Here is a 71,128-nt window from a genome sequence, read left to right on the forward strand (position 1 = left end):
AAATAGTATTTTTGAGAAATGCCAGTGCCACAACTTAACAGTATCACGACACTGTATTTACGCCAAGTGTTACTACAATCAGTATTAAACTATCTTGACACTATCTTTACCAAATGTTACTATGATCAGTATTAAACTAATTCTAACTAGGACCAACCAGGTCTAACAGACATATATTTACTCTTTTGGAAGCATTTCTGTTGAAGCTTTTGGTCTTTCACTCTATCTATGATTTTCTTTTGTTGCTCAGTAGTTGTACAAGCAAATTTGCAGGTGCACATCTGCAATTGGAGCATGGTTGTTTGCTTCTTTCTTTCTAGATTCAAATTATGGGGGATTGATTACAGCCATAATTACCAACTAAACATAGAGTCCACTGGTAGCAGTAGATTATCCAGTTTATTATTTAGCTGTTCCACTTCTGGTTATAGTTTATGTATAACAGCTTATATATGCACTGTTGTGGCCAGTAATTGCTGTGATTTCTGTTCTGGCCAGTAATAGCTTGATGGAAAACATGTTAAGCACGTCCTCAGAAAGCAAAAGGAAAATTATGCAACAAATACAGTAACCAGAAAACAACACCTGCGTTAACATGTACATGGTGTGAAGAACTGAAGACTGAAACAAAAGATACCCCCACATGCAATGCATGTTGATTTCACATGGATAAAGTACGGTAATATCCAATTGTTGAGTTTATAGATTCACAGGCTGAGAATAAGCTCAATGATTTTAATAAAAATGAACTTGAGCCTAAACATAAATTAAAAGCAGATGAATATGCATTCAATGTTATCTTACAATCATTCATTTAGAAGTTGCATAACAACGGCTTCATGGCAACTACTACATGAAAGAATATGTTTCAAAACCAATAAGGATGTGGACCAATTGATAAGGACTAATTTTAGTACAAACCAAAATCATCCATTACATATATATGAAACAAAGCACAGAAAAAAAATTACCGTTACAGCACGGCTCCTGGATTTAGGCAATTGTTCAAGAAATTCTTGAAAATCAGTAAGCCTCACTCTTCCCTTGATCTCAACAGAGCGGCGCCACTCATTTGTTGATGGCTTTTCACCACTGGAAAATAGAAACATTAATAGTAGTTAGGATATAATAACAGAATGCTAAAATGTGTGTTAGGACAAGCATTTCTCTAAAATGGAATACACCATACAGGTTACACAAAAAAAAGGGGCATTTACCTGTGTATAAATCGCAATGTTCTTTTGTTTGGTTGAAAATATGAAAGTTATCAGAGATATTGTTTTCAATAGTTAATTGCATGCATTAACTAGAAGCGACATAGGTGAAACAAACCTTTTGAAGATAGCAATAACATTTATAAGCGAAGATAAAGTTAACTGGATTGTTCCCTCCCATAAAGTGTCATTCGTCAATGTGGCATCAGAAATTGCCTTTAACTGCACAGTAGATCCAGAAATTGAGGCACTGCCAGTACCTAGTTTTTCAACATCCATCATTTCAAGGGAAGATTTGATCAACAAGCAGCCCTTAGGTTGTTTAGATGAACTCAAGTCTTGAATTGATCCATTTTCGGTTGACTTTATACTGGCCTGACAATTATCTTCTGGTGATGGTGCCTCATATGTGAATTCAAACTCTGATGGATCAGCATTATCCTCCCCTATATGATTTTTCTCTGGCTTTGACGTAAGGTAAGCTTTGTTGTCAGTAATACTAGGATCATCTTGTGCAGTTTCAGTGGAGTGGCATTCCAAAGGTATGTCAGAATCAGTGGCCTCCACGAATTCATCCCATGACATAATTTCTTGAAGATTTTCTGTATCCTTCAAGTCATGCGCCACTCTTTCCTCGATAAGATCAGTGTTCTCATTTGCTAGGCCTTCTAAATTACTCAAGTGATTACTGTTGCCAATACCAGCAGATTCATCTTGCACGGTGCTATCTGATTCAATGTCGCCCCTGTATACACTTACTCTATCATCAGATCTGGTTCGACCTTCAATAGATTTTGATGGAACATGAGAAACCAAATTGCTTCCGAGATCAGTCCCAACTGAAATACTATCAGTCTCTTCCACTTCAACATGAAATTCACCTTTATGTGTTTTCCTGACCAATCTAACATTCACTTCTCTATTAGGAAGAACAACCATCTTTGCAAGCTCTTCAGCTTTAGCCAGCCGCCAAGCTGAAAGCTCCTCTGAAGCGAGTTCGTCTGTAGTCATTGAACATAGACATTTGGGTGTGATCTCTCCGGATAAGACCTGTTCTCTCAGCACAGGATTACTTTTATCTTTTAAGTTAAACAAGAGCGATCTACCTTTCTCCTTATATTTCTTATTGACTCCTCCAAACAATTTGAACAGCTCCTCTTCAATTCCAAGTGCTAAAGATTGCCCCTTTTGAATTATATCCTTCTTTTTCCCTGTTGTCCCATCTGAAGTCTTTGTTCTTTTAAACTCAGGCTCATTCAAAGATACAGAAGCCCCAACATCAACGTCAGAAGTTGTGGATCTCTTTGAATTAAGCTGTGAAATGGATTCAGAAGCTCCAACAGCAATGCCAGGAGCACTAGAAGGCCCATGGCCTTGCAAAAGTTCATCTTCCAAACGGACATGTATTGATTGTTCCTGTGCATCTTTACTCACTTTTATGCTCATGTTTGATCCCAAAATTCTACAGCTTAAGATGTCCTCTTCTTTGCTTCTGCTACCAATAGATTTGGGGTCTGTACGAGTATCAGCTTCACCTTCAGCGTGACATATGTCTGTACTTGGCCTTTGCAGTGTACCATCTGCATGTTTGTTCTCACTGGAAGATCCAACAGGTGAAACCTTGGAAGCAGATTGCTGCACGCTATGGTGATCAGAATCCACACACAAGGCAGCAGCTAGAGTCTCCCTGAACTTTGATCTCACGGTCTCAGACAAATCCGGGTATGCCTTCAGTAGAGGTTCCTTCTTCACAGAACACTTGCTAGTGGCCTGCGATTGCACAGGCTTCAGCACCTGAACCTTCGGCTGTAAAGTCGTCTTCTTTCCCACATTAGGTGGTGGTGGCTGTGGTGAAAGAATTCCGGGCAGAGCCTGCTGGACACTCAGCACCTGCTGCGGCGGCCTCAAGGACACCCTACTCACAGCCACAGGCCTCGCCCCAGGACGGTGCAGCGCGTTAAGACTGGACGCACCAACCTGCGCGCCCATGGGCACGATCAGGTAAGAGCTGGTTGGCGCCTTCGCGCCCCAGCTGCCAGGGCCAAACACATCGTGGCTCGCGGGGTGCGGGGAATGGAGGGCCGCCGGGGGCAACGATCGCGACGCGGCCCCGCTGCCCGGCGCCGGCGGCGCCCGCGCCCGTGCCTGCTTCGAGAGCTCCATCGCGCCGCAGCAACGCCTTCTCCCCGGAAAAAAACGCGCGCGCGCGCTAACACTATACCAATCCGCGTTTACGGCGAGAGATTGTTTCGTTAGGCAGGGTTTCAATCAGAATCTCGCGCGAACAATTCAGTGCGCGGAAGATGGGGGGGCCCCGCAACCGAAGCGAAATGCGGGTTCCGGCGGCGGGGGCGGGGGTCGCGGGGCTCACCTCGAGGCGATCGCGGAGTGGCGAGGGGCCGGGGCCGCCGCGACGGCGGCGGAGGGGGAGGTAGGGTTTGGGGGGACTAGGGGTTTCGACTGGCTCCTTCCCCCCGCTTCTGTCGGGCGCGGAAGCGGGCGAGGAGGAGGAAACGGCGGCGAGGAGCGCGACGCCGGCACGCGGCACGCGTGAGTGCGGGACGGACGACGAGGCCGAGTGAGTACGAGGCCGAGTGAGTGCGGTTGGGCCTCGAGGGCTACAAATTCGACGGGGCCGTGCGTGATTCCCCATCATCTTGGCCCATAATGTACCTTTTTTTTCATTTTTATATTTAAAAAAACAAAATTTCAAAAATATATGCTAAATAGGGAAATTTTCAAAAATGGGTGTCTGTCGCCCATCCAGATGGCGACAGGACCTAAATGTAAAAAAGAATTTACATTTAGGTCCTGGCGCCTAGGGCGCATTAAACAGTGAACTTGTAAAATCGATATAAAATCGTATAAAAATCAGAAAAATACAAACTCAACTGTTCTAGATTCTATGAAATAATATCTACAACTTTTGTTACATAAAGTTTTTCATTTGATCAATGTATCTAAATCAAGAAAAATAGTTCTTATACCTAAAAAAATCTAAAATAATTCATTTGGTGTAGTTGTGCTTATCTAAAATTTACCAAACTTTTTTTATAGCTCTTAAGAAATAAAATAATAGTACTGTAAAAGTTATGGCTTCTAATACTCAGTATAGTAGCATGGATAAATAACCCACTTAAACTAGATATATTGCAAGATCTAATTTAAAAACTTATTATAGAAATGTTTTCTGGGCCTATCAATTTTGTACAAACCTATGCTCACCATATGCAACACTCAGGCCAAAGATGACATGCATCCAAAGGATGGATCTTGAGATTTAAATAAAAGTGCATTAAACTGGTATTTAAAATAGAGAAATATAAATTGATCAAATGAAAAAAATTATGTAACAAAATTTGTAGATCTTATTTCATAGAATCCAGAACAGTTGAGTTTGTATGTTTTTGATTTTTCTATAATTTTATATCAATTTTACAAGTTCACTGTTTAATGTGCCCTAGGCGCCAGGACCTAAATGTAATTTTTTTTATATTTAGGTCCTGTCGCCAACTGGATGGGCGACATGTACCTTGTCGCCCATTAGGGGGCGACAGGCACCCATTTTTGAAAATTTCCCTATTCGGCATATATTTTTGAAATTTTGTTTATTTAAATATAAAAATGAAAAAAGTGCTAATGTTGGGTATGTAATGTTGGGTATCTAAACGTGCTGGTTTGGGCCTGGAGTTCTCAATCAAGAAGATAGGAGGTTTTCCTAAAAAAAGAAAGATAGGAGGTGTGGGCCTGTTTGCGCTGTGTATTGTACTACTCTTTAAACCAGGCCGCGCCGACTCGGTCTCTAAACTCACAAATCGATCGTTCAGATCTTCAAACTTTTCTATATGTGTCATCTCGGTCCATAAACTTATTCCACTGTGTCATCCCGGTCCCTAAACTAGAAAATCAAACATTTACATCCTCAAATTTGTTCAATCATGTCATTTCGGTTCCTAAACTTGATTTTGAGTCTCATATGGATCAAAACAAAGCGATCTAAAATCTATATATCAAAAAGTAATTCATAACTTTTTCATATGAATTTAAATGAAGATAAACTTTATATCAAAATGGTAGCCCTCGATGTAATCTACAATTTTGTAGTTGAAATATTTTTGAATTAAGATTGTTTAGGGTCTTAAAATATTATTGTAAGTTTACATATTTTGAAATTTAAAAGTTAAAATTAAATTTTAGGATCCTAAACAATTTTAATTCAAAACTTTTTTAACTGCAAAGTTGTAGATCGTGTCGAGAGATACAATTTTGATATAAAGTTTGTCTTCATTTGAGTTCATATAAAAAAATTATAAATTATTTTTTGATATAGAGATTTTAGATCGTCCGGTTTGGACTTAGATGAGACTCAAAACTAAATTTAGCGACTGGGATGACACGACTGGACAAGTTTGAGGATCTAAACAAATGGTTTATAAGTTTAGGGACCGGGATGACACAGACAAACAAGTTTGAGGACCAAAACGATCGATTTACGAGTTTAAGGACCGGGATGACACAGTCGAACAAGTTTAGGGACCAGTGACGCACTTTACTCTAATTTTTTTAACTACACCATGTAGAGACATAGTTAGGGTGTGCTGGGAGTACTCCACTCCACCACTTGTTGTCTATTCTGTTTGGGTATTCTGTGGCTCCACTCCACCTCCTCAAGTTGGGCCTGCTGCGTCTAGCTTAGCACAGCTCCTTCCACTCCGCCAGCCAAGCAGATCATCTCGGCCCATTGAAACTCCTCTTACTTACATGTGGATCTCGCTTGTAATTTATCTTCTACCTCCCTCTTCACCTTCCTGTTCTTCCTCCTTCCCGTTGTGTGTGCCTCGAGGGCCCAAGCTCGGCGCCAGCGTTGCCACGAAGTGAGGTGGGGCACGCGGCGCCGGCAGAGGAGGGAGGCAAGGCTTGACTGACGATGAGGGCCCCAGCGGGCGGTGGCTAGAGGGGCGCCTAGGATGGCGCGACATAGAGCTCTAGCTCGATCCACGGTTGAACCCTGCGGCGGAGGGGGGGAGGGCCCCTAGGCGGCGCTCGCATCGGGTGAGCGGCAGAGGCATCAAGGCCATGGTCCATGAGCAGCGGGATCTCGACGGGGGCCCCGGCGGCTAGGAGCGGCAGGGGCAGAGGCGGCGACGAGCTAAGGTGGCAGCCGGCGGCGAGCCCTAGCGGCAGGCGGCGACGAGCCCCGGCGGCAGCGTCGGGAGCACCTGCATAGCGGCGAGCTCCAGCGGCGTGCAACAGAGACATGGAGGGCAGCATATTGACTTTGTTTATTTTTGTGTGAAAGGGTATGAGAAAGGTGTGTAACCAGTGGCAGGTGAGTAATTACCACCAACTCCATCAGCTCCACTATTTGGTGGAGCACCTATTGATGAGCTTTCAGAAAAATCTGGAGTAGGGCTAAGTTTTGTTGGAGCGAAGTGGAGCTGGATGAGGTGTTTAGGTATTTTTTTCATGGAGTGGAGTTAAATTTGGTGGAACAGAGTGCTTTTAAACACCCCTTCAGAGATGATAGAGGAGCACCAGAGCTTGAGCTTGGACTCCTTTAATTCTTCAGCACGCTAGTTTTCCCGTTACGAAAGTCATGTACTCCTACTTCCTTGTTCCGTGGCGTTTTCCAGCGCTCTCCCTCGCTCCGTGTTCCGTGCCGTGCCCCCGGAAGGCAAACGCCCGCCGTCGGTCGCCACCGTTGCACCGCCGCGCGCGGCCTCGCTGGTTCAACGAGCCGGTGGTCAACCTTGCCCAGGCGGCGGCGGCGGCGGCCGGCGCCACTGTCCAGCTGTCCCGCGGGTCGTCCGCTCAGCTAGCCGCGAACCAACACCGCTGAACGCGGCGGGGGGCAGCGCGTGGCCACGTCGGCCACATGTGCGGCGCGGGCTCGGCGCACGTTGGCACGAGGGGCGCAGCGCAGGGCCGCCGCGCGGGAGGCCGTGGCCACAGGGGAACTTGGGGAGGGGGGGTTGGTTTGGTGCGGTTGGTTGGCTGATGGCCGTCTGCTTCCACGCATCTCTCTCGAGTCTCGATCGGCTCTTGTAGCCGTGCTACCCACGCTGGTCATCGCGGGGTGCGATAACGTGCCACCTGGATCTTGTTTTTGTTGTTGTTGGAGAATAACGCAACTCGTGCTCCAATTGTCACGTGACCGGATCGGATTCCTCCCTCTCCCTGTACTGCCCCTGATCTGGGGCTCGGCATGCGCGTACGGCTGGCTGCTTGTGGCGCGGGCGCCGCCACGCAACGGAGAGAGGAGGGAGATGGAGCAGCCAGCACCAGCCAGCACCCCCGGCGGCTTTCGCTTTCGCCCCGGCTGCCACTGTCCGGTGGATCCTATCCGATCCCCGGCTTAGCAGCTGCCAACCGGCACCTCGCAACCGCTCGCGCGCGGGAATGGCAAAGCGTGCACCGGGATCGCCCGCCCGAGCACGACGCGCTCCGACTCCGACCGAGCAGGCCCGTCGCGGTCGCCTCGAAGATGTTCCTTCCTTCCCATGGCCCGCTGGCCGCCGCTCGCGTCCACGCATCACCCGTTCGCGGGAAGACGACGAGCGAGCCGCGAGCCGGCACGGACTTAACAAAGGGGTTGGGCTGTGCTGATGGCGCCGCCGCCGCGGCTTTTAATTGGGCGGCCCTGCCCTCTTCTGGGGCGCCGCGCCGGTACCCGTGCTTGTCAGGGTATAGTGGCCCGTCGATGGCGCGGATCCGCAAGTGTCCACGTGGAATTGCATGCTCTCCTCAAGGCTGTAGCTGAGGTATCGGCGTCTTCGATCGATCACACTGTCAGGTTGATTGCTGCTGCAGCGAATCGACTGAAGCTGGAATTCCGAAGTGTCACCGCTCGGTGCAGAACTGGGCGTTCCTGCTAATCTCTGCTCCTGTGTGCTTTGTGCAAGAAGTAAAAACTTTGACCAATAATTAGGATACTAAATAAAGACAGTTTACAAAACTAACTTTACAAGTCCTGAGCTATTTCGCGAGACGAATCTAATGAGACTTTTGATCGCATGATTAGAGATTGGTTACTGCAGCATTACTGTAAACAATCATCGATTAATTACCGTAATTAGATTCGTCGTGAAAAATTACACTCATTCGTAAAAATATTTTACAAATAAACTTCGCTTACTACTTCATGCACATAAGATTCTTTTTATAATATGAGTAGCGTGGATAAACCAAACTCGGTCGTCGTCGATCGCCTCAGCATCCCGTGCAGGACAGAAAATAACTCCACAATATTCACTCACTGATTCGTAACTTTCGATTCAGCTGGGCCTGCGTTACTGAGTCGCTGATTATTAGGTATTAGTAGTACCGTTTCTAGAAACCTACGTTACTGATATTCATGGACCAAAGGGTAAATTCCTTCTATAGTCCTAGACATAATAACACTTCCTTCTATTGCCTTTAAAAGTTCAATCTTTTTTATTTGGCCCTATTTCAAACTTTTATCACTTCTTTGGCTCTACCGTCAACTATGTCAATTAACTCGCATAAATAGTAACATGTGGTTTTTCACCCCTCTTTTCTTAACTAAAACAACCTCCAAATCACCTCTAAAATTCATAAAACTTATTGTAGTGATACCACTAATGGAGACGAATCCATTTTGCCAAAAAAAATCATGTTTATCATTTACGATCTAAAACTTAAATTCACCAAATGAGGCTACTTATTAAGACTCTAATTTTTATAGCTTAAAACAAATATTCACAAATTGTGAGAAAATACCTAATATTTCTAAGATTAGATGTATTAGTTTATAAAATTATTTTGCATCATATGTTGCTTAGAGGATTTTGAAGTTCTATTAAAACTTATTTTTAAATGAAAGTTTAAATTTGGTTTTGTTAAATAAATTCAAATTATCCAAGTAACATATAGTACAAAGTAATTTATAAAATTAATACGTCTTATTTTAGAAATATTAGTTTTTTTAGTAAATTTAATAGTTCCCTGCCATAAAAAATCATATATTCTTAAAAAGTAGGCTAATTTAGTGAACTTTAGTTTTAAAATTGTAAAGGACAAATATAGTTTTTTTTGCAAATTGGATTGATCTCCATTAGTTGTATCACTATAAAACATTTTATGAATTTTGGAGGTAATTTGGTGGTTGTTGTAGTCAAGAAAAAAGAGGTGAAAAACCACAAGTTACTGTTTACACGAGTTAGTTGATGGTAGGGCAAAAAAGGAAAAAGTCTACAAAACCCTCACATCTATCGACAGTAGATTACTTAACCCCTCAATCTGTAACATTCCACACCCCAACCTTTACAAAACCGGACAGATAACCCCACAAGCGGTTTTGGATGTTGGTTTTGTCTTTTATTTATTTATTTTGGACGAATCATCAAAAACTCATAGTAAATTATAGAAAAATTATAAAATAGAAATTCTATTTTTTGTGGACTCCACATGAGCACATCTACACAGTGAAAATATAATATGATATATTGTAGTACAAATTTTTTGCTGTAAATTTTGATCTATTCTTTTCTATAATTAATTTGAATAATTCATAACTATAGTTTCTATGGTCCAATTGTGGTGAAATTTTTACGGTGGCCTAACTATTATATGATTAAACGGTAGTAAAAACTTCATAGTTATTTGGTCATATATAACTTAATTATAGATTTAACAAGCATAAACCCTAAATATATCTATAACTATGTAATACATGATCTAATGAGTATGAATTTTTTTAATACATTTCAAGCATACAATAATTAGGTCACCATAGAAGTTTCACCACAATAGAAGTATAGAAACTGTAGTTATGAATTATTTCAATTAATTATAGAAAAGAATAGATAAAAATTTACAGCAAAAAATTATACTAAAATATACCATATTATATATTCACTGTGTAGTTCTGCTCATGTGGAGTCCAATAAAATTGGATTTTATATTTTAGGATTTTTCTATGATTTACTATGATTTTTTTATAATTCATTCAAAATAAATAAAAAAAGAAAAATACAAACCACCATCCAAAACCTCTTGATGGGGTTATTTGTCCGATTTTGAAAAAGTTGGGATGTGAAATATCCGATTTTATAGGTTGGGGGTTACGTAGTCGATTGCCGATAGATGGGGGGTTATGTAGACTTTTTTTCGAAAAAAATGGATAGAAAGTTAAATATTAGACCAAATAAGAAAGATACAACTTTTGAGAGCGACATAAGAAAGTAGAATTATTTGTAGGGCCATAGAGGGAATTTACCCTACCTTCAAACCTTTTGACAAAGAAAGCTGAGAATTTGGAGTGCCTTTCAGTTCCAGCTCAAGCCTTCCTACCTGGAAACCTCCGCGCACGTGTGAAGACCTGCTACTTGATTTGCAAGCCACAGCTGCAGAAACTCACGAGTCACGATCCGCCTTTCAGTGAACTTTTTCCAGTTTATGACCTTGTAAAACTATTGGAACATTCTGAAAACGTTCCTTCTTTTCTCAGTTCAGAAAACGCTGGAGAATCTTTCGAAAAAGAAAACGCTGGAGAAGAAACGTTTTCAGAGCTCTGCTGCCTGGGAACCTACCTCGCCGCGGAGGGACGAGTGCGTGCCTGGATCGGGACAGAGATGTCCACCTGAACCGCTTCAATTCCCCCCATCCAGATCGCCGCCCGACAGCTTCCCCGCGGGCGAGGTGTGGCCATTTTACCGGCACGGCGGCGGAGCACCGGGCCGGACAGCGACGGTCGCGGCTTGAAGTCCTGCCTTTTAGCCTCCATGGCAGGCGCCTCTCCAAGCTTCATGGACGCGCAAGGACGAGGACGGTGTTTTGGTCAGTTCGCTTGGATGCAAAGGAACTCGAAGCTCACGTCTTGGAGGTCGTACGATTTGACGGGTGGCCGTGAGGACACGAAGGAAAAAAGTGTGTTTATAATCTCCTTTTTTATAAAAAATTCTTTTTATTTAAAAAAAATAAAACGAAGAATCAGAATTTTTTTCTTTGTATTTCACACATGCCGTGAGCTCATGCCATAGCTCACCGCTCCATGTGAACGGCCCCTTTTGGTATATTTTAATGAACAGTATTAAATTATTATTTCGCAACATTATTTTTTTTCCCCTGGCGCAGATCTGCTCAGCTCAGCAGCAGGAAGCATCGCATGCATGGCCTGGCCTGGCCGGCCACTACGCCCCGTGCCACGCACTCATCGAACCCGTCCGTTTTCTCTTCGTCGGCCGGGCGGCGGGCGGCGAGCGGGGGCAGAAGCGTCATTCGCCGCCGGCCCCCCGGACGCCAGGTTTTAAAAAGTCGCGGTGGCCAGCGCCCGGTGCCAGCGGAGAAAGGGTGGTCGACCCCCACCACCACCACCACGCGCCCGCCCGCGCCACCGAAGCCGCCAAAGCCCACCACCCCCGCCGCATCCGCCAGACTGCCAGAAGCCTCTCCGCCCATCGCTCGCCCGTACCGGCGCCAATGGCCGCGTGGTGAGGCGCAGCGAAGCGAGCGGAGTCAGCCGGGCGCGAGCGAGCGGCCACCTTCCCCACTCGGCCCCCGCCGCCGCCGCCCCGCGGAAGGTTCGTTGCCCTTGCGTTGCGCCGACTCTCTTCCTCCCTCCCCGCCGGGTCCGGCCGCATTTCTCGTGTCGTGTTTGTTGCGGGGCGAGTGGATTCCTGGTCGGATTGCCGGGGCGCGGGCGCGCGTGGCGGTTCCGCCGGATAAGCTGCGGCTATTTCTGGGCGCTTCGATGTTCGGGCCGCCCGTGACAGCTGGGGGAATCGCGGGAATTCAGGATCCTCGCCCCGGTTGGATCTCGGAGTTCAGGAGACCTCGCGCCCCTGTTTTCTCCTCGTTTTCGAACGCGCTTCTTTTGCTCGCCTTGCTCTCTCTATCTCGGTCTCTATCTTCTCTATCTCGCCCTTGTAGTACTGGTGAGTTTTTTTTTACCCTTTCGTCTCCGCTTGACCGTCAATTTCTTCGCGCGAGTTCCGGGCGTTTGTTGTTGTTGTTGCTGCTGCTACTACTGCGCAGCAAATCTTGCTTTTTTGGATCGCTTAAACTGGGTAAACGAGGTGTTTTTTTGTTTGATTTGATTATTTTGTGGTTTGTTTTGATGCTAATTCTGTTATCGTGCTGATTCAGGTTGAGGTCCCGTGTTCAGGCAGGCGCCGCTCGATTTGATTTGGTGGGGAAGTTTCTAGGTCAATCTTCCCTATGGCCGCCTCCATCGCGGCCTCGGCCTTCTTCCCGGGGTCGCCGGCACCGGCGCCAGCCGTGCCCAAGAACGGCCTCGGGGAGCGCCCGGAAAGCCTGGACGTCCGCGGAGTCGCCGCGAAGCCAGGATCCTCGTCGAATGCCTTGAGGGCAGGCAAGACGCGCGCCCACGCAGCCGTCCCCAAGGTGAACGGAGGGGGCAAGTCGGCGGTGGCAGATGGGGAGCACGAGACCGTGCCCTCCTCGGTGCCGAGGACGTTCTATAACCAGCTCCCCGACTGGAGTATGCTCCTCGCGGCCATCACGACCATCTTCTTGGCCGCAGAGAAGCAGTGGCCGCTGCTCGACTGGAAGCCCAAACGGCCTGACATGCTTTCCGATACGTTTGGCTTTGGCCGGATCATACATGACGGGTTCATGTTCAGGCAGAACTTCTCCATTAGGTCCTATGAAATTGGGGCGGATAGGACAGCATCTATAGAGACGCTGATGAACCATCTGCAGGTGACAATTTGCTGATTTTCAGGCGTGAAATTGTTATGAATGGTGTCGGACAATGAAACAGTTTGGATTTGATGTAGGAAACTGCTCTTAATCATGTGAAGACCGCTGGACTGCTAGGTGATGGATTCGGCTCCACACCAGAGATGAGTAAAAGAAACTTGTTCTGGGTGGTTAGCCAAATGCAGGCCATCGTCGAGCGTTATCCTTGCTGGTATGGTTTGCAGAATCACACGTTGTTATTTCACTTTTCTAAGCGGGATTTGAGCTTGAAATAAGCTGGAACCCCATAGCTTTTGATATCATGTGTCTGTTCTTGGAGACATGCCAACAGTGTGGAGGCATAGAATAATTAATGATTACAGCTTCCTTGGTGCTGGGTATTGAGTAATCAGTTGAATGTAGTTTTCAACTTGAATAACTTGTTGAGGAGTGTAGTTATATGTCACTGTGGGCAGTTCGCAGACTTTAGTAATTGCTACTAATAGCTCATTCGAACTCTTAATATATTTTCTTTTGTTGTCTAAACATTCTGCATTCTGTGAGCAGGTGGCCCCTCACCCATCTCGGTTGTACTGATTTTTATTCTGAATTTGCTCTTCCATTCTGCTGCAGGGGTGATACTGTTGAAGTAGATACATGGGTTAGTGCTAATGGTAAAAATGGAATGCGTCGGGATTGGCATATACGTGATTATATAACAGGCCACACGATACTGAAGGCAACAAGGTTCAGATCTCAGCCACTTCGATACATTTATGACATTAATGACAAGTTTATGTAACTGCTAACCCCTGCCAACTGCCATGTGTTTGACCTACAAACACTGCATTTATACCCTTTTCTGTTCAAAATATTGTGCAACTTGCTTTACACCGACATTCTGCAAATTATTCTAATTTATTTCTGTATATGTGCAGTAAATGGGTGATGATGAACAAGCTTACTAGGAAACTTGCAAGAATTCCAGATGAAGTCAGGACTGAAATAGAGCCTTACTTTTTTGAGCGATCTGCTATTGTTGATGAAGACAACCGAAAACTTCCAAAACTACCAGAGGATAAAAGCACTACTGCAGCAAATTATGTCCGAACAGGATTGACTGTAAGTTAATTGAAATAATATTTAGATTGCAAGTCTGATTAATTTTTTTTTATTTTGCTGGTTTCATATATTTTGCTTTCTGTTTTATGTAGCCTCGGTGGGCTGATCTTGATATAAATCAACATGTCAATAATGTTAAATACATCGCATGGATTCTTGAGGTAATTATATTTCCAATTATGTGTCTTTATTCTAGCTGTTAATGTCTCTTGTTTAGAGATTTAAATAGATACCCTAGCACATTCATGACCACCTATTTGTACTTATTCTTTTTTTGAACTATTCCATGCCATGCTCAAGTATGTTACTCTAAGGGGAATAATCATTTGATTAATCTTTCCTCTTTGATCACTTTATTGAGGTCGCCTAGTGTTTTTTGTTGGGTCTCTCCTCGTTTGTTTGGGCAACTGGCAAGCAGATCAATTACTTGTGTCCTATCTGTTGCCAGAACTTCAGTAGCCAACTGTTTGCAGAAGTTAATGACCTTTGGAATGTTAGGTGCTTGAGGGGCCCCAAAATCATGTAATTGAATATGATTAGGGGCCCACTTATCTATTCATCAAACAAGCTAATACAATTGGCCATGTCTCCATATATGTTATTTGTGCAGTACTCCCTCCGTTTTTAAATACATGATGTTTAGGACAACTAGTGCACAAGTTGGACAACCTGAATGCTTCTCCTGAGACATTTAACTATATTTGGTTGGTCACCTATGTACCTACCAATGTCACTGACCTGTGTGGCTGTGTTGCTTTCGTGCAAGAGCAGCCAGTGTACAAGTCAATTTATCTGAACTAAGAAAAGTATGAGAAGAGAAACCTTGTGTTATGCAATGCATGGTTGGCTGGACAGTCATGCACTTTTATCGGTGGGCATGAACTTTGAGACAAAGGGTTATCATTTAGTTTTTCTTCCTTCTTAATTAATTGGCAGCGCTTCTGACAATTCTATTAAAAAAGACAGTTTAGCATATATGTCAGTCCCTAGCATCAGGGGTGAAGCCAGCTGAGAACGCCGCCGGTGTCTGCTTCATTGCACGCTGGGGTCGACTCCATTGTAGAACAATACGAAACAGTGATTTAGCACTGATTTGCAAAAAAATCGTCGGGGTCGGCAGACCCCGGCACTTCCATGCAGCTTCGCCCCTGCCTAGCATACAAATATTTCCACCTACATCTTCTGTTAACCTTGTGTTCACCTTTTTCAGAGTGCACCGATCTCTATTCTTGAGAACCATGAATTGGCGAGCATTGTGCTCGATTACAAAAGGGAGTGTGGCCGGGATAGTGTGCTGCAGTCACACACCACCGTGCACACTGATTGCAACAGCGAGTCTGGAGAAACAACCTTGCACTGTGAACATGTGTTGAGCCTCGAATCAGGTCCGACCATGGTGAAAGCCCGGACCATGTGGAGGCCGAAGGGAACCAAGGCCCAAGAAACAGTGGTTCCTTCTTCATTGTGAAGTGTGCAAGATGTTTGAAATGGTGATTTTGGCAGAAAAAAAAAAGGTAAAATCAATGTGGCTCCTAGGGTCCTCTATTGGAAAGAAAGGCACACAAGGCATAAATGGATGCTATGTAATAATCTCGTAGCTAAGCTAATTTATATATGAAGTGTCTGAAGATAGAGGAGATATAAGGGGGTCAACAATAGAGAAGACAAGAAGCAGAGATCTGGAAGACGAAGGAGGCCTCCTGCCATGGTTTGTGGTTTCTATTTTTCCTTTGATTCCTTCTTTCCTGTGACGAAATTGGTTGCACAAACGGGTGTTGTAAGTATTGATTTGTAGTTACTATATCATGGGGAGCGAGTGCTTCCCAGACATGTCCGTTCTGGGGCTATGTCCGTATGTTATGAGCCCCTTGGAAACAGCTTTGTCCCAGCAATATTCGTTCAGAGAATTAAGCTCGTATATTGTATTTATTGATATTTAATTTGGTATTATTCTTCTCCTGGCTGCTAAAGCGTGTTCAAACTTTGTATCTGAGTCCAATGCAGACCATCATTGAAATTCCCAGCTTGAGGTTTCGCTTTGACTCGCATGTCGTTGTTTGAACTGTAGAAGCAGACAGCTTGGTGGGAGCGTTAGAGGTTGTGAGTTGCGACATCTTGTCATGTTTTCTGTAGAGGTTGACTGACCAGAAAGAACACACTGTATTTTGCATCGCAATTCCTACGAGTGTCTTTAGGACTTAGCCGTGGAAGCTTCTCGAAGAGATCGAGTCAAATGCAAATAATCCAGAGTATATCCCTCGATGAAGTGTTCGTGTGGGTGGTTCAAGTTAGGTTACCTAAGTAAAACGCGCGGCGGGTCACGGCAAACGATTACGCTAGTTAGCGTTTTTTGACTGGCCGGTTGATTTTCCATTCTTTTTGTATGGGATTTCTTTGGCACTGGAGATCACGGTGCGTTAGTCAATGGGGTGATTGGTTAGCTGGTTTTACCCCAGCTGGTTTTACCGTTGTGATTGGTTGGCTGGAGCAGCGTCAAAATGTATGCCTCAGTCTAGCTCCTCCAACCCGCAGGCCCAGCGTGCAGGTACTAACCCAGCTCGGCACACCTTTCATGAGGCCACTTCCAAGCGGGTCAATCCTGTCAGGGGACTCTTCTACCTCGGGCGCATCTGTTCAGGGTGCCCTGGCGCCAGCTGCAGCTGGGGTGGCGGGGCCCTGGCCTGCAACCCGCGGCGAGGGAGCCCCGGCGGCAGCCTGCGACCCGCGGCGGAGGGGGCCTCGGCGGTGGCCTGGGAGCGGCGCTGGCAGCCTGTGGGAGAGGCGCTGGCGACCTGTTTGAGCGGCGGTCTACAAGCCTGTGATCGGCGGGAGCGGCGGCGGTGGCTGATTTGAGCGGCCGGCACGGCCACGGGAGCGTCGGTAGGAGGATAGAAAAGAAAACAACGAACCTTTATATATGTAACCAGTGGCATGGTGGATAATTTTATCGAACTTCTTCAGCTCCAAGAATTGATGGAGCACCTCTTGAGCAGCTCCATAAAAAACTAGAGTGAATCTATTTTTGGTGGAGTGGAGTGGAGCACATTGATATGTTTAGGCATTTTTTCTTAGAGTTGAGCTGTTTTTGGTGGAGTGTAGTGCTTCCAAACAGATCTTACTCAGGTGTATAGACTTCCCCTGGTGCTTACCTTCGAATAAATTATTAAGATGGCGTGGGACTGAGTGGCCAAAGGGAAGGTAGACTTTTGACTTGTCCGATCATGTGATTGCACCAAGTTCACGACCAAATACCTAATGTTGAAGGCTTGCAGCCATCACTCAACTACATGGGAGTTGTGATATGATGTTATACCCAACCTTATACATTGCAACATGCAAGGATGAGGATGAGAATGAAAAGTCATTTGGCACGCATTTGGTTTACGGGAGGGTTAAGATATGAGCACGGTGGAATGTGATAGTTTTTTTTTTTGAAAAGTTGAATGTGATAGTTTCTGGAGGTGAATATTACCCCTCAGCCCCATATGACGAACCCATCCTAAAAATCGGTCTGGATGAGCTTGGTCCGACCTAAGACGAGCAACGCATGGGAGAATGGGGAATAGAAGAAAAAAGACTGATCAGATGCCTTGCCACGTTGTCAACATTCTTACAACCATAAAGAAATCATCTCAAAACCATAAACATGATAAATAGCAGAGGCAGGATTGAGCCTAGGGGGGCTCTCCTGTTCTTCTTTCTCCTCCCGTCTCCTCTTCCCTCTTTCTTCCTTCTCAAATTTGTAGGGGGGCTTCATGGGATTCTGGCAGTAGGAGGGGATCGAGCCCCACCCGACCCACCGCTGGATCCGCCACGGATGATAATCTCATTCTTAAAAAAAAAACTCATGCTTAAAAAGTCATCCTTAAGTTTTTATCCTTTGCTGAATACTTGGATATGATAGAGTAACTTTCTATCGCTTGCAAAGTTATACACATCAGAGGAATGTTCACATAACAAAACATGAGATCGACAACATGGAATGTATGTCAAGGGTTTGTAGATACAATTATTTTTTAGGTAACCGACTGCACTAGGAGGCATCCACTTAGCTTGCCGTGGCAGGAATGCAGCTCATTTCACTCATAGCGAATTGCAGCGGTGAACAAGAGTTCTGCAAAGTCATGCGATTTCGTTACATGGGCTCCTACTTCTAGGCCCCTAAACTTGTACATCCTTTTTTGAGTTAATTGGCTTGGTTCGACTATTGTTTGAGTATTGATTTACTTTCTGACCCCCAAAGGTCCACTGTCACAGTGTGTTGTGTTCGTTTATTTTCCACCCACGGTTTGCTTTCTCTGCACACTGGAGGTGCCCTTATTTGATAATCATCATTTGATGATTTAGAGTTCCTACAACTTGTATATAGACTCCAGTAGTATATCAACCAGGTATGAACTGCTTTACCCATGCTAATGATCACTGGATCAGCACATTAAGCAACTCACTGAAGAGGTTTTGCCAATGATCGTGTACCATAGTTTGTATATGAATTGAAATTGTACACAGTATAAATAAACCAAATTGAAGTTTCAAGAGGCACAAGGAACTCAATCCAAGCCACTTACAAACGCCATACCTGTTACAATCAATGAAACTGAATGGTCGCACTCAAATAGTTGCACATTAACACACCTACGAAGCCACTGCGTTTAGCTATCGCAATGCTACAGAAACCTCTAGGCACCACAGGATACGTAACAGTTACCTTACAAAAATTATATAATTGATGCTTCTTTGAAAACAATACATACAGTGTTTATTGGACCTCATCGATGTGTTATACATTTATTATAACGATTTGAAAAGAAAATGGGAAACGGATTCAACCATACTCAACAGAGGTAACACAGGTATGGTGTGAAAGCAATGAAACTCACATCATGCTAATATTTTACGATGGGGTTCCTCCTGGGTTTAACTGCAGATAAGGACATAGTATTCATCAAGACAAGATGCATTTAAAACTTTAATGCTGTATCATGAGCAGCGAGAAAGATTGTAACTACCTTGTCGATCTTTCACTGGAACTGCATGACAGGGATGTGTTTTAGTCTTCCCGTTTCAACGCTTTCTTGCAAATTTTGTCGGAAACGAGGATGCAGGCTGCGAAAGTAGACATCCTGTATGGATGAGAGAAATTCCATACCATCCGGAACACTGACTAGCTCTTTGAGACCATCAAGTTTAAGATACTCAAGACAGATCAATGCTCCTTTTTCTATGTAAATTCGAGTAATGTGTTCCATGTCTGTCAAGGACATCCCCTTCAACTTTGGGAACCAACCATCATGGAATCCCAGTTCTTGCCCATCGTATGCCCCTTTAACTTGCAAGCTTGTTAAATTCGATAGCTTAGAGAGGTATGGAATTGGATTTTCTGTAAGATGGCACCCACATAAACTTAATCTGACAAGAGTGTTGCCAGGAGCCGAGAACATTGGAGATTTCAGAACTCCTTCTGCCAGTCGACCTGTCAATTGAAGCGTCTGAAGTTCCGGTGGCAATGTCAAGGCCTCTAGCATTAGCACCTCATCCTGGTTGCATGCTTTGACATTTAATCTCAGGAGGTGTTGCAGCTTCGATAAAGTACAAAGTTGTGAGCAGTACTTGCTTCTTACATCTGAGATGTAAAGACTCCTTAGCTGCACCAAATTTTCTAGATTGCTGATAAATCGTTCACTGGCTCGGACTTCATCTAGAGTTTGTAATTCTGTTAGATCCCAAAGGTTATCATTGGCTGATCCCACACCTATTGAGTGATTGAAACTTGAGCTTCCTGTGTGAAGCAACTTCCAGACAAGTATGTGCCGCAGTTTCTTCAATTTTGCAAACCCACGAGGAAAACTCGACAACTGAGTCCTTTCAAGGCTTAGTGTTTGTAAATTATGGAGTCTGGTGACACTTTTTGGAAGCGACTTCAAGTTGGTGTCATTGAGGCACAAATATTTAAGATTAAACAATTCTCCAATCGAATGAGGAATAGTCTCAATAGGCAGGCCTGACAAATCTAGCACTGCAAGATACTTAGATTTAGATGGAACCAATGAAGACCATGAAGAATATAGCATGGTTGTGTCAAATAGTAAAAATGTTCTTAGCCTACAAGGATCTATGTTTAGTTTGAGATCTTTATTGCAGCGAAGCACTGAAACTCTGCGAGAGTCTGATACATCCTCTATAACCCCAGGTGTGTCATCATAAGTTGAGTTAAAACTCTCCTTTTCAGACAGCTTAATTGCTAGTTCACGTACAAGATCATGCATACGGAAACGTCGAATCCTGCCAAAACTGTTCCTTTCTGTGACTTGAAGCATGCTCCGATGGACAAGTTCAACGAGATAACTTTCTGCAACCTCTTCCATGCTCATTGATCCTCTCTGTTCAATAAACCCTTCTGCAATCCACAATCTGATCAGCTTCTTCCTACGAAGGAGATAGTCTTCTGGGAACATAGCACAATATAAGAAACAATTTTTCAAATAATTTGGTAGGTGCTTGTAACTTAAGTTTAAAATCCACTCCACATGGTTTAGATCTGGGTTGTTCTGTAACTCCCATATCAGTTGACGGTAGAAACACTTCCATTCCGTTTCACTTTTATCCCTGAGTGACAACAGGCTCCCTATTGCAACAATAGCTAACGGCAAACCTTCACATTTCTTCACGATCTTCTGACCCCACTTCTGCAGTTCTTGGGAAACAATAGAATTTTCGGTTTTCCAAAACACCTTCCTGCAAAATAGAACCCATGCATCATGCTCATTCAGAGGCTCTAGCGTGATCTTGCAATCGTCTTCAGCAATTGAAGCCACTTCGTCAATTCTTGTTGCGACTACTAGGATGCTCCTCTTGCCACTACATCTAAAAAATAGTTCACCAATCTCCAACAGAATTGAAGCTCTCCACACATCATCCAGTATGATTATGCACCGCTTTTTATTCAGAATTTGTTTCAAATCCACTCTTATCTCCTCAATGCTCATCTTTGCAACATCAGACTCCTTTTTCTCGTCAGTCACATAGAGTTCTTTAAACATGTTTCTCAAGATATTATCAATGCTACACAATTGTGACACTGAAACCCATGCCCGGCAATCAAAATGGGACCCTTCTCTCTTGTAAACATGGTGGACAAGGGTACTTTTGCCCAAGCCACCCATGCCCAAAATTGTAATAACTCGTGGAGATCCTTTTTCTGCGTACAACAACTTAGTCAGGTTTTCTCTTTGTTTATCAATTCCTACAAGCATGTCCACATTGTTTGGCTGACTGTTTCTCAATATATGCACTTCTTGCTTATTACTATTTTCTGGCATCTCGATGTCAAGTCCTCCAGGTATAGGCTGTATCCATCGGTCTCTCCTGCATGACAATTCCCTAACCTTCTCCCTTATCTTATCAACCTCAATGGCAATCCTGTCCAAAGAAAGCAAGACCTGTGGCCTGTTGAGAATTTTCCTCATACTCCAGGATCCCATCCTCCTTTGTTCACCAATTGCATATATGTACTGATCAACAATGTCTTCTATGTCAAATGACAGCCTCCTAACTTGGATAATCCAAGTGTCCAAGACTGTATTGCTGCACCCCCTGGCACTTGTTTTCTTGAGAAATACATTTATCATCTCAAGTTCCTCCTTTATCAACTCCATGTTAGTAGGAAGTGATGTGACTAAATCAGGTTTCTTCACAAGCAAGGGCTTTGCAAGGTTTAGCATTTCTCCTGCCACAGCAATGCTTATCTTTCTTACAGCTAGAAGAACAGCAATCTCTGCCATTTTCTTGTCAATGTTTTTCTTCTATGGTTTAATACAAATAATTATGCTATGCTATTTTGAGCACATATGTCCACCCTGCACAGTCATATATATACACAAACAAAAGAGTAATTTGTCAAGTCCGATATGCCAAGGCAATCTGCATACTGAATTAATTTTCTCCCAGATTGTTTACTAATTTGGAGCAATGTTCAGCAGTAACTATTTAGAAATATTGAGAGTTAAAACAGGGATTAAAAATGTAGTACATTAATTTTTGTGCTCGAAGATTTCGATGGGACACAAGTGACTTATTTTCATTGAAACCGAGCACAATTAATTCTTGCCTGTGATTAGTGGATCTCCAAACCCAATCTTATTGCCCAGAAATACCTTGTTCTTCTTATTAACTTGAAGAGATTAGTAACTATTACTTGACACTAATACCTATTAAGTAATAGGAGGTAAGGAATAAGTATTGAAAGCTACTCAGTACCATACTCTAAAGGAAGAACAACAAAAGAAATTCTTTAATTACCTCCAATTATATGATCAAACTAGCAGGCATATTTCGGCAGATTATTTGCAGCACTTCTTCAGCTTCGGTTACAGAGGATCAAGAATGAATAATGGTGGTGCCCTCTTGGAGCTGGAAATAGTTCCTCAACCACCATACCCAATGACTAAAATGTAGTCATCCACTTTGACTCGATATGCAATTCAATCATTGAGGCCTTTGAGCAGCATAACGAAGTGAGTCCCTCAACAGCTACGCCAGTATCTAAAGGAATCACCAGGAGTTACAATTAGTGTAATTCAATGTGCAGCCTATGGATGGGAACAAAACAATTGGCGCAGAGACTAGAATGAACATTAGATGAACTGCAATCGAATGTTGCTATCATACAGGAATGGAAGGAGTAACTGAGGATTAAGCACCTTGCCCTTACCGCGTTATATCTGATCAAAACATGGGTGGGAGGCTCACCTGATTTGATTGCTGGTTCGTTGTGCTTGCCGATTTGTATCTTCTATTACAGGGAGATAGCTCAACATGCATACGGCTGCTCCTGGATCTGAAAACCACTCGTCCTGAAACCTCAATGTCAACGCTTACTAGTGGACATTTACTAGTGAAATAAAGGGTTAAGCTCCTCAATGGTCACGCCATTTGATAGAATAATTTACATGATGCTTGTGATCCAGTTTTCTATAAGTTAATTTAGCGATTCTTGATGAAACAATGGCCTTGTTTGGATACCTTCTAGAATTCTAGAATGCGCTTCCCGTGAAGAGAATCTCGAATGCATAAAGTACTAAATGAAGTTTATTTACAAAACTTTTTTAGGGATGGGTGTAATTTTTTCGCGACGAATCTAATGATGATAATTAATTGATGATTGGCTACGGTGACGCTACAGTAACCATCCTCCAATCGTGCGGTCAAAGACCTCGTTAGATTCGTCAGGGTTCCTAGCGCAGGGGTTTTGGAGTTGGTTTTGTAAATTGCTTTTGTTTGACACCTCTAATGACTGGTCAAACCCCGTTCTAGAATCTCTAGAACACAAACCAAACAAGGCCAATATTGTAAGAACCACCCAATTTAACACCATTTTAAGCAAACTGCCGGTCACCATTCTTAAGATAAGAGCTAGCACATGTTTGCCTAAGAGCGTGCCATATGCTAACCCGCATCTAGAGACTTCGACAATGACACCTCATTCACTTGAAATGATATCAAATCCGGTAGTCCCGGTATGTAACAACCCACAATTTTACATAATAATTGTACGTGCAAAAATGAGGAATTTCAAAAAAAATTTGGGTGGAGTGTAAATAGATAGAACAATATAAAAATAATTCTACTCATCTTCCTCTTAGTAAAAATAAAATCAACTTAAATGTAAGGATTTAAAATGCTAGAGTGAAAAATATTTGGATCTTATGGGGATCTATGCCTATGCATTGTTCAAATTTATTTGGATAATTTTGGTTTGAATTTGGGTGGTATTTGACAATCAAACACACAAAAACTAACCTAAACCTAACCAGGCCGAAACCTGCTAACCAGCCCAACCCGCCTAGCCCGCTAAACCGCCCGCGTCCCGCTTGGCCCAGGAGCGGCCCAAGCCGCCGCTCACCCCAGCCCACACCGCAGTTCGCCCGCCCGCGTCGCTTCGACCCACTGACAAGTGGACCCCACCTGTCAGCCGAATACCGCCAGGGAAACTATTCCCCTTTCTTCTTTCCTCGCCACGCCGCTCACCCGCCTTTTCCCATTGGCCCCGCCCGCCCCGCTGACGCACACGCCTGCCACCTGCACCCTGTCGGCCACCACACCGCGCCACGACCCCGATCCTGGCTCAGAGATGCCTCGGATGCGCGCCACGTACCCACGCCTCGCGGTCGTCCCATCCACACTGCTCCTCAGCATCCAGGCCCCGCCGGAGACTCAGCCACCGCCTATAAGTGTCGCACTGGCGCCGTTGCGAAACCCTAGAGCCCAATTAGGGTTTCCCCTCACACCGCTGTCGGAATTGGGAGAGGAAGGGAGAAACAGAGGAGGGGAAAAGAGGAAGGATCCGCAGTCGCTAGAGTTCTCCGCCAAGCCTGCGCCCGTACGTCGACACCGACGTAGCTACGCGGCATGACATTGCACCACCGGACACCTGCACCGCCTCTCCACTGTGTCAAGCACCGACGCCCCCGAGCCCGCCGGTGAGCCTCGCCGCCGCTCCTATTCTCCTCCGTATTCCCGTGCCAGTGTTGCCAAATGGCAGCATTAGTTGAACCTAGCTAGCTCTAGGAACCCCCTAGCCCTGCTTGCCGCCTGCAGGGACCTCGGCACCTTGAAGTTGCCCAAACCCGCGCGGAGTCGTGCGCGGCTTTGCCGCAGCCAGCAGCCGAGCTCCGCCGCCCTTCTGTGCGGTCACACCTCGTGTGCGCCGCACAGGCGTGCGCAGGGTATACCTGATCATGGGCTACCCAACCTGACCCGATTAATGCGTGGGCTGGGCTCGAGCCAATTTTTTTGGCCCGACAAAAAAACAGGCCAGGCTCGGGCCGAATTTTTTGACCCGAAACTCGACCCAACCCCGATTTTTATACACAAAAAATTGTGTTAGTCCCGACTCGACCTGAACCCGACCCGACCCCACCATGTGATGGGTTGGGCTCGGGCCAAAAATTTTAGCGCGATGGTCGGGTCGGGCCGGGTACGGACCAAAGAAAAAAATGTCGGGTTTTTTTACCCGACCTGAACCCGACCCGATAAATGATTAGGTCTAGCACAGGGGTACCACAAGGCAGGCCCTTTTGGCCGCCTTGGCATCCAGGCCTATCGCCGCTGCCTCACAGCGGGCGGCTGCGCTGCCGCTGACTAGCCATGGCCTTGCCATGGTCAAGCCAACGCGAGCATGCATACCCCCGGCCAATGTCCATCCCTTTAGTCCTTCCTGAGCACGTGTTTGCCCAAAGGCCAGACCTTTGCTGGCCCTCACAACGAAACGTTGCTGCCGCGTCTCGCCATGGCCCCGCCATGGACGCGCGTGCGTGCGCGAGCTCATGCGCCGGTGCCCAAGGCCGAGCCTTGCTCCGACGAGGCGCTAGACCGCACCGCCCCTGTCCTTGGACCAGCCGCCTGGGGGCTCGTCCTCGACGCGACGTTGCTAATGCGACGTCGACGCGCACCGACCCCTGGGGCATTCCGTCGAGCACCCAGCGCTCGAGCCACACCCACCCCGGCCACACACACACGCAGGGATGCTGCACCAGATCCGGAGGCCGCCACACCGGATCATAGAGAGGAGAGACACACTGACACGCGGGACTAAGGTGTCAGCGATAGAGAGAAGGAGAAAAAGAAAAGAAGAAGGAAGGAGAAGAAATGGGCCACAGCCCAAAAAACACCGCCGGACCGAGCCGGAGTTCGGGCCTGACATGCGCGCGAGAGAAACGGGCCGGATCACAGCTTTGGGCCCATGAGCACAGTCACTTGGCATGCCCTGGGATGACATCATGCTGACATTAGCATGACGTGTCCCTGAATTTCTTTTTGATTTTTCGAAATCCAATTATTAATTTCAGGAATCCTTTTGAAGTTCAAAAATTCATAATAAATCAACTGGAGCTCCAAAAATTATGAAAACAATTTCATAATTTTTCTAAAATCATGATCTACACGTTAGAATAGGCCTTGAGTGCTATTTGGATCTACGCGTTAGAATACATATTTACGAATAGGACCTACCTCCGAGGAGCTAACTGAGGACCAGGAGTGTACCAGAAGACCCAGGAGTTCTACGAAGAACCACCAGGTTCATGCACATCTACGATTGAACTACCTATTAGGCATTGCTTGCTAGATTTGCTAGCACTTTACTTTATGTTGAGATGAACCTGCATGGCCTACTTTATTACCGTACTGCTTGAACTCCTATTTCCACCATGTTGAATGGATGGCAAAACCTGCTATGCTTTGCTGAGAGTGTGTTGTGTGGGAATTCGTGATTGAGTGTCTTGGCATGAGTGGAGATCCACCATATGTGGAGTTGGTGTCTAGGATTGTAGTGGGGGCGAGTGAATTAACTTGATCTTCAGATCAGGGGCTAGGGATTATGTGTTGGGCACATCCTACGGAGCACCTATGGTGGGTGCAAGTTCCCTTCGGAGAGGTGTTCCTTCGGGGACCACAACGGAGTTTGGCGGGCAATACCTGTAACAGGTGTCGATCGCGGACCGTGTTGACGGATACGCACTTGGACGGAAGTACTCACCTCGGCAATTTAAGGACCTGGGTTAGTGGACCTGGAGACGGAATTATGTCAGACGTGCACACCACTATCCATTATGAGGATGGATCTGATCCGAACAAGCTACGCGCGACACCATACCTTTAGGAGGATAGGGCATCAGTGTGAGGGGGAGAGGGCTTGACCCTATGGCCCGCGATTAGCAGGATTCGATGGAATCCCTCTGTAGAAGGCTTCATAGTCCCAGGCGATCTCTCATGGGAGGACGCAACCCAGACCGGTAAAGCAGGATGGTGGTCGTAGCTATTAGTTTCATCATAGTAGACCGGTGCCTCGGGGTCCGTCGGGTCATTCTCGGCTGATGTTGGGGCGAGTGGGACCAGGTGTACAACCACTGCAGGGTGAAAGCTATACGTATAGCCGTGTAATCGGTCATGTAAAACTCTTTATCTGGCTTCACTTTCATAGAGTAGTGTTACTTGGTATCTCTACATACCGCTAGTCTTACTTCTTGCTTGGATAGCAGTTGAGGCGAGAGGAGGGGGAGTTCTCGAACCAAAATCGGGGATTCTTGGTGGTGTGTGTTGACTTGGAGTCCGGGATGGCCCGCGTCAAGGTGTGTGGTTGAAGTATATGTTATATATACTTGCTCGCTGCTTGCATACGAAACCCCCAGCCTTCTCCCTTGACTATAATTTTATACCGATGCATCCACAAAAAGCTGCATTTTGATGGTGAAATGAATGTTGAGGGTCGTTAAGTGCAAAATATGACCGTCAACTATACTCACTAAAGAAGGAAAACCATACCTCTTACTCGCATATTTGTTTTCGTCCAATCATGAAGGGCATAGGGGGGGAAGGTTTCCGTCGCATTCAAGACGATGACGGGTGCAAGTTCATCCCGTTCTCGGGGTGGCTCGAGCTCGCACACTCCCAATCCTATGCCTACACCAAGCATGATGGACTATGAAGAAGAAGAACAACACGAATAGATGCAAGCCGAACCGCAAGCCGAAACCATAGAAATTGACGAAGATGATGCTCCCTACCTCGACTTGTGAGATGATCATGAATGACAAGGCTATGCCATCCTCAAGAACCGAAGCTTCATCCACACCCGAGCCTTCGATCCGGAACTCCTCATCAAAACAGGTATGTACGAAGACTTCACTAATATTTGGCATGCAATTGGATGGGATAACTTCGTTGTCGTTGAGGAGTACGGTTCTCGATTCCTCACCATCCAATTTCTTTGCACTCTTCGGGAGGTGGAAAAAGGGGTCTATTTTCGTCTTTTCGGGAAAGAGTATTTGCTTTCTTGGAAAACTTTTGCCAGCCACCTCGATTTCAACAAACACTGGCCAATTTCTCTTGAGCAAGCTTGCCGCGGTTTTAATCGTCATGAGTTTTGGGGCTAGATTTCGGATCAAGTTGTCCATGGCAAGTTTGCACCTCGGTGCAGCGATATTCATAATCCAACTTTCCAGTTGATGCACAAGTGGTTAGCCATCACTCTCTTTCCAAGAGACGATGTCCGACCCGTGCGCAATGATGAGTTGCTCATACTATATGCCATGGTCAACAAGATCAAAATCTCCCCCGCGCAAGCATTGGTTAAGCAATGGCTTTCGAATTTCATGGTGACGGGTCCTATTGAGTGCCCTTCTTTGATTACTCGTACCGCTACACGTATCAGTGCCTTAGAGGGGAATTTCATTCCTTTCATTGAGGGCGACCATACGTATATCGATGAGGCCTATTTGATCCAAGGTCACACACTCAAAAAAGGCCCGGATGACTCTTTGATTTTCTTTTTCTTGGGCTATACAAATGAGATTCTGCTGCCCAATGCGGAGTTCCATTTGTATAATTACCATTCGCTAACCATCCCTCTCATTCCACGAGAAGGGGGCGTAGGAATAGCTCTACCGGTTTGCTTGGCAGGATAACAAGAAGTAGGGCCAGAAGGGAAGCTGCACCAACATTACCGCCTCAGCAGCCACAGTACTCATATCAGCATGAGGCAGGTGGTTCGTCTTGCCACAGTGCTAGCACTGAGGAGTGGGCATGGCAGCCACCAAGCCGCCGGTCCACCAGTTCCAGCTCCAGCGGAGCCCCGAGCCTCACTAGACGGACGGCCTCATCCCGAGGGTTCGGCGCCATCACCCAGCAGCTAGGAGAGCTGCGGGTGCAGAGTGATAACATTCAAGACATGCTGCAGAAACACATTGAGATGTCCCAAGCATGACAGCGTCATACTAGCGAAAGACTCCACGACATGGAGCACGGACAGCTTCAACGATAGGAGGAGTGGAGGGTCTACTGCCATTGGACGGGTTTTAATCCCGACCAGCCGTAGTGAGCCTGAAGCTAGCTTGGGGGAGGACCTCCACGAGAGGTAACTTGTATCATGTATCTTTACTGTTTCCAAATCTTACATGAAACCAAATAAAAATTTGCTAAACTTAGAAAACACCAAAAATATATTTTTAATATGTGTAGTAAGCATGGTGTGAGTTTTCTTTGTTGAGATGATGAATAGTTGCTCTGTTAATTTCCTTCATATGCTTAGCTACAACTTTACGCTCTACCTAGTTTTGTGTTTGTTGGCTAAAAGTTCAAACCTTAAACTTGAATCTTGTAGGTAGCGAAAAGCATGATCCGAATCTAAGTTGTTGCGAGCTATGATATAGTTAAGTAGAGTTGCTATGATCTTCTCTTTTGTGATGCTTGATATCCAGAGTATTTAATTTTGAAAACATAAAAATAAAATAAAAGTTCCTCCATGATATGAAATTCCCATCCAAAGCCATATGTTGTTTTCATTGCAAAACCCTCCACATATTCAACTTGCTATCTCATTGAGATTTGTCAAATTATTGTGACCCTTAGTAAGATTCATTTTATACTCCCATGATCAAGATCACGTACACGTTTCCACCACATGCTATGCTTCTACACTAGAAGGAAGCAAATATCCTTCCATCCACAAAATAAAACTCCATGTCGATGTATGACACCTCTCTCTCAAAAGATTACATCAAGGATATGGGGCTATGCAAAAAGAAATAAAAAGATGCATACCCAAAGAAGGTATGCCACATGCTTCGGCATGTCAAAAAAAGAGAGAAAAGGAAATAAAAGATGCATACCGAAAGAAGGTATGCCACATGCTTCAGCATGTCAAAAAGGAGAGAGAAAAGATAGCCCCTTATCTAAAAGAAAGAAAAAGAGAGATGGTTCATATAAAGGAGTTCATACACTATCCACCAAAAATATCCACACACTTGCACATCTTGATCAAAGTTTATGACTTGTTTCTCCTTTGGATCCGGTTTTTGACTTAGCAAAATATGAGAAGCAAGTATGCCTTCAAACCCTCCTTACCTACAGCTTCACAAAAACAAAGCCATTAGAGATAGGTTGAGGTAGAAAGGCACAATAAAAAGCCTTGGTAAGGAATTATACACATTGAACGATCCGAGAGATCATCCGAGGAACTTTACAAATTTCTTTTGAAAAACTTTACAAAACCTCCGGATTGATGGTTGAGCTAAAGAGAAAGAAATATGAGCACTCTATGATACTGTTATGACTCTCAACCGCCAAAGATGAGGTGAAGCTATAAGCCCCACAGGAGTAAGGTAAGAGGTAATAACAAATGCCAACTTATTCAAAATCAAGGTAATAAGCATTTGGTTGTGCCTAAGTATGAGTTGGAAATTCAACATCGTACCAACTCCTGATCAACAACAAGTGCCCAGTTTTGCTCGGGCCGAGCAAAAGGCTAGCTTGGGGGTGTTGTTGACGGTCATTAAGTGCAAAATATGACCGTCAACTATACTCACTAATGAAGGAAAACCATATCTCTTACTCGCATATTTGTATCACTAACCTAGCTCCATAATTGTTTTCGAAGATTTATGTTTTCAGGAGAACAAGTCCGGAATAAGAAGAAAACATAAAGAATACGCAGATGAAGTCGCAGAAGATCGCGTCCTGCGTAACTCATGCAAAAGAGGCCCACATATTAGAGCAAACCAACTAACCAGACCCCGGCACCGACGTACCAACATCAGGGACCACCAGGCAGACACCCAGGGGAAGGCGGTGGCCAGGGCCGCCAAAGTGGGGCCGGCCGACCCATGGGGTTGGCCGAACCTAGACAAGCATTTGTCTAGGTGCACTTTGGTGGGAAGTACGTTCTGATCCTCCCGAAGTCGGTTGCAAATGTTTCCATATGAGGAGATGGTGGGAACCGACCTCTCCAAGCTATAAAAAGGGCCTCTCCTCTAACACACCACTTGGAAGCCTCTCTCTCACACTCTCTTGTGACTTGTACTCCTTAGGGTAGTGGAGCTAGGCTAGTTCTTCAACTCCTTAGCGAATTCCAGTCGTCTCGGGGTCGGCGAGCAATCCTCGGCCTCTGGTATGACTTTGTATTCCGACTATCGTTATGCTATCCATACATAGTTTGTTCTTGGTAATCTTGCTATGTTCTTAGCTTGCTTAGCCTTGATTGGTGCTTTATCAAGTTATACTAGTTGCTTGCTTAGACCAGATGATCTGGGTAAGGATATCGGTTCGTTGTGCTTTCGGGCTTGCCTTAGCATCTTACCTGTCCATCCGAAGGGTGGGGGACCCGGGGGTGCTAAGGTAGTGACCTCATATGCGAGCATGGTGCCCTGGTATGCGGGATCCCTCGGATACGATGGTGCTCCACGGTTTGACTGGGGTAGACCGCAGGTGGTGTCAGCCCTGTCGGTCCGCCGGGAAGCTGCTTCTCGGTTAGCATACTCCCCAACGTTCGGGTATCGTGTAGGAGTTCATGCAAAGATGAAACGGGACAGGATATTCTCCAGTGCGGGTCATTCTCCCCGATGTCCCTAATTTTCTAGCACCTGTAGTTCTAAGCATGTGGCTAACATAACTTACCTGCTAACATGAATAGTATACTAGGATCTGTTGCCTATGCTCCCGCTAACCTTAGGTGTATTTGTTTATTCATTATTTATGAGAGTTGGTTGTTCTCTGTGTGTCACATTACCCTTGATTATCCTTTATTATCACTTACCTCTGTATAATCAGCCGTTTACACCTTATCTCATAATGTTATGGTTATGTAACTAGTAAACATCTTTACACAACCTCGCCATCCCTTGGGAAAATATAAATAATGATACCCTGAATACTTCTGGGTGAAATTCTACAACGGTATATCCATGCGCTTGCAGATCCTTCTATAATCGTTAAGACATACTGCACGGTGTTCCATGGCGTCGTTGCTATGAACCTAACCCGTTCATAGTGGTGGAGCTATGGAATGCCCACCGGCATTCCTTGGTGGCGTTGTTGGGAATTAACCCCTCCTAGTAGCGACATTAAGGAATGCCAACAATGAAACTATCCCGTCCTTGGGGATAGCTTGGCAAGATTCAGGATCCGAGAAAGAATTCAACTCCAACGACGGCGGTTGGTACGATTGAGGCTCGGGCTACGCTCAAGTCTGCCTGTGGAGGAGGAGTCCTGAAGATGGAGGCCCAGAAGATCTTGTTTCCGCTGCCGCGTTATGTTTTCTAAGAATTTAGCTCAACGGGTTTGTAATGGGAGGACCATATTGGATCCCCAGGATTATGTAATAATTAAACTCATGTTTGTACTATTTATGCAGCATAACTATGATATTGCTTGAAATGATGAATCTATATGTGATAGCGTCTGATTCAGGGACTATCACGACGATACAGGGAGTCGGGATCGTCCTACGGGATCCTGGTTCGTTTCACGAGATCCACAATATGCCCACGATCAAGCATACACATGTCGTTTACAAATAAACACATCACCAAAGGACTCTAAAGAGAAATTTTAGTCATTACAAGGGTTCAACATTAATATTACAAGTTCAAGTCATAGGAGGTTCAAATCTGAAATTTAAAGAGGTTCAAGCTTCAAATACAAGCTTTAGGTTCACGCGTGACATAAACACTACTACAAAAAACTGATTAACAGCTACATTTCTTTAGCAGCTCTAAGGCAGGCATAAAAAATAGCCGTCTCTGTTAATTCCCAGCATTAACTGAGGTGGCCATTTCTTATTAACCGAGACGGTTAAGAAAACTGCCTCGCAAAATAGATTAACAAAGACGATCAATATTAAGATGACCGCTTCTATTAGTACTCCTATTTTCAGAGGTAGGCACGTTATAAAAGTCCACCTCGATTAATGGACCAGCCCAATAGAAGCCCAAATAAACAAATCAAAACCTTAACCCACCTTTAACTCTAGCCGCACTCCTCCCTCTCGCACCTCTCTCTCTCTCTCTTCTCTCTCTCTCTCTCCCCCCTCCTGCGGCTCAGTGCGGCGGATCCAGCAGGAGCGGCTCGAGCGGGCGCGGCGGCAGCATGGCGGGCCAGTGGCATTCGCGGGCGCGGCAACGTTCGCAGGCCGGCGACCGCTCGAGCGGCTGTGGCGATGACGCGGCAGGCGAGTGGCGGTCTCGGGCGCAGTGCTGTCGGTCGCGCGCGGTGGTTTTTGCGGGCTGGCGATAGAGCGGCGGGGGCTTGAGCGGTGGCGCAGATTCGGCCGGCGGTGCAAGAGGTGGCCCCGATGGCGGCAGCGGGCGGTGACCGCAGCGGGCGGCTATGCGCAGCGGGCGGGCGGTCAATGGCGGCGCGGCGCCGGTCAGTGTCGAGCGGTGCCGGCAGCTCAGATGGGCTTGGCAGGACTGGATGGGCTCAGCGGGCTTGATGTTTTTTTATTTGATTAACAGAGGTGGGCATCGAAACCGCCTCTGAAAATATCTTATTTTCTGTGACCTTTTGTTTGAGGCGCTTGCTATAACCGCCTTTGAAAATCAGAATGCCCGCCTCACAAAAGATTTATGTAGTAGTGAAAGGTGACATGAAATTAATGTTTAGTGTTTATCATGCTCTCATGAAAGACAAACTATGCAACGGATAAATTGATAAAAGCGCAAAAGCAATAGCATCTTACTCAAGGGCACCATCGCAGCCACAGTTACCTACTCCTCTCCCACACTGGGATCGGCAGGATAGAAGTGGCCAAAACTAACTTCTATCTCATTTGTAACTTCGGTTAGAAAGGAACATGAGTACAAAGGTACCCGCAAGACTTACGTGAATAATAAACAAGGATGGGGACGGTAAAGTAATTATTGTATAAGCATGAGCTCTCTAAACTAACATCCAGCTTTCTAGCACACCTAATTAATCTTGTCCAACCCACAACACAAATTTTTAGTTGATTCTGAGTAGAACAAGTAATTGAACATAAGGGTGACATGAAACCATTTCCAACATAACCAAAACCTTCTACGAAGAATTCAACGGATATTGAGCTTGCTCGTGACCGAGAGCATGACATTTCAAACTGATTATTAACCTTGCTATCATGAAGGGAGGGCTGAGAACTATGCAGACCCTCTAGGATGCTCAGGCGTTCCTAGTATAAGAAAAGAGCTCATCCTATTGACCCTCGAAACACTTCTCCGAAACCCTCCAAGGCTCAGGGCTACACCCAATGGGTGCGCCAGGGGTGCATCCTGTTCAGAATCTAGGGTATCATGAGGAGCTACATGAGTACTGCAAGACTTTGCACAAGGTATCAAGATCCAACTCAGTCCTCCGACACTTGGGGGCTTGACGGAGGTAGACCTAGGTACCTCGAGTCCGGGTGGCTACCTACTCAGCATTTCTGTTCTGACAACCCAATGGACAGTCACTCGGTTGGACAATGGAAGGATCCTCTACGGATCAGATTGGAGGCTCCAGCAAGGCGCACAAATTGCTAGGGATCTTAACTAACCTCCTTCCTTGTAACAACCCGAGTAGGTCTTATCTCTTACTTGTAACTCACACCTCCTTGTCTATATAAAGGGGACGTGTGGATACCCATCGCATCACATTAGATCAACCCAACTCCACGCTCAATGTAAACACTGCCAGAAAACCTAATTCTACATTGAACGTAGGATGTTGGGTGTTACCCACATTGCGGCCTAAACCTGTCTAACCCTTGGGTCTTCGTGTTACCATCAAGCTCTTATCCCCGAGATCTCTCCTCCTAAACTCTACCACCGGGTACCCCTGGTTGTAACATCCCGAAAATTCACCCAGATAAATTACTCGCTAAAAATGTTTTTCAAAATCTTTTCATCACCGAGCTCGAATCTTTTTCGGCGATTCGTCGCCCTGACACCAAACCCAATCTCCGTCCCGACACCGAAATCAATCATCGTTTAAACTTTCCCTATTCTCCTCGTTCCTCGTGCACGTCGCTTCTCATCGACGCCACGCTCGGCTCGCGACCAACGCCGCGAACCCCGCCGGCGCCTCCTTTTCTTTTTCTCCTTTTTACTTTTCCCCTTTTCTCCTTTTCTTTTTCCCTTCTTCTTTCTTCCTTCTTCTCTTTTTTTTCCTTCCAGCTCCTTGCCCACGCACAGACTCGTGCCCACGCACTGCACGCGCGTCCCTGTGCCCCCACGCGCACCACGCGCCCGGGATGCCCGGCGCGCCGCTCGACCCCTGCCCGACCTGTCTCGTCACCCTGTGCCGGCCTCGCCGCTCGCACCGCTGCTCCGCGATGCCGGGCGCCATTAATGGCCGATGAGATGCTCGCCGGCCGGCCACCGCTGCCCCCTCCCCTCCATCGCCTATAAATAGGCCAACACAGCAACCTTCCCCTCCACGAGCTCGCCCACCACCGCACGCCCCCTCTCTCGCCTCGCAGCGCCGCCGCCATAGCCGCCGTCGCCCACCTCCGCCAACCGTTGTGGGCGCGCCTCCTCATGCCGCCTCCGCCCAAGGTGAGGACGGGAATCGGTTCCCCGCGCCTCCTTCTCCGTTTTCCCCTAGCCCCGGCTGCTGCCGTGCCCCCATGGCCGCAGGCCCATGGCCGCTGGCGCCCCCAGTTCCCCTCCCCTGTTTCTATCGACAAGAGGAAGAAGAAGGGCGTTTTGCCCAGAGCCCCCTGCCTTTCCCTCTTTTCTTTTAAGAACCCACCCCTCTCTCTAGTTCCTTTTAAAAGAAACCCCCTCCATCTTTTATTCTTCCAAAAAGACCCCTCCACTATACAAATATAATTACATCCAAACCCTTGCCCCTTTTTAGAGTAGCCCAAACACATTCCAAAATTCTAATCAAGCCCCTGCCGTCTCAAAAGTATTTGCAAAATAGGCCCTTGAACCTTTATTCAGCCCATAAACCCCTCTTTAACCTATCATTACATGTGCCAAAAACCCTCCAATTACCTCCAAACTTGACCACGCCACTTCCAACATTATGTCCACCATGCCATTAGAAAATCTCAAGAAAATAATCTTCCTACCTTCATTTCTTCATTCGAGCTCAACGGAAAAGCTTTTATGTCTTTTTCTTTATTGTGTGCTTGTTTGTGTGCGCTGTAGATCACGGAGTGACCGAGGAGGAACTCGTCGACGAGCAGTACCGCAAGCCGGAGACAGAAGACCCGTACCACGAGCAGGACTTCCCGAAAGGATTCGAAGACGGCAAGTTCAATCTCATCCTTTGATGCATGTTTTGTCCCAGTTTTATAAACACAACCTATTGGCCTGTTTTACCAAACTGCATATGCTTTTACTGCTAAAACCCGGTTGGATAGCCACCCCTTGATTTTTATAACCATTCCTTGATAACCTAGGTTTGTCTCTAAATATGATTTGCTCTGTTTGGATGATAAACCCTGCTAGAATGCTTAGGACCCGGTTACTCATTACACTTCAAATATTATTACAAAGTGTTTTCGAAACAAAGAAAAGCGTGAGTATCAAAATGGGAAAAATGGGATTTTTAGGAAATAAAAGAAAGACATGCTTAGATGAGATGGATGGTGATTCTGTTATCGCCATAAATTAACAGGATTAATTTATGGGCCGAAAGCAAGATGGGCTTGAAGCAGGAGATTAAGAAGGCTTATAAATCGGCTCCTGTGTGAGCATCTGGGCCACATGGGCCATGTATGTTAGATTTAGTTCAAGATTAGAGATAGAGTCTGATCGGGACAAGATTAGTTTAGATTGTTTCCCAAGTCTCCGGACTATAAATATGTACCCTATGTTATTCATAAAAGAGGAGAACGTCATCACGTCTCACAATCAACAATCTCGGCGCATCGCCACCCCTAATCTTAGGGTTTCATCCAAGTAAGCGCCATGCTGTCCTGATCGCTTCTCGCGATCAGGGCAGCGTTGTTCTTGCTTTTACCTTGGTATTACTCGTACTGAAGTGTTTTTGATGGCGAGTAGTACTAGTTATCCTGATGTTCGTAGCATGGCTTTTAGTAGATCTGTTGTGCTTTGTTGCTTATTATCTACGAATATCATGTTGTCTTTACGCAATCATGTTATCATCTTATTCTAGCTCTTGTTGCATAGAGTTAGCTGCGTAAAGGCAACACCCTGCTTCTTTTATGTCTGGTAGATCTAATCTGTTATTGTTTGCTCTTATTCTTAAGAGTTGGCGTAATATCTGCTAGGTTAGGCCTTGCAAACGGGTTGGATGATCCGGTGGCGTGTTAGATGCTCTGCTCTAGTCTTAACAGGGAATTGATCCGGGAATCGGCTCTTGCTAGTTCTTAGGCCTCTATTTTGGTTATAGTTTAGTTATATGTTACATTTATTAGGCCCAGTCACGTGTAGGATGTTCCGATTTAGCAGTGAAGCCTTTACCGTCGTGGATTAAATCGATTAGAATTAATTGAAGCAGCCTTTCAGTTATTCGCTTTAATCATCAATATCCGGATGCAACAGATCCCATCTGACACCGGGACTCGATCAGCTCTTTAAAGCCGATGCAAGAGTCGTCCCGGGGAGCCGACCACGGCTCGGACTTATGTTTCCACGTGTTTGTGTATGCAGGCAAATCATTGCAAGCACGTCCGCACCTTTCTAATCGGGTATAGGTCAGGTGGCACGCCCTGCGTCTTCACAAGCCACGGCGTGTGCTGGAATTGCGGGCCGTCGACGAGGGAGAAGTGCCTGCCAGCGCCCCAGCAATCTCTCGGCTCTTCGTGTTGCCTGTCGCTGCTCGCCGGTGGGTTTCGACCGGCAACACATTCTGGCACGCCCGGTGGGACCTTCATCAAGAACAACGCCCACCGCAGAGATGGCAGGAGCTCAAGATCAAGAACCCGCTCCCAAGCCCATCACGTACGAAGAGCTGACTCCAGAACACAAGCTAAAGTATGATGAGATCAAAGCTCAGTTCGAAGCCGATCTCATCGGCTCTTTTGAGAGGACCTGCAACCATGGCATCAGGTGGAAGGGATTCTCACCAGAAGGCGCTCTCAACAACGTCGATCTGTCTGTGCCATCAGAGGAGCGTACCAGGGCCCTATGCCAGGAGATGAACTACATGGTGGCTCACACGCTCCATCGACACTCAGAAAGCCTGGTGAATGAGCTTGAGCGCGTGGCACATCGCGTTGTCCAGGAGGTAATCAAGAACCAGTACTCCCCATTGGGACCAACTCTGGGGAGTCACAGGGGGGAAGCTGCATTGCAAACCAAGCCGCCAGTGTCCTACTCGCTCGCGGCAGCAATACAGCAGAATTCGCTGATCTACGTCGTCCACAAGATCGGCGGTGATCCTGGAGAAGGCCAGTTCCTGACTGAGCCACCCAAGGAGATCCCGCACGGCTACACGTGCGCCTACATCCCTGACAGCGTCAATCCAACACGCTCGGTGCAGTTGGTAAACCCAGGAGCTTCTGGAGCAGACGTGGAGAAACAAGCGTGGCTGGCAAAGTACGCTACCGGGCCGAGTGCTGAGCCATCGGCCCCAGGAGTTCTTAGTGTGGAGCAGGTCAGTGCAATACTGAGAGACCAGTTCGGCATCCTGCCCAAAAGAAAAGCGATCGGCTATTCCAAGCCGTATCCGAGTGACTATGACTTGATCCCATTGCCACCCAAGTATCGGCTCCCTGAGTTCACCAAGTTCAACGGGTCAGAAGGAGCCAGCTCCATCGAGCATGTGAGCCGATACTTAACGCAGTTTGGGATGATCTCAGTCTCGGATCCGCTGAGGGTCCGGTTCTTCGGCCAATCTCTTACCGGCCCAGCATTTGGATGGTACGCGTCATTGGCTCCAGATTCGATTCGAACTTGGAGGTAGCTGGAAGACTAGTTCCATACCCAGTATCACTCAGAGGCTGCTGAAGCTGGGATTGCCGACCTCACCCAAGTCAGGCAGAAGCGAGGAGAGACCGTGTCGAAATACATACAATGCTTTAGAGAGGTCAAGAACCGATGCTACTCATCACGCATCATAGAGAAGGAGGCAGTCGATCTGCCTGTTCTGGGACTCGCTAAGTCGATCAAGGATCTGGCTTTTCAGTTGGAATTCACCTCTTTGGCACACATGGTGCAGAAGCTTATGGCATATGAGCTTTACCATCCTGAGCTGTACCAGGATAAGTTCAAGCGCCATGTAAACATGGCCCAGGCGGATGAATCTGATGACTCTGGAGAGGAGCAAGAAGTGGCCGTGGCAGAGTGGACTCGGGGGGCAAACCCTGTCTCGTGCAAATGGATCAAACAGCAAGGGCTTGTGAAGGGCTTCGACTTCGACGTAGTCAGAGCAGAGCAGATATTCGATCTGCTGCTCAAAGAGAAACAGCTGAAGCTCCCAGAAAACCACAAGCTACCGACGGCACAAGAGCTACAGGGAAGACTGTACTGCAAATGGCACCATTCGTTCACTCATGCCACGGGTGAATGCAAGGAGCTCCGTCGTCAGATTCAATCGGCTATCGAGCAAGGCCGATTAATCCTGGCCCAACACACGATGAAGGTCGACACGAAGCCCTTCCCACAAGCCAACGTGGTAGAGTTGTCAGACTTCACTCCTACGGGCCAGAATTTTTCATTCCAGATCAACATGGCGGGGCCTGTACGTCGTCGTGACGAGCAAAGGAGGGAGGCTGTTTCTGGCAAATGGCCCCAGGATCAAAATGAGCCAGGGCGACAGCATATTACTGAAGAGCAAGTGCGTCACATCCGTAATCAGCTTCCTGCTTTCGATCGGCTTCTGGAAAAGTATGAATATCATCACAAGCTGCGTCGCCGATATCAATCGGAAGAAGAGGAGTACGAGTACCACACAGGGATGACGCTGGGAAGGCGTCAGACTGTACGCGACCACTGGCATTGCCCGTTCTTCAGGTACTGTTGGAATTCCGGCATGAGCCGATTGCCCACTATAGATGATTGTCTGGAGTGCAGGCCTCGGACACGCCAGTCAGGCGATACTTCGGTGTTTCGACGCTTGGGGCCCAAAGTGCGTCACGATGATCACGCCGAGCGGTCGACCGGGGGTGATTCCGAGCCAGAAGAAGAAGACAGGTACCATCGCCCAAGGTGGTGTCCTGATGGGCTTAATCGCTCACAGAAGCGCAGAGTGCAGTGCTTGCGCAATCTAGAAGAAGCAGAAGCAAAGTACATTGACGTGCTGAGGAAGGCGCGTCTGGATCTCGCGGAACAAGTCAAACACCCGCGGAGGTTGGAGAGGCGCCCTCCAAGAAAAGAGTGGCGCCCCAAGCAGGCAAAAGCCGATGAGAAGCCATCAGTTGATGTGAACATGGTGTTCGTGCTCCCATCAGAGTTCCGGGCACCCGAACTGGAGGATTTACCTATTGCACAATTGGATCTTTGCCCCGGACGATCATCTTTGAGAAGCCAAAGGAAAAAAGCTACAAACATTTGAAGGGGCTGTATCTCAAGGGCTTCATCAACGGTAAACCCATCAACAGGATGCTGGTTGACACCGGTGCTGCAGTCAACCTGATGCCATATTCGGTGCTGCGCCGGTTGGGGCGTTCTTCTGCCGACTTAATCAAGGCTAATGTGATGCTCAATGACTTCAATGGACAACCATCAGAGGCAATGGGGGTTCTTAATGTGGAGCTGACAGTGGGTCGCAAGACGATCCCGACTTCGTTCTTCATCGTCAACAGCAAGAGTACATACATGGTACTGCTTGGGAGGGATTGGATTCACGCCAATTGTTGTATCCCTTCCACAATGCATCAGTATCTCGTCCAATGGGATGGCGATGAAGTGGAAGTGGTCCCTGCAGACGATTCCAGTGAAGTCTCGCTTGCAGATATGAATGCCTGGGACCCAGAAGGATAAGAGCCGATCTCAGGGATCGCCCTGGAAGATTGTGATCGGATCAAAGCGACAAAAAATGGACTGAGGCTGGTCTTATCCACTGGCCTCACAGAGTAAGTACATCCTGGCATGCTACGGGGATTAATAGAGATAGAGAGGCCGGTCCCAGCGACCGGCCCCTAAAAATAGAAAAATCTTATTTGAGGACAGAATTGTTACATCATGTACATATGATAGCCTGCTCCAGCAGTTGGCCACTCATTGATTGTTTGGTTTCGAATGATAATGGAAGAATAGAAACAGCCAGCCCATGCGGTTGGCCAAATAAATTTTCTTGTCATCTCCCTGTGTTCGCCGCTGATCTTATGGATAATGAGGACCCGCTTACGTTCGCAGCTGGTTTTTCAGACGACGGCAAGCTAGGATACGGGTTCACGTCAGCTGATGATTTGGAAGAGATTGACATCGGTCCTAGGGATAAGCCACGGCCAACATTTATCAGCAAGAAGTTGGATCCGGTCTTGCGTGAGGAGATGATTGCACTACTGAAAGAGTACCGGGATTGTTTCGCATGGGATTACACTGAGATGCCCGGTCTAGATAGAAGCATCGTCGAGCATCGGCTCCCGCTCAAGAAATGGTTTCGGCCGTTTCAGCAACGAGCACGTCAGATGAAGGCCGAAGTCCTAGAAGAAGTCAAGAAGGAAGTGGAGAAGATGTTGGATGCTGGGTTCATCAGTCCGTGCCGGTATGCAGAATAGATCTCTAGCATGGTACCGGTACAAAAGAAGGATGGCCGATGGCGTGTCTGCGTTGATTTTAGAGATCTCAACAGAGCGACGCCGAAGGACGAATACCCGATGTCTGTTGCAGAGACATTGATCAACGCAGCTGCCGGCCACAAAATGATGAGTTTTATGGACGGTAATGCTGGCTACAACCAGATCTTCATGGCCCCAGAAGACGTGAACAAGACCGCGTTCAGAGTACCAGGCGCGGTCGGCTTGTTCGAGTACTTGGTTATGACCTTTGGACTGAAAAATGCCGGTGCAACGTACCAACGTGCCATGAATTACATTTTCCATGATCTCATCGGCAAACTGGTAGAAATTTATATTGATGATGTCGTGGTCAAATCCAAGTCAGCTGGGGGGCACCTAGAGGATCTGCGTCAAGTTTTGGAGCGGACTCGAAAGTTTGGGCTCAAAATGAACCCAAAGAAGTGTGCCTTTGGCATGTCGGCGGGTCAATTTTTGGGGTTCCTGGTGCATGAGCGGGGAATCGAGATCGGCCTGAAGAGTCAAGAAGCTGTGAAGGCGATGAAGCCACTTACTACAAATAAAGAGTTGCAGAAGCTCATTGGTAAAATTAATTTTGTCACACGATTTATTTCTAATCTGTCTGGGTGCATCGAACCGTTTATGGGTTTAGTGAAGATAAAATCAGATGATGAGTTTCGCTGGGGGGCAGAATAGCAGCAAGCTTTCGATGAAATTAAAGAATATTTGTCAAAGCCTCCAGTGTTGGTTCCTCCTCAGCAAGATAGGCCGTTCTACGTGTACCTATCTGTGGGTGACACTTCCATTGCTTCAGTGTTAGTCCAGAACCACGACGGCCAGGAGAGGGTGGTTTTCTACCTCAGCAGGCGCATGTTAGACGCCGAGACCAGGTATCCTGAAATCGAGAAGCTTTGCCTTTGCTTATTCTTTACATGTACAAAGCTTCGTCATATTTTGCTCTCGGCGAAAACAATTGTCATATGCAAATCGGATGTCATAAAGCATATGCTGTTAGGGATGGCACCCGCGGATGTGGGTGCGGGTTTGATGAAAACCCGCCCGTAGGCAAACCCGCGGGGTTGGAAAAAACCCGCCCGCAGGTAGACCCGCGGGTGCATTTCTACACCCGCACCCGCACCCGTGGGTTTCGGGCGGATTTCGGGTGCCCGCGGGTGTGAGAAAAGATATAATAAAAAAGCACAAATCCTTTAATTTAAATAGTCAAACATTACATTTCTATAAGTAATAAGGGCAAACTAACAATAAATTCCCAAATTCAAAGTATTAACGACAAACTAACAATAAATCTATAAATTTTTGTGCTCATTTTATAGTTAGGATAGTTGGAATAAGCCTTACCTAAGCACATTGGGTTAGAGTTTCTTTGTTTGTGGATGGGTGCGGGTCCACCCGCGGGTGGAATCTCAAACCCGCACCCGCAATACGCGGGTGCGGGTCCACCCACAGGTGGAATATCGAACCCGCACCCGCACCCGTCGGGTCTAAAATCCGCGGATACCCGCATTCCGCGGGTGCAATTGCCATCCCTATATGCTGTCAGCTCCTGTCCTGAAAGGCCGGCTTGGAAAATGGATGTTTGCATTGTCAGAGTTCGATATTCGATACCAGCCTGCGAAAGCAGTCAAAGGACAGGCACTGGCGGATCTTGTTGCAGATAGGATCAGCACTGATATTGCTGCACTATTTATTCGTGCTTGGGCTATGTTTTTTGACGGATCGGCTTGTGATGATGGATGCGGTGTGGGAATTCTGTTGGTGTCACCTCGAGGGGTGACTTACTCTTTTTCCATCAGTATGACTGCCCCATGCACCAATAATTTAGTGGAATATGAAGCCATTCGCAGAGGGATGGAACTACTCCTCGAAGCTGGTGCAGAAGCGGTGGAAATATTTGGAGATTCGAAGCTGGTGATCTCTTAGCTCACGGAAGAATATAGATGTGAGAGCGAGGCTCTTTTTCCGATATGGATGCAGTGCCGTGAGTTGATGTCACGATTCAGGTACATCAATTTCCACTGGATACGCAGGACTCTGAATAATGAAGACAATGATTTGGCACAGATGGCTTCTGGGTACAAAGAAACAGCCGATGGAGTCGATGTAGAGGTTCAGTTTCTAGAACCCGGAGACTGGAGAGCCGATATCTTCAATTACTTGAAGGATTCGGCTCGGGGGGCACCCAGAAGGATAAGACTTAAGGCCATGAAGTATGTTCTGATTGGGGATGACATGTTCTACAGGACTTTGGAAGGACTACTGCTTAAATGTCTGGGACCTTCAGAGTCAAATTGGCTCTTGCATGAGGTTCATGAAGGAGCCTGCGGTACTCATCAATCAGCTCATAAGATGAAGTGGCTGATTAGGCGATCGGGTTATTACTGGCCCACTATGCTTGAAGATTGCTTCAAATATTACAAAGGGTATCAGGCATGTCAAAGGTTTGGCAAGATTCAGATCGTGCTGGCGTCAGTAATGAATCCTATCATCAAACCGTGGCCATTCAGAGGTTGGGCCATGGACATGATTGGTCAGATCAACCCGTCGTCTAGCAAGCGTCACCAATGGGTCTTAGCTGCTACAGATTATTTCACAAAGTGGGTAGAAGCAGTGCCCATGAGATCAGTAGCGTCAAGAGATGTGATCAGCTTTGTCAAAGAACACATCATTCATAGATTTGGGATCCCTCAGACCATTACGACCGATGAAGGATCGGTCTTTATATCAGAGGAATTCAGGAAGTTTGCCGATGACGTGGGGATTAAGCTGATAAGATCATCTCCGTATTATGCCCAAGCTAATGGACAGGCTGAAGCATCCAACCAGAGCCTCATCAAGCTCATAAAGAGAAAGATCGATGAATATCCTAGGCGCTGGCATGAGGTGTTGTCAGAAGCTTTGTGGGAATATCGTATTTCATGTCACGGGTCCACCAAGACATCACCGTACCATTTAGTCTACGGCCAAGATGCTGTGTTACCATGGGAAATCACGGCCGGGTCAAGGCATGTCGAGTTTCAGAATGATCTATCTGCTGAACAGTATGCGGCCCTGATGAATGATAATGTGGAGGATCTGACAGAGCTAAGGCTTTGGTCGCTGGAGAAGATTAAGGAAAATAAGGCTAAAGTTGCTCGCGCGTACAACAAGAAGGTCAAGCCAAAGAATTTTCAGGTTGGAGACTTGGTTTGGGAGGCAGTATTGCCATTGGGAACTAAAGATAGAAAATATGGCAAGTCTCCAACTTGGCATGGACCGTACAAGATTGATCAAGTCTTGCCTGGGAATGCATACATGCTTGAGCAGCTGGATGGTGTCAAGTTTCCTGTTGCTGTCAATGGTCAACACCTCAAGAAGTATTTCCCGAGCATGTGGGAAGGCGAGTGACAAGAGCCGATGAGATCCATCCGGCTGTACTGAGATAGGCCAACACGTTGAGTTGGCCAAGAAGAAAAAAATTTATGAAGGGCCAACACGTTGAGTTGTCCAGCAAAAAAAAAGGAGAAAGGCCAACACGTTGAGTTGGCCGGAAAAAAAAGAGAAAGGCCAACACGTTGAGTTGGCCGGTAAAAAGAAAAAAATGAATGAGAAGGCCAACACGTTGAGTTGGCTAGTAAAAAAATACATATGAGAAGCAAGATAGCCGATGTGCGACCATCGACTTAAGATGTTTTAAATAGTTACAAGTTTCAAGATTAACAGGCAGTACTAGTTGTTTCTTGAGCCTATCTACTAGTTCAGGAATTCTTCTATGTCATAGATGGCTTCTCTGCGGACGGCGTCTGCTCGTGCTATGATTGCTTCGTCATCCTTGTCATCACCTGTTACTATCTGCCGACTTAAGGTTCTTATCTCTGCAAACTCTGCTTGTATCTGCTCGGCTATTTCCTGGGTTTCTTGTTTGGAGTTTGCAATAGAAGCTTCCTCGGCCTGGATGAGTTTCTTGGTGGTGCGGACTTTTTCTTCGAGTTCCACCAGTTCTTTCTTCAAGAGGTCGGGTCGGTTCATGTTGGCAGACACGTCAGTTTTGATATCTAGAGTTGCCTTCTTCTGGTTGAGGGCCTTGCACTTTTGGGTAATGTCAGCTTTCAGAGAAGCTTGGGAGCGTCGTGCTTCTATTCTTTGTCGTGCTTTATTCACTTCTACCCAGAAGAATGGAAGATTGCTGGCTGGCCAGAGCTTGATTTGCAATGGCTCCGGGAGTTGGGATTCTATTTGCTCGAAGATGTTCTTTATTTCACTGGAATCACCAACTAGAGCAGTGAGTGGAGCAGATAGTAGATCCTTGATGAATTGAAGCTGATGTGCCAAATTAGCTGATTGCTGCAAAGATGGTGTTTTTGCTCCAGGGGTAGTCAGACCCATTGATGCTGGGTCAAAGGAAAGCAAACCTGAAATGTCAAAGCCCTATGGACATATCTGGAGTTAGAGCAAGATGCATTTATGAAGCTATCGGCTGGTTCAGGATTGGTTCTTGTAATGTTACCTGTTCTGAAGAAGAAGCGTTGGGCGGTTCAAGAGCGATCGTCCTAATAGAGCTTGTGTCGTCGTCAAGAACATTGACTGCGTCAGCTTGCCCTTCGTTTGCCTCTATCAGTATATTGGGATTTGCAGTCATCTCATGTGGTACTGGGCTTTCTGCGTTGGAGATGTCTTCAGCCATGTCCTGAAAATAGAATTACAGTCAACCAGAGTACATGTGTGTGCAATAAAGAAGAAGTTTTAGAAGATGAGTTACCTGGTTGGTGTTGGACTCTGATGGACTCGGGGAAGCTGGTGCTGGTTTCTTGATGACTCGGTTAGTGATCATCTTTCTTTTCTTGGTCAAGACTCGAGGGGCAACGCTTGCAGAAGTTTGTCTTCGTTTGGAAGCCGGCTGAAGTAAGTCTGGCTGAATAGTCATTATCACTTTCTTCATTGATGGTGATCCTTTGCAGAAAAGTACATCAGGAGCAGTTGGAAGAAAGTGGAATGACTCCCCGTTGCTGGTCATAGGTTCTGGACCATCTTGTTGCTGCAAACAGGGTGAGTAAGATTAGTCAAGTGAAGGATAGAGTACTCAGAAAGGATAAAGTGCATAGATTCAGTACCTCTTCCTCGGGGATTACATATTCAGGATCAATTTGATGCAGTCGAGGACCTAGAGCTTTCATGAATATATGTGTTTTCCACATTCCCCACCATGTGCTAAAATCGATCGATGAAGGATCAAAGGATAGATCGGATGGTATTGGAATGTGGAGATCATCGAACATGCTGTAGCATCTTGAGCTGGTGAGACCGTCAGGCAGATCGGCTCTGCTCTCCACCAAGTGGTGAATATGGAAGTGGGGAGGGTCCTGTCCTAGGCCAAATTGCCGAGCTGCTATGGTTGGTTGGTAAGATTCATAACCTGGCTTGATAATTCTATTAGAGGTGCTGATGCTAACAGGAAGGAAGCCAGGTCGAATCATTAAAGAGTATAGATGCCGAGTGCTGTCGTCATCGGCAAAGTTATCTAGTCTAAAGGCAGTTGGGTTTTCAAAGGATTCAGATTCGGTGAATAGGAAATAGAGTGGGTTATCCAGTCCCTTGTAGAAGGTTCTGAACCAGTTTGCTGCATCTGCTGAATTCAGTTTACTGCCAGGAAGACTAAATAAAGCTTGGCCATAGCTAGTACATCTAATTGGTTTGCCACTCTCATCAGGAAAAGAGTTTTTGGTTAGGCCTTGGAAGTTCGGGATCTGGTGCTGAAAGTACAGTTGTGCCCACAACTGAATAAACTACCAAGGGCCTTCAGTTCTCAGTTTCTTTTGGTTAAGCAAATTAGATGTCATCAAATGGAGATATCTGTAGGTTTCTCCAAGAAAAAGTTTGCCGAGGCCGATGTGATTGCCATGGGCCAGGTGATAGGCCAATGGAAGATAGTTCTTAGTTGGAGCTAAAGAGGGACCACAAAAGATGAAGTGTTCTAGCCAAAGATTTAAGAAGATTGTGTGTTCCTTTTCAGTCACTGGACCTTTTGTTTTCATGTGCTGATTTATGTAAGTACCCAGTTTGTGCAGTTGACTTTGGAAGAAAGTTTGAAGGGGACTTCTGCAATTTTGTGGGCAGTTGGATTAGGAGATTTAATGTCTAGGCCAGCGATCATGGTGACATCTAGCAGAGTAATGGTCATGGGTCCATGACCAAAGAGGAAATAGTTCAGGACATCCGAACAAAAATACCCGATGGTTTTCAGAAGATTCTCATCTTTGTCAAGGCGTGATAATTATAAGCTAAGTGTATCAGCTATGTTCAAATCTTGCCACAAGGGCATATAAGCTTTTGCTACTCTGCTGTACCATGTAATCCAGCTCTCAGGAGGGTTGGGCCAGGCTCTTAAGCAGTCAGCCCAGAGGTTCAAATCGATGTTTTGACTCACGAAAGGGATCCTATTTGCTTCACAAGAGATCAAATCTATGGGATTCTCATAGGTTCGTGGGCCAAGACATAAAGATTTTGGATTGGAGGGATGCGGCAGAAGGATGTCTGACACCTGAAGTTCAGAAATTCAGAAGTATGCATATGGTGTCATGTTTCAGAGTTTAGTATTTGAGAGGCTTGATAAGCTGAGGGAAACTAAAGGATTAGGCCGAGTATTACCTTTAGGCCGCAGATTGCCGCATCACCGGTTGCATCATCAGCAGTAGGATTTGTTGTCTGAGTTGCAGAGTCTGCCATGGCTCAGATCCGTTGACTTGGGGTTTGGTTGCTGTCGGGTACCGCGATTAGGGGCACCCTAATCGGGGTACTAAGATCGCTTTAAAAACACAAACACCTGTTAAGGCAACTGGGCCCACGAAGGCCCACGGCCTGCTTCCCATCCGGAAGAATGGAAAGGACTCAAAGAAGCCCAGCATGCGGCCCATTCGCATCCCCCTCGAACCCGCGAAAACGATCTCCGCCTCGCTCGAGGGTAGCGGACCTACCCTCGAGCGGGTGACTCATTTTCCGCCTCGCTCGAGGGCTCCCCTCGGGACCCTCGACCGCGCAACACATCTCCGCCTCGCTCGAGGGTAGCGGATCTACCCTCGAGCGGGTGACTCATCTCTGCCTCGCCGCCCAACCGACCGCCGTACGAAGGCATTAAAGGACAGCCACTCCGCCACGGCAGCAAGGGCGGGCGGTGTCAGACTGCCACTCCCACAGTGGATGTGACCGGGGTCCCATCCGCTGACTCCAGTCACCATTCCGCCATCCCGGATGCTGCAGCAGCACCTTGGGACCTGTAACACGGGATAGGACAGGCTCGGCACTGCTCCCGTTACTGTTCTGCCAACGCCAACCATCCAGACTGGCCTCCCACTGGGGAAGGGGTCCGGGACTTCCACGTATCCCCCGGACCTTCTAGTGTGCACACCCGCACTCCGACCAGGGGGTCCAGGGCCGCCGCGCCCCCCGCTACCACTGCCGCTGGTGCATGCAGGACCCTAATCCGTAGGGCCCACCGAATGCCACCGCGCCGTATATCGGAGACCATACATTAGCGACGACCACGCCGCCTACAGGGACACTGCAGGACGACCGGCGCCGGTGTGCACAAAATCCAGGATGACAGCGCCGCGTGCCGCCTTCCCACAGTGTACTTTCTACAGTATCCAACCACTGTACCCCGCGATTCAGGGGAAAACGACAACTTCTATGCCCCCACTCATGTACCCCGCCCCTCCTTGTGACTATAAAAGGAGGGGGCGAGCTTCCTTTAGCCGGGGCTGCTGGCTGGTTAGTCTCTCTCTCTGGCTTCTCTTTTCCAAGAGGACGTTCAGGGACTACTGAGCACTCATCTGAGCCGACTCCACTTCTAGCAGAGACTTGGGGGCTTCCCTCCCTCTCTCGCCTTGCTTGTATCCCCTGCTACAAGCACTCCGGGTGCAAGATAATACAGTGCCCTCGCACATCCCCTTTGCTGGAAGTACGGCCCCGCGGCCGGAACCAGGATAAACCGCGCATTACTGTGCTGCCTCTTGCATCATCATCTGGGACGAGGAAGCACACCGCATTTACTAGTTGGAATCCGGGCCCCCTGGGTCGGGACACCGACAGTTGGCGCGCCAAGTAGGGGGACGGCGTGACATTTTTCTCTCTTTTTCCCATTTGATCTCCAGGGATGGCGGGCAGATCCAACCCATACCCCATGGGCGTTTCGGATCCGTTTCCAGCGGGACGTGTGATCTCGTTTGGGAGTCTCGAGTTCAGAGCAACCAGCAATGGTTACCTCATGCAGCTCCTCTCGCCCGGACGCAACCCCGTCACCCCAACTTCACCAGCCCGGCGCAACAGGCGCTCGGGCCAACGTTCGCGACAGGCGCGGGGGGTGCGGTGTCGCGCGGCATGCCACAACTCCCCCACTTGGGTGGAGGCTGGCATGTCACTGCTCAGCATCACGACTAGCGGGGCCACCGCCTCGTCATCACGTGCCTCGGTGTCATCTGCGCCGACATCGTCACCTGCTGCAGCATTAGTGCCACCCAGGGGGGGCTCGACTTCGGCGTCGCCCTTCCCCTTTGGGATGCGCAACGCTGTCGTCCACGCCTCATCAACCAGCGCTAACTTCATCGAGCATGAGGATCTGCTGGGTCATCATCTTCTGTCGATCCGCAGCCTCATCGCGTCGTCTCCTGACGAATCCTACCCCGAGACGGCGAGCTCGATCGCCGACGACATCGACTTCTTCATGAACAACTTTACGGCCGAGAAGGCCGAGGACTACTCCGGGGTCCGTGACCCCGACGCTCTCCGCACATTCCAGCTGGCGATGGCTTACTGCCTCACCTGCTCCGAAGACTCCAGCGAGGGGGATTTCGATCCTTCCCGAGAGTGCTTCATGGCGGACCTCGCAGACGAGCAAAACGACAATGCCCCGAGCAACCATGAGGACGGCGGGGCGGACGCGCAGGCAAACCCGCCGGTGGTGCCGCTTGCAGCCCCTTCTTCATCAAGCTCGGCGGCGCGACAAGCTCAGCTGGCACAGCTCAATGAGCTTCAAGCCAAGCTCGACGAGCAGCGTCCACAAACCCAGGAGCTGCGCGCCGCACTCGAGCAGCAGCGTACCGCGCGTGGTGCACACGCCCAGGCGGCGGGACGTGTTGCACGGGAGCGCATCCTGGCCGACCACAACGTCGACAAATCTCCGTAGCTGAAGATGGCAGGCGAGAAGCTTGTCGCTGCGGCTTACCTACTCCAAGCTATGCCCGAGCCATCGACACCTTCGGGCCGCAACCTGCGCCGCGAGGCACAGGAGCTCATCGAGCAAGCTGCCGTGCAGCAGGCCAAGAGTTCTGCGTCTCGTATGCGCTCGAAAGCCCCGGAGCAGCGTGATGGGACCGTGCATCAGGACCGCGAGGTTTCTGTGCACACACCCCCAGCGGGGAAGGGCAAGGCAGCCATAGCGCCCGGTGCGAAGGCGGCCTCGGTGCACGAGTGCATCGGGAGAGTTCCCGTAAGGGAGCGAATCCGTGACACTCGCGGGCACGCTGGCGACGGTGACGCCTGCAACGTCATCGACGGCAGGAGGTACACCCCTCGACGGGGTGGACGCTTTGACCCTGAGCACGACAGGGGTGAGCCACCGGAGCCTCCGGGCACCCGGGTGTTCAGCCGGGAGATTCGAACTGCATCTTTTCCCCCGCGCTTTCGACAACACAACACCCTTGTCAAATACTCGGGCGAGACTGATCCTGCAGTCTGGCTCAATGACTACCGCCTAGTGTGCCAGCTAGGCGGCGCGACGGAGGACGCGGTCATCATCCGCAACCTTCCTCTTCATCTTGCTGACGCCACACGAACGTGGCTCGAGCACCTGCCTGCGGATCAGATCCACAACTGGGCCGACTTGGTCCACATCTTCGTGGGCAATTTCCAGGGTACGTACGTGCGCCCTGGGAACTCCTGGGATCTCAAAGGGTGTCGCCAGAAGCCCCACGAGTCCCTGCGTGACTACGTGCGACGCTTTTCCAAGCAGTGCACCGAGCTCCCCAGCGTCACCCACGTCGAGGTCATCAACGCTTTCCTTGAGGGTACGACCTGCAGGAACCTGGTGCATGAGCTCCCAAGAATCCGACCCGTCAACACCAATGAGCTGTTCGACGCTGCCACCAACTACGCCGCCGGCGAGGAGGCCGTTGGTGCCATCTTCGACAACAAATCGAGCAAGCGCAAGGACGATGCGCCCGCGGAGGGCAGCAACGCCAAGCCCAACGCCCCCGCCAAGAAACAGAAGCGGGGGAGGAAGGGAAAGAAGTCGGTCCCGCCGAACCAGCGTGGGTCGGGGCAGGCAGAGGACTGCAAGGAGGCCTTCACCGCCTCCCCAGACCGCAAAGGACCTCGAGGACCCCTCGAGGCGGTGGAGGCCAATTCGATGACATGCTCAAGAAGCCGTGCCCTTACCACAAGGGCCCGGTCAATCATACCCTCGAGCAGTGCGAAATGCTCAAGAAATACTACAACCGCGTCGTGCATCGCGACAAGGACAAGAAGAAGGATGCTGGCGACAAAGGTGGAGATGACGAGTTCCCCCCAGTGGAGAATGCCTTCTTCATCTTTGGAGGAGCAACGACGAATATGACTTCTCGGCAGCGCAAGCGTGAGCGCCGCGAAGTCTTTTCCGTCACCAAAGCCATGCCATCCTACCTCGACTGGTCGAAGGATACCATCACCTTTGGCCACGAGGACCACCCCGACTACGTCCCACATCCGAGACGGTATCCGCTCGTTGTCGACCCCATCATCGGCAACACTCGCTTCTCCAAGGTGCTCATGGACGGAGGCAGCAGCCTCAACATCATGTACGCCCCTACCTTGGAGCTCATGGGGATCGGACTGGACAAGCTTCGCCCCAGCAAGTCGCCATTCCACGGTGTCGCGCCGGGGAAGCGAGTCCAACCCCTCGGCCAGATCGATCTGCCTGTGTGCTTCGGCACAGCAACCAACTTCCGCAAGGAGGTACTCACTTTCGAGGTGGTGGGGTTTCGAGGATCCAACCATGCCATCCTAGGTCATCCTTGTTACGCCAAGTTCATGGCCATCCCCAACTACACCTACCTCAAGCTCAAGATGCCGGGTCCAAAGGGCGTGATCACCATCGACTCTTCGTTCGAGCACGCCTACGAGTGCGACATTGAGTGCGTTGAGCGCGCGGAGGCTCAAGCGGAGGACGAGGCCCTCGCAGCCACCCTCGACGAAATGGCAAGCGAGGCCTTGGACTCCACGCACTGACACGCCGGGAGCTTCGAACCCGCCGAGGGTATCAAGAAGGTGCCCCTCGATCCGAACCACTCCGACGACAAGGCGTTGCAGATCAGCGCCAACCTCGACGGCAAATAGGAAGTGGTGCTCGTCGATTTCCTCCGCGCCAATGCAGACATCTTTGCGTGGAGCCCCTCGGACATGCCTGGCATACCGAGGGAGGTCGCCGAGCACTCCCTTGATGTCCGACCCTACTCCAAGCCGGTGAAGCAGCGCCTGCGACGCTTCGACGAGCTCAAGCGCCGGGTGATCGGCGAGGAGTTGCAGAAACTTCTGGCGGCCGGATTCATCAAAGAGGTATTCCATCCCGAGTGGCTAGCTAATCTAGTATTAGAGTGGAAACTGGAGGATGTGAGTAGATTACACCAGTTTAAATAAGTCATGTCCAAAGGTTCCCTTTCTTTTGCCACGAATTGATCAGATTGTAGATACTACTGCGGGATGTGAACTTCTATCCTTTCTTGATGCCTATTCCGGTTACCACCAAATCAAGATGAAAGAGTCCGACCAGCTCGCAACTTCTTTTATCACACCCTTCGGCATGTACTGCTACGTTACGATGCCCTTTGGCCTCAGAAACGCCGGAGCCACATACCAGCGGTGTATGCTCCACGTTTTCGGAGACCATCTCGGGCGGAGCGTAGAGGCATATGTCAATGATATCGTTGTAAAATCCAGGAAGGCGCACGACCTGGTTGCCGATCTCAAAATCGCGTTTGATTGCCTACAGGCCAAAGTGGTGAAACTCAACCCCGAAAAGTGCGTGTTCGGGGTGCCTCGAGGCATGCTCTTGGGCTTCATTGTCTCCCAGCGGGGCATCGAACCCAACCCTGACAAAGTCTCGGCCATCACTCGGATGGGACCGATCCGAGACCTAAAGGGGGGTACAGAGGGTCATGGGATGCCTAGCATCCCTTAGCCGTTTCATCTCGCGTCTCGGCGAGAAAGGCTTACCCCTGTATCGACTCTTGAGGAAAACCGAGCGCTTCACGTGGACCCCCGAAGCCCAAGAAGCCCTCAAAAGGCTGAAGGCGTCGCTCACTCGCGCCCCCATTCTCACACCACCTACGGACGGCGAGCCCCTCTATCTGTACGTAGCTGCGACGACCCAAGTGGTCAGCGTGGTGATCGTGGTCGAAAGGCAAGAGGAGGGTCATACTCTGCCCATCCAACGACCAGTATATTACATCAGCGAGGTGTTGTCTGAAACTAAGACACGCTATCTGCAGATTCAAAAGCTGCTCTACGTAGTGGTTTTGGCTCGGCACAAGCTGCTCCACTACTTCGAGGCTCACCCCGTCACCGTGGTCTCATCTTTCCCCTTGGGAGAGATAGCCCGCAACCGGGAAGCCGAGGGTAGAATTGCCAAATGGTCTATGGAGCTGATGGGAGAAACACTCACCTACGCCCCCCGCAAGGCGATCAAGTCCCAAATCTTGGCTGACTTCGTGGCTGAGTGGACGGACACTCAGCTACCCCCACCACAAATCCAGGGCGAATGCTGGACTATGTACTTCGACGGATCGGTGATGAAAACCGGCGCCGGTGCCGGCCTCCTCTTCATCTCACCCCTCGGAGAACACATGCGGTACGTGATACGCTTGCATTTCCCTGCTTCCAACAACATGGCGGAGTACGAGGCCCTTCTCAGTGGCCTCCGCATCACCATCGAGCTTGGCGCAAATGCCTCGACGCATGCGGCGACTCTCAACTCGTCGCCGATCAAGTCATGAAGGAGTCTAGCTGTCATGACCCGAAGATGGAGGCGTACTGCAGCGCAGTGCGCCGCCTCGAAGACAAATTCGACGGCCTTGAGCTCAATCACATCCCGCGCAAGTACAATGAGGACGCCGACGAATTAGCCAAGATCATGTCGGGGCGGACCACCGTCCCCCCGAACATCTTCACTCGCGACATCACCAAGCCCTCCGCCGAATTCAAAGATCCGGCGGAGCCGGGCCCCTCGTCCACCGGGTCCCCCGGAGGGAACCCTCCGGCGGACGGGGTCGAGCCCATGGACATTGACTTCGGGACCACCTCCGCTGACGAGGCCGAAGCAATGGAAGTCGACGAGGCCCCCACTTCGCGAGACTGGCGCGTCCAGTACATTGACTGGATGACTCAAGGGGTCCTACCCTCGAACTGCGCTCAGGCGCGGCGCCTCGCTAGGCAGGCCAAGTCCTTCGTTCTAATCGACGACATGCTATACAAGCGCAGTCCCTCGGGCGTCATGCAGCGATGCATCCCCGTCCCCGAGGGCAGGGAGATGATCCGCGACATCCACGCCGGCATATGTGGCCATCACGCTGCGCTGCGCACCCTCGTGGGTAACGAGTTCCGGCAAGGCTTCTACTGGCCCACCACGGTCGCTGACGCCACCGACGTTGTACGGACCTGCGAGGGTTGCTAGTTCTATGCTCGAAAGACACACCTCCTGGCCCATGCTCTGCAGACCATCCCCATCACGTAGCCGTTCGCCGTGTGGGGACTAGACCTCGTCGGTCCGCTGAAGAAGGCGCCCGGGGGCTTCACCCACTTGCTGGTGGCGGTCGACAAGTTTTCCAAGTGGATCGAGGCTCGACCCATCGGCAAGATCAAATCCGAGCAAGCAGTTCTGTTCTTCACCGACATCGTCTTCAGGTTCGGGGTCCCGAACTCGATTATCATCGACAACGGCACCCAATTCACAGGCAAGAAGTTCTTGGCGTTCTGCGACAGATTCCACATACGTGTGGACTGGTCGGCTATGGCACACCCACAGACGAACGGGCAAGTGGAGCATGCCAACGGCATGATCCTCCAGGGACTGAAGCCGAGAATCTTCAACAAACTGAACAAGTTCGGCCGGAGGTGGCTCACGGAGCTACCCTCGGTCATTTGGAGCCTGAGGACGACCCCAAGCAGAGCCACGGGTTTTTCCCCGTTCTTCCTCGTCCACGGCGCCGAGGCCATTCTCCCCACTGACTTGGAATACGAATCACCAAGGCTCAAGGCATACCAAGAGCAACAAAACCAGCGAGCTCGCGAAGACTCGCTGGACCAAGTGGATGAGGCTCGAGACGTGGCGCTCCTCCACTCTGCGCGCTACCAGCAGTCCTTACGAAGGTATCAAGCGCAGAGGGTCCGGCGCCGAGACCTCAACGAAGGGGACTTGGTGCTGAGGCTTCGACAGGACAACAGGGACCGCCACAAGCTCTCACCTCCATGGGAAGGGCCGTACATAATCGCCGAGGTGCTCAAACCCGGCATGTACAAGCTGGCGAACGAAAACTGCGAAGTCCTCACCAAAGCTTGGAACATACAACAGCTACGACGCTTCTATCCTTAGCATTTCAAGCTATTTGTATATTGTTCGTACTCGCATTTTCAATTTCCCGAAATAATAAGGAAGTACGCTTTACTTATTGCTTTTTGGGAACCTTCCGGACCCTCGAGGGCTCGGGTGCGCACGAACATTGAGGTACGCTCGGCTTTACCCTCGGCAAAGCCGAGCCTCCCTCGGGGGCTACTACGGGGGGAACTACCGAACGTCCCCAAAAAGTCGCCAATATTTTTTCGAAATATTTCCGTCTCGACCCTAAGCTTCTCGTATCCTTGGAAAAAATGGATGCGAGGCGTAAGCAACTACGGTACGGGGCTGGCCGAGTCGTGGGGCCGCCTACGCCTCCGGGATACGGCACCCCCCTCACCACCCTACGCCTACGTTGCTTATGAACGCGAACTTCCTCGCAGATGTTTATCTAAGTCGCATACGAAGAACATGGAAATAAAGTAAAGAAATATAGGCTCGAACGCACAAGGCCTCGACGGGCCACAAATTCAAATTATGAAAAATAAAATCTCTTATATTCATAGGATGCGACTACAAAGCGCGACTATGATAAACACTAATCTATTTACATGGGCTTCGAGGCCCAGTTTTCCTACAGGCTATCATCCCCCCTTGCAGGCCCTCAGGGGCGTCGAATTCGGCGATGGGAGGGATGTCTGCTTCTAGCTTCTCGGCGAGGACGGTGGCGAACTCCTCCGCGGCTGCATCGGCTTCGTCCATGATGGCCGACGCGGCGTCCGCATCCGCATCATCGGGAACAGCGTACCCCGACGACACCCTCTGGAGATCCATCAGGTAGTGTGTCTCCCCGAGACGGCACCCTCCCCCTCGAGCTCTTGACACACGCTCACGGCGGTCTGCTCCAGATCAGCAAACTCCATCTGCGCCACCGTGAGCGCGGTGTGGACCGCTTCCTTCGCCGCGGTCTCGTCCGCCACATTCTGCCTCAGCTCTTAGCAAAGGAAACCAACGTCAGTTATGAAAAGTAACAAATCAATGAAAAATCGAAGGTACTCACCCGTGATGTTCCTCTGCGCCTCCTCCCTCTGGGCTCGAGCGGCCTCTTCGAGCGAGGACAAGGAGGCTTCCTTCTCCTTAAGGGTAGCCCCCATGTTCTGGAGAGCCACCCCCTTCTCCTCGAGGGCCTCGCCCTGTTCCCGGAGGGTCTCGGTGAGCGCAACCACGGCTACCTCCCTATGGAGGAGCTCGGCCTTCTTCTGCTCGAGCGTGGTGCTGAGACGTTGCAGCTCGGCGCTTTGCGCCTCAGCCTCCCGAGCTCTATCCTCGAGCGCCGTCCGAAGGCGCTGCAGCTCGGCAGCTTGTGCCTCGGCCTCCCGGGCCTTCTCCTCCGCTGCCGCCCTCTGGACATCTCGCTCACCAGCAACCCGCGCTAGCTCCTCCTCCAGCGCCTGCTGACGCGTTCCCAGATCCGCCATCTTCGCGTTGGCGTCAATGTTCTTGAGTACCAGCTCGGCGTTGTGCTGCCCGAGCTGGCTCAGCTGGGAGTACAGCCGGTTCATCTCGGCGCTCTTTTCGTGCGAGATTTCCCTCAGCTACTGCAAAGGGGAGGACGTGGGTGAAGACGCGTAAAAGTTAAACCAAATCCGAGCAATTTTCGGGGGGGGGGGGAGCATTTACCTGGCTGACCTGGTAATCCGCATTCTGGTGGAGCGTGAAGGCGCGGTCGAGGGCTTGCAAGATCTCGTGACCCACGCCCATCTGCTTGTTCCAGGCCTCCTCCTCCTCCTCTTGCTCCTTGCGAAGGAACTCCGAGGGGACCCCGGACAGAACGATCGCCCCGAGATGGCCCCCCTCGGACGTCCCCGCCTCGAGCATGCCCACGCTGGCTGACGCGAACTCGGCGATGTGCGCGGCGGCGCTTGCCGCAGCAGCGGGGTTGATGTCCATCGAGTCCCCGTACTCCTCGCTGCTGTCCGGCAGCTCCACCACCGCCGTCACACCCCCTTGCGCCGTTGGCACGGGCACTACCACGACAGTACCCTCGTCCCGGGCCTCCGCGGGCCCCGGGACGGGAGCTCCTTCCACCATCGGCCCCTCTTGCACCGTCTCCTCCTCTGCGACGCCCTCGCCCTCGGCCCTCGGGGGCTCGAAGACGAGGGTCTCCTCCTCCACACGGTCAGCAGGGCGCTCCTGCGCGCCCCCGCCGGTCTCTCCTCCTGTGTCCGGTCCGGCGGCGCTGGCCGCATTGCCCTGACCGGCCTCAACTTCAGTAACTGCCAGGGTGGCGCCGTCCACACCGCCCTGGCCAGTCTCCCCGGCGTCGATAGCCGGAGCGGCTACTTTGGCACCGCTCTGGCCGGCGTCACCATCCTCCTCCTGTGCCCGAGCTTGCTGCGCCGCCTGGGCACCCCGAGCCATGGCCTCCCGTAGCCTCGCGGCCGCCGCCTCGAGGTCCACAGCAGGCAGGGGCTGCGGCGCCGTGTGCGGTGTGCTTTGTGCCCCGGTCTTGAGAGCCTTGGCCGGGGCAAGCTGCACCGCGTCTTTGGGGACGGCCCCGGGGCTGGAAATCGAAGAACACGAGTTGAGGACAACAGGATCGAGAAACCCACCAAACACGCAACAAAAATGAAAGCGAGGTCTGCTTACCCGGATTGAGCACTCATGCTCCGCTTCCTCGTGGCGCTTCTTCGGGCCCGAGTCACCGTGCCGCCCCTCAAAGACTGCCCTGAGGGCGCCCCACTCGTGTCGGCCTGGTGACTCGAGGCTGCCAGCACGGATGACTCCTCGCCCGCCGCAGCCTCGTTGCCACAGACCAGCACCTGGGGTGCAGGCGTCTCCTCAACGGCCGCCAGAGGCGACGACCCCCGCTTAGCCCCCTCGAGGGATGGGTGCGCCGAGGACTCTGCTATGGCCCTCATCACCTCCGGCGCCACCGGCTCCCCCTCATCGTCATCCCATAGGTAGAACGGCGGGGGGCTCGCGCCCACGGCTTCCCTGTCGCTCCTCAGAGCGTGGTCCTCGGCATCCGAGGCCTCCTCCTCCTCCTCCGAGAACTCGGGCGTGGAGGGCCATGCTTTACACTCCACACGTGCAAGCTTGCACTCCTTGTCATGCTTCGCCTTTCTCTTCCTCTTCCTCTCGGCCTTTGCCTCCGTCGCATCCTTCCGCCTTTTCATCTTCTCCGCGTGGAGACGATTGATCAGGCGTTGTTCCGGGACCGGGGGCTTCGAGGTGCCGCAGCTCAACCCCTGCAAAGCACGCCCGAGATAGGGTCAGGAAAAGGGGACCACACAACATACAGCGGATTCGAAATCAAAACATACCAGAGAAATGTACCCCGGCTCGGGGCGCATCTTGATCCTCCAGAGGTCCTTGGGATTTTGAGGGAACTCCGCCACCGCGTACTTCGCCCTACGGGCGGCGGCGGTGTGGGAAAGCAACTTTTTCGACGTCCTCGAGCCCTCCACCTTGCTCCCGGGGGTGAGCTCGAAAATCGGCAGGGCCCTTTCCACGAGAGGGATAACCCTCTGCCAGTCGAAGTTCGCGATGACGACCGCTGCCGTCAGCCCCTTCTTCGCCAGACGCACCAGCGCGTCGGTGAGGCCCTCAGGCCTGGCTTGTTGCGACGGGGACGACACCCTCCAGTCCCACTTTGGCGGTCGCTCCCGAAGAACCCTGTTAGTGAACGCCGGGAGTGCGCCCTTGTAGTTCCGAAGGTAGAACCATCCTCGATTCCACCCGGCGTTGTTCGTCGTCATCTTGCTCGAGATGTAAAAATTCCTCCGGGTCGGGCGGACGTGGAGCGTCAGGACACCGGCACGCGCGAACCGCCTCGGTTGGCCCCGCGCATTCTCGACGAAGAGTTCACCGTGGAACAGATGGACCCAGAGGTCCCAGTGGGCTTCGATGCCGAGGTACCCCTCGCAGACGGCGACGAAGACCGCCGCCTGCGAGATGGAGATGGGGCTGAAGTTGTGCAGCTCCACTCCGAAGTACTCGCACAAAGCCCTTATGAACCTGCTGATGGGGACGCCGAAGCCTCGCTCGTGAAGGCGCACGAAGCTCACGACGTAGTCTTGCGGGGGCTTCGGCTCGGTCTCGTCCGGATGTGGGGAAATCCACGCCGGCGCCCCCGAGTCGGTGATCTGCGGCAGCAGCCGGTCGGCGACCAACTGCTGCAGGACCGCCACGGTGGCGGAGGACTTCCCCCACGGCAAAGGCTCCTGGATGTCCGACATGTCTTCGATTCGAGGGGGATGCGGGAATGAAGGCTCCGAAACGGCTAAGGTTCTCTCTCTCTCTCTCTCTCTCTCTCTCTCTCTCTCTCTCTCTCTCTCTCTCTCTCCTTCTTCCTCCTCCTTCTCGCTCTTGGCTACGGGTTCAGGAAGCAACAGAGGCGGAGAAGGCAAAGCAGGATGGAGGCAAATGGCCAGGTGAACCCAAAACATCCCCTTTCTCTTCATCTTTATTCACCATGACGGGCGCATCTGCAGCCGCGGCCCAAATCTACTGCATTGAATGCGGTAGATTTTGCTATCGCTGATGGATGGGCCCCACGACCGCGGAGTCTCCCACGCGTGCACGCAGCAATAAATGCAGCACGGTAACTGGCGGGCACGGCGCGACTGTTGCACTATCCCATCCGTCAGCCGCCGCCCACGCCGCTTCGTCTGCCCGAGGCTGTCGCCTGAAAAGGCGCGCCCACACCGCAGCGCACAAATCGGGCCACGTCGCCCCCCACTAGCGGAAGACCCGCGTGCGTGGCTCGCGACTCTGCGACATTTTCAGATCACGACGAAATATTCCTTCAAGAGGTCTCTTTACCCTCGAAGGAACCGCATTTCGAGGCCTTACTGATCAGGGGTTCGAAGCCTGGCCCTTCAGGGGGTTCGACAGGCGCCCCAGATCACCAGAGTCAGGGACTACAGGGATGTGCCATACAAGCTACCCTCGAACGCGAAGTTCGAGACATCCTACGCAGTGTTCAAGGCCAGTCGAAGGTGCCTAGAAGGGGGATCCCATCGAGGGAGAGCATCGAGCCCTCGGACCCTATCGAATGGGTCCGAGCCCCGCCTAGCGAACCTTCGCAAGTGCTCTATGTGACGTGTCTATGGACCACGAGCCGACCCTTATCGAACGGGGCACGGACGTCCGCTTGAACAACCCGCTAATAACTCACTGAAGCAGCCATAGTTCGCGGCCCGGGCATGGGTAGCATGGTGCGCTTCACCCCTCCTCCCTGCGGAAGGGCGACGAGGGTCGTAATCAAAGTCGAGGGTTCCCCTGAACGTCTTCATACGGGCCTGGGCTCGGGGGCTCCTCGCATGCCACGGTTCAAAACTGCACCCTCGAATAAATCGACAACCGTCGAATATGAAGCTCCACGTGTATAACCGAACCCCCCCCCCGCTATTAGCGTACGTTCCCCTAACGGCTAAGCTGAACGCCGGGTCGCTGTACCAGCACTGAGAGTGCCGAGGCCGGCTGAAAAAGTGCTGATGCGGCTGAAAAAGACGCTGGATGGCCATCCCAGTAAAGCTACCCAGTGGGATAACGTTTGTAGCCCTTGGACGAGCGCAAACGCTCCTCCAAGGCCTCGGGGGCTACACCCACGGGTGCGCTGACGCGCCCCCGCGGAGGAGACTTCACACATATTCGAGGGTCGAAACTCTTTGTACACCCCTATACCCTCGATAATCCTCCCCGTAGAGGGGAAAGGGCACCTTATTGCTCAAATGCAAATAAAAGATTACAAAGGGTTACCGGCGCGAAGCCATTGAAAGATACAAACACGTTGCCACCTACGTGGCAATTTTCCCTGTCTTAGGGAGGAGCGAGCAACGAAGAAAGGCACCAGGCCCCTGGCTGACGCAACAGCGAGGCTGCTAGGGATGCGAGAAGCAGCCCCCTGACTTCACGGGTCCAGCGGGACGCTCTCCTCGCAAGCCTTCTTCTAGCGTCTCCTCCACCGAAGACCACGCGGGGGTCGAGCTGACGGACAGCGCCCTCCGCACCATCTCCCCGAGAGCAACCTTGTCACCGGGGGGACGATGCGAAAAACAGCCGCCAGACCTGGCGCCAGCGCCACGGTCAGGCGTCTCCATCCCCCTTCAGGCTAGGGGACATCGCAGGAGCAGGACCTCATGGGCCCAATGCTCTTCTGCTGATCCCACTGAAGCTGAGGGATGGTGCGCACGCCCACTCCGGTCTTCCCCCACCGCTCGCAAGCTCTCTTCTAGCGCCAAAAGCCTAAAAAAGCCAGGCCGCCCCATCCGGGGGCCGGTCACAAAAGGGCAGAGTAAACATTACAAAATTAGGGCAATACTGGAAGAAAGAGCTGAGAGGTTGGAGAAGAAAGGGAACCCCATGACCCCTCTTTATAGCTACGCCGGGCACAAAGCTTCAAGCTTATCAAATAGCGGAGGCTTGTTTCGCCCGTGACGAAGCGGTGCTCCACGAGCAAAGGATGTCCTCGGTCCCCGCGCTGAGACACGACCGAACGAAATAAAGCGGAGTTGAGCCCCTGGACGCTAAGCGGGGCAGTGTCGGCTCTGGCCGGCTGCCCTCGAACGGCGCGCCACAAGGCAAACAGGAACGCCGGGGCCAAGGCCCTATCTGCGTGACAGCGCGATGGGAGCACCAGCTGCCGAGCAGCGGGCGCCACCTTCGCCCTGGCCCCCCTCAGCGCGCGGACACATCCTGTCCTTCAAACAAATAAAGAGGCGTGCGCCTCGAAGTATTCCCCCCGCGGGCGTACTACCCCGACCGGCGTGTTGTCACATCCGCCGGGCTGGCGCTCAGGCGCGTCTGGCGGGTGTGCAGCATTGACTGATCACGTCAAAGGGGAAATCGCAGAATCACCCTTTGGTCGAATCCATTGACTCGGCCAAAGCCTCGGGGGCTACTGTCGGGTACCACGATTAGGGGCACCCTAATCGGGGTACTAAGATCGCTTTAAAAACACAAACACCTGTTAAGACAACTGGGCCCACGAAGGCCCACGGCCTGCTTCCCATCCGGAAGAAAGGAAAGGACTCAAAGAAGCCCAGCATGCGGCCCATTCGCATCCCCCTCGAACCCGCGAAAACGATCTCCGCCTCGCTCGAGGGTAGCGGACCTACCCTCGAGTGGGTTACTCATTTTCCGCCTCGCTCGAGGGCTCCCCTCGGGACCCTCGACCGTGCAACACACCTCCGCCTCGCTCGAGGGTAGCGGATCTACCCTCGAGCGGATGACTCATCTCCGCCTCGCTCGAGGCCGTCTCTTGGCACAAGGGACAAACGGCCCCGCCGCCCAACCGACCGCCGTACGAAGGCATTAAAGGCCAGCCACTCCGCCACGGCACCAAAGGCGGGCGGCGTCAGACTGCCACTCCCACAGTGGATGTGACCGGGGTCCCATCCGCTGACTCCAGTCACCATTCCGCCATCCCGGATGTTGCAGCAGCACCTTGGGACCTGTAACGCGGGATAGGATAGGCTCGGCACTGCTCCCGTTACTGTTCTGCCGACGCCAACCATCCAGACTGGCCTCCCACTGGGGAAGGGGTCCGAGACTTCCACGTGTCCCCCGGACCTTCTAGTGTGCACACCCGCACTCCGACCAGGGGGTCCAGGGCTGCCGCGCGCCCCGCTACCACTGCCGCTGGTGCATGCAGGACCCTAATCCGTAGGGCCCACCGAATGCCACCGCGCCGTATATCGGAGACCATACATCAGCGACGACCACGCCGCCTACAGGGACACTGCAGGATGACCAGCGCGATCCTCGCAGAACCAAGGACGAAATCCAGGACGACAGCGCCGCGCGCCGCCTTCCCATAGTGTACTTCCTACAGTATCCAACCACTGTATCCCGCGATTTAGGGGAAAACGACGACTTCTATGCCCCCACTCATGTACCCCGCCCCTCCTTGTGACTATAAAAGGAGGGGGCGGGTTTCCTTTAGCGGGGGCTGCTGGCTGGTTAGTCTCTCTCTCTCTGGCTTCTCTTTTCCAAGAGGACATTCAGGGACTACTAAGCACTCATCTGAGCCGACTCCACTTCTAGCAGAGACTTGGGGGCTTCCCTCCCTCTCTCGCCTTGCTTGTATCCCCTGCTACAAGCACTACGGGTGCAAAATAATACAGTGCCCTCGCACATCCCCTTTGCTGGACGTACGGCCCCGCGGCCAGAACCAGGATAAATCACGCGTTACTGTGTTGCCTCTTGCATCATCATCTGGAACGAGAAAGCACGCCGCATTTACTAGTTGGGATCCGGGCCCCCTGGGTCGGGACACCGACAGTTGCTGTGGGCTCTGGTTCGAATTCCGGATGCTTGAAGAGTTCTTGCTCGAATTTGTAGAGCTGGGTTTTTGAATTACGCTCTGATTTGAGAGCTTGTTTCGAGTTCGGATTCAAGGTGGAAGTGATACTCTACTCTTGTGCGGGTTGCTTCTAGTTTGAATTTCGTCGGCTCTTGGATATTTATAGAAGCCTGATGCGTTGCCATCGGCTTTTTGGAAAGTAAACAAGCACACAGTTATGAAAGGAAATTGATTTCATCAATACAAGGTCATTACAAGGAAAGCCGATTGTTACAAAGGAATTAATCATTCGGCTTTGTGATCCTACCCCTACAATGCTACAATACTACTTCTACTGCTCGTAGGTACCTAGTACCTACGACGCTTGGGGCTTCGGGCCGGCGCGTCCCCGCCGTCGTCGTCATCGTCATCGTCATCGCTGCCGAAGGCGCTGCTACCGCCCTCGGACCCGAAGTCGCTCCAGACGTCGCCGCCGCCGTTGTTCTCTTCCTCGCTGTCCTCCTCGGAGGACCCGAGGAACCGGAAGGGCTTTCCGCCCATCGGCTCATCGTCATCAGAGGAGGAGTCGATCTCCTCTTCCGAGGAGGAGTCGACTCCCTCCGAGGAGTCTTCTTCGTCGCTCTCCAACTCCTCCTGGATCAGGAGTTGGAGGTCTTCTCCTTCAGTTTCGGGCTCGTCTTCCTCGGAAACGACCCCGAAGTCGAACTCCTATGCATCCCAGTGCAGAGGAGCCAATGCTTCAAACACTGCAGTTGGGTCCCACTCCAGCGTCAGCTCCCGACTCTCCGGGATGGAGTCGATGGAGGAGGCGAAAAGAGAAGAAGAAGAAGAGGGAGAAGAGGAAGAAGAAGAGGAATCTCCGAAGGAGTTGGAGCCAAAGGAAGAAGATATCGCCATGGCTGGCAGATGAGTGGGGTTTTTTTGCGCTATTTGGCTCTGGGAGGAAGGAGTTTGCTGTGAAGAAAAGCCGATTCGGGGTGAGATTAAATAGTGAAAAGATGGAAGACGGATCGGCAGTTTCACGTTCTACGAGGAGCCAGTTGCAGAGACGTTGCATCTTCCTTGGTGGTTGCAGTGTGTTTAATGAGCATTAACGGGAAGATGAAGCGATGGAGTGGCTTTGGAACTATCATTGCCAAAACCAGGGGGCATGTGTTATCGCCATAAATTAACAGGATTAATTTATGGGCCGAAAGTAAGATGGGCTTGAAGTAGGAGATTAAGAAGGCTTATAAATCGGCTCCTGTGTGAGTATCTGGGCCACGTGGGCCATGTATCTTAGATTTAGTTCAAGATTAGAGATAGAGTCTGATCGGGACAAGAATAGTTTAGATTGTTTCCCAAGTCTCCGGACTATAAATATGTACCCTATGTTATTCATAAAAGAGGAGAACGTCATCACGTCTCACAATCAATAATCTCGGCACATCGCCACCCCTAATCTTAGGGTTTCATCCAAGTAAGCGCCATGCTGTCCTGATCGCTTCTCGCGATCAGGGCAGCGTTGTTCTTGCTTTTACCTTGGTATTACTCGTACTGAAGCGTTTTTTATGGCGAGTAGTACTAGTTATCCTGATGTTCGTAGCATGGTTTTTAGTAGATCTGTCGTGCTTTGTTGCTTATTGTCTACGAATATCATGTTGTCTTTACGCGATCATGTTATCATCTTATTCTAGCTCTTGTTGCATAGAGTTAGCTGCGTAAAGGCAACACCCTGCTTCTTTTATGTCTGGTAGATCTAATCTGTTATGGTTTGCTCTTATTCTTAAGAGTTGGCGTAATATCTGCTAGGTTAGGCCTTGCAAACGGGTTGGATGATCCGGTGGCGTGTTAGATGCTCTGCTCTAGTCTTAACAGGGAATTGATCCGGGAATCGGCTCTTGCTAGTTCTTAGGCCTCTGTTTTGGTTATAGTTTAGTTATCTGTTACATTTATTAGGCCCAGTCACGTGTAGGATGTTCCGATTTAGCAGTGAAGCCTTTACCGTCGTGGATTAAATCAATTAGAATTAATTGAAGCAGCCTTACAGTTATTTGCTTTAATCATCAATATCCAGATGCAACAGATCCCATCTGACACCGGGACTCGATCGGCTCTTTAAAGCCGATGCAAGAGTCGTCCCGGGGAGCCGACCACGGCTCGGACTTATGTTTCCACGTGTTTGTGTATGCAGGCAAATCATTGCAAGCACGTCCGCACCTTCCTGATCGGGTATAGGTCAGGTGGCACGCCCTGCGTCTTCACAAGCCGTGGTGTGTGCTGGAATTGCGGACCGTCGACGAGGGAGCAGTGCCTGCCAGCGCCCGGGCAACCTCCCGGCTCTTCGTGTTGCCTGTCGCTGCTCGCCGGTGGGTTTCGACCGACAACAGATTCCTGTGTGGAACGTCAAATGGTGTGCTCGTACCTGTGTGGTTGAGCAAGGTTGGAAGATGTCCATCTTGTCGCAGTTAAGGACCGAGTTGTTGTGACGTCTTGCCTAACCCAATCCATCGTGCAACCACTCGATCGTTGTATGTGGCAACGGCTTGGTATAAATCCCACTAGCTGGCCTGTTAGTCATCAGGAGAGCTGAGAGCAACGGGTGGCCAAGGAAACGGGATAGGATCTTGGTGACTTATGCCCCGGTTAGTCCTCGTTGGTAGGGTAACCCCTTGGTGGAGTCTGTGTTGGCTAGCCAGGCTCAGCTAAGGTGGGTAATGGCTTTGTTGGGATCCGCACCGGCACCAAGGTGATTGTGCTGCGGTACCCCACTTGTGGGTAAAGTGTACAACCTCTGCAGAGTATAAAACCTATTCGAATAGCCGTGCTCACGGTATTGAGCGGGTTATGGTTTGGTCACATAACTAGCGTTTCTTCTTGGGATGGTTGGGATGGCGTGAATTGTTTTTGAAAAGTGTCTGACAGCAGTGCCGTGTGTTACGGCGGATGAGGAGTCCGGTAGCAACTTTTAAAAATATTGGATCCTGTGAGAATCAACCACATTCTGTTACTCGGCTACGATAAAAATTGCTTTATGAAAACTCTTCTTTCAAAATAAACCCTTGGATAAAATTAGCTTTGCCGCAAATTAATCGATAGCCTTATCCTTGATTAATCCTATGCATAAAACCTGTATTATCCCCCTCCGTGGGTTGGGTTGGATTTGTTGAGTATGTTTGTACTCACCCTTGTTTAATTTTTATAGAGGAAGATCCAGAATTTATTCCCGAGGACGTTAATAGGGGTTCTGTTCTTCACCCAACCTTGCCTGTGGTTAGGGTCACCGCAGAAAGCTTCGTATGGCGCAAAACTCTGATGACCTCTATATGGTTCATGTTCTTGTTTGGGTTTTAGTTCTTGTCATCGCGATAGTGGCGCTTCATTGCCCATCACCGCGTAGAGTTGTACGGTGATGTACCATCTGATGTAATAAATGTGTTATCAGCCTCCTGGGACTGATATTTGTATCACATTTGAGTCACCTCTTATGAGGGGACACTTCACTGGCGGACTTGCCAGATAAGCAATCCGACACATATCCTTTACCTTTTTATCTCACAAACTAACCCTAACTTTCCCAACCCCCATATGCTATTCTTCTTGCGTCTCTACAGCGTTCAAGGGCATCCTGAGTGGCATGCCGACCTCAAAGTAATCCTAGATCCATGAGCTCCAACGGGTGCCTCCCGAGCTCGAGGTTTTAGGTCTTCGCCGTCTCTTTGAAGAACTGGTCTAATCGGTCCGCTCTACCGATCTGCTGCGCGTTCTAGCGCATTCGAGTGTGTGACTAGATTTCGTGTCAACAGTATAGAATGTATTATATGCTATCTCTAAATTATTGTATGTATTTAGAGCCAGTTAGGTTGGATTTAAATTTTTTTCCAGCTAAAAGTCATGGCAAGCTAATATCTTGGCATGCAAAAATTAGAGTATTCAAATTATGGGCAAGAAATTTAGAATGCATTTAGTTTAGTGTTAAAATATGGCAACTAATATTTTTTACTTTGTAAGATTTAAGAAATTTCTAATAATTTGCCATGATTTTGGTCACAAATATTGAATTGGCCAGTTTTTAGATGTAAACTAATTAATGGATAAATTTTATTGGCAGGCAAAAAAATTGGAAGAAAACCCACCAGGCTCCTGCACCATGGCACTCGCAACTTGATTACGTTTCCGTTCAAATCTCCGGACTCGTTCCCTCGTATAATTTTCTAATAATCTAGTTGAAAAATAATTTATAACTTTTCATATAAACTCGAAGAAAGACAAATTTTATTTTAAAATTGTAGCCATCGACACGATCTATAACAGTTGAAAAGTTTCTGAATTAAAAGTGTTTAGGGTCCCAAAATATTGTTGTAAGTATATAGATTTAAAATTTAAAATTAAATTTTTGGGGCACAACTTCAAATAAAAATATTTTCAACTGCAAAGTTGTAGACCGTGTCGAGGGCTATAATTTTGACATAAAATTTATTTTTATGTAAGTTGAAATGAAAATTTTATGAATTATTTTTTGATATAGAGTTTTTTGTTTTGATCTAGATGAGACTCAAAACCAAGTTTATGGACTGGGATGACACAACTAAACAAGTTTGAGAATCTAAATGAGTGATTTCTAAGTTTAGGGATTGGGATGATACAACCAAACAAGTTTGAGGACTTAGACGATCGATTTGCGAGTTTAGGGATCGGGATGGCACAACCGAACAAGTTTAGGGACTAGTGATGAACTTTACTCTAAATTTTTTTCCCAGCTAAAAATCATGGCAAGCTAATATCTTGGCTTGCCGAAGTTAGAGTACTCCAAATTATAAGTAAGAAATTTCGGTATTCATTTTGTTTAGTGTCAAAATAGGGCAACTAATACTTTTTACTCTTGTAAGATTTAAGAAGTTTCTAATAATTTATCATAATTTTGGTCACAAATGTTGAATTGGCCAATTTCTAGTCTAGATATAAATAAACTAATTAATAGATAAAATTTTACTGGCTGGCAAAAGAATTGGAAGCAAATCAAGCAGGCTCTCCTGCACCATAGCACTCGCAACTTGATTACGTTACCATTCAAATCTACGCCCTCGTTACCCGCACATTTCCTTGTAATTCTCGAAACTCTATAAACTCAGGCGCCGTTACTATTTTAACTATCGTGTAATACGTCACTCTGCGGCCAGGCCACGCGAGAGAGCCAAACCAAGAAGATCTAGCAACATGACGGGCGGCGGCGGCGGCGGCGACGGCCATCTTGGTCTCCACGCTCCTCGCATGCCTCGCTTCGCCATCATAATGTGAGCACAGCACCAAACCCTCCTTCCTCACCGACCTAGCTCGATCGCCCTGATGCCTGATGGATGTGATTGTTTCTGCGATCTGCGTCGACAGGGGACAGGCCGTCCGATCCTCAGCTGCTGAAGGCCGCCGGAGGCGGCTACCCGAACAGCCTCGCCGGCGCGAGCGCTAACGCCGGCGCCGATGAGGGCAAGGTGACGCTGATATTCTGCGTGATACGGCCGTACTTCTGCATGCCGCCCAGCGCCTGCTACTTCTGCATCAAGACGGACAAGTTCTACAAGACGGACGAGGAGTGCAAGGCCAACTGCGGCCCCGCCTGCAACCCGCACTGCCCGCCTCAGGCGTCTCTGAATGTGACATCCCTTCTTGATGCGACGGCGAACTCGACCTTGTTGTACTAGTAAGAGGGGTCGCATTGTATCCACGGTCTTTGAAATTGTTGGGATTGAGTGGAATAACATTTGTGCATTCAGGGAACGGGATGTGGTTTACTCCATCCGAATGGATTCTCCCCTGAAATCTTGTTCTTTCTTCAAGTTGGGTTACCTAATTTAAACAGAGAGGAATTTCGAATTGGCTGGGCTGACTGATGTTCTTTGGTTGGCTGGTTGATATGCCACCCTCCGTTGCAAAGCACAATAGTATTGATGTCCGAGAAGGGATCGAATTTTGTGCGTTGCAAAGCGTTTTTGCATCAATGAGAACATATTAGATCAGGGAGCAACCAAAATATTCAAATCAACACAAACAGTTGAATCGGTACAACTTCAGACAAGTCTAAATTGTTGGATTCGGAAAAGATACTGACACAACAAGAAAATGTTGAGTTAGAACAAAATGTTTGCCGACATTTACCAAAAAAGGAATCTCCAAAATCTTGGAGTAAGTGTTGAATGTTTCTTTCTAAGAAAAATACTAGAACAACAGGTAACAAAAATAGGTGTGTGGCATGCGGATTATAGATGATATACTTATTAGATCAGAAGGCACATCCGCAATAATATAAATCTTATGCCCTGTTTGATGTCTGGTGTCCATGTGAGAGATGTCTATTAGGATCTTATGATCAGGAGTCCATAAAAGAGGCATGTTTTTTCTCTAAATATTGATGCAGAATCCCACAAACGTCTCTTGGACGACATATATATATATATGATAATATGAAACTCTGATCGAATACATGGATGCATGTCAGCTTCTCTGGATTTTGAGTTGTTGACCAAAAACAGAATTGTTCCCTCTCATTATGAGCTTCTGGTAGTACAAAAGAAAAGAAAAACAGGTGTTGTATCATTATGAGCTTCTGATCGTATACATGGATGTCAGACACTGATAGAAGATTTAAAAATGTGAAAGTAGTTCACAATGTTGAGGCATAGATTAACAAGAAGAGGATCTCTCTTCTAATTTGTTTGGTTAGGCCATTAACTTTCAAATGTTAATCTCTCTGCAGGTTTAAGTATACTAAGGCCAGGGTTCACAATTTCGGTAAATAAAATTTATCGGACCCTACCAATAAATGTGAAATA

At 49.3% G+C, this 71,128-nt stretch overlaps 3 protein-coding genes across 4 annotated transcripts in view; 1 reads left to right on the forward strand and 2 right to left on the reverse strand.

The window, feature by feature from the left end:
* LOC120671463 overlaps positions 1-3,738 on the reverse strand; it is a 5,764-nt gene extending 2,026 nt beyond the window's left edge. The window contains exons 1-2 of the mRNA XM_039951797.1: positions 1,333-3,738; positions 972-1,092 (exon numbers count right to left, since the gene is read on the reverse strand). Coding sequence (XP_039807731.1) covers positions 972-1,092; positions 1,333-3,377 — 2,166 coding nt within the window. The 5' untranslated portion in view covers positions 3,378-3,738. The remainder of the gene's footprint in view (positions 1-971; positions 1,093-1,332) is intronic.
* A 7,771-nt stretch (positions 3,739-11,509) lies between these two features.
* Positions 11,510-15,956, forward strand: LOC120671047 (palmitoyl-acyl carrier protein thioesterase, chloroplastic-like). Of its 2 annotated transcripts, none has more exons than XM_039951277.1 (7): positions 11,510-11,755; positions 12,321-12,896; positions 12,974-13,107; positions 13,509-13,622; positions 13,814-13,997; positions 14,090-14,158; positions 15,208-15,956. In XM_039951277.1, the coding sequence occupies exons 2-7, from the start codon at positions 12,393-12,395 to the stop codon at positions 15,463-15,465; spliced, it is 1,263 nt and encodes a 420-aa protein (XP_039807211.1). In that variant the 5' UTR covers positions 11,510-11,755; positions 12,321-12,392; the 3' UTR covers positions 15,466-15,956. The 2 variants fall into 2 exon arrangements, with proteins under 2 accessions (XP_039807211.1, XP_039807212.1); XM_039951278.1 differs by lacking the exon at positions 11,510-11,755 and adding an exon at positions 11,963-12,109 and having other exon boundaries at positions 15,208-15,947.
* Positions 15,957-18,883: 2,927 nt separating this feature from the next.
* On the reverse strand, positions 18,884-59,772 carry LOC120669389 (disease resistance protein RPM1-like). Its single transcript, XM_039949150.1, has 5 exons — positions 59,602-59,772; positions 58,828-59,190; positions 19,147-21,799; positions 19,007-19,027; positions 18,884-18,918 (listed from the first exon to the last, which is right to left on the reverse strand). The coding sequence occupies exons 1-5, from the start codon at positions 59,770-59,772 to the stop codon at positions 18,884-18,886; spliced, it is 3,243 nt and encodes a 1,080-aa protein (XP_039805084.1).
* Positions 59,773-71,128: the final 11,356 nt, after the last annotated feature.

Source organism: Panicum virgatum, chromosome 4N (assembly GCF_016808335.1).
Source record: "Panicum virgatum strain AP13 chromosome 4N, P.virgatum_v5, whole genome shotgun sequence".
NCBI classification, from domain to species: Eukaryota; Viridiplantae; Streptophyta; class Magnoliopsida; order Poales; family Poaceae; genus Panicum; species Panicum virgatum.

What these genes read in the sequence shown, in the direction of transcription:
- LOC120671047 (XM_039951277.1), top strand. Translation starts at nt 12,393, where the DNA reads ATGGCCGCCTCCATCGCGGCCTCGGCCTTCTTCCCGGGGTCGCCGGCA. An exon ending in CGCTGATGAACCATCTGCAG is followed by an intron (nt 12,897 to 12,973) that starts GTGACAATTTGC and finishes GATTTGATGTAG; the next exon opens with GAAACTGCTCTTAATCATGT. An exon ending in ATGTCCGAACAGGATTGACT is followed by an intron (nt 13,998 to 14,089) that starts GTAAGTTAATTG and finishes TGTTTTATGTAG; the next exon opens with CCTCGGTGGGCTGATCTTGA.
- LOC120669389 (XM_039949150.1), bottom strand. Translation starts at nt 59,772, where the DNA reads ATGACGACGAACAACGCCGGGTGGAATCGAGGATGGTTCTACCTTCGG. An exon ending in AGGGCCTCACCGACGCGCTG is followed by an intron (nt 59,191 to 59,601) that starts GTGCGTCTGGCG and finishes CACGCGGAGAAG; the next exon opens with ATGAAAAGGCGGAAGGATGC. An exon ending in GCTAGTCAGTGTTCCGGATG is followed by an intron (nt 19,028 to 19,146) that starts GTATGGAATTTC and finishes CCTGTCATGCAG; the next exon opens with TTCCAGTGAAAGATCGACAA.